The sequence below is a fragment of the Camelus dromedarius genome, chromosome 1 (genome assembly GCF_036321535.1).
Source record: "Camelus dromedarius isolate mCamDro1 chromosome 1, mCamDro1.pat, whole genome shotgun sequence".
Taxonomy (NCBI): domain Eukaryota; kingdom Metazoa; phylum Chordata; class Mammalia; order Artiodactyla; family Camelidae; genus Camelus; species Camelus dromedarius.
In genome coordinates, this window is record NC_087436.1 from 103,072,966 (window position 1) to 103,145,054 (window position 72,089).

The 72,089-nt window shown below is 33.6% G+C and overlaps 1 pseudogene; it reads right to left on the bottom strand.

The window, feature by feature from the left end:
- Nucleotides 1-28,073: 28,073 nt before the first annotated feature.
- Nucleotides 28,074-40,969, bottom strand: LOC135322059 (tigger transposable element-derived protein 1-like; annotated as a pseudogene).
- Between the last annotated feature and the right edge of the window lie 31,120 nt (nucleotides 40,970-72,089).

The window sequence follows — 72,089 nt, forward strand, 5'->3', positions numbered from 1 at the left end:
ATACTGTATGAGTCTGCTTGGGCTGCCATTACAAAATACCACATACTGGGTGGCTTAAACAATAGAAATGTAATTCTCACTTTTCTAAAGGCTGGAAGTCCAAGATCAAGGCACCGGCAAGGAAGGTTTTGTTCTCAGGCCTCTTCTCTTGGCTTGTAGGTGGCCACTATCTCACTATGAGCTCACATGACCTCTTTTTCGTGTGTGCACGGGGAGATGGGGGGTGGGAAGGGAGGCTCTCTGGTGACTCTTCTTATAAGGACACTAGTCCTATGAGATCAGGGCCCCATCCTTATGACCTCATTTAACCTCAATTACTTCCTTACTCTAAATATAGCAACACTGAGGATTAAGGCTTCAGCATATGAATTTTGGGGGTCACAAACATTCAATCCATAACATATATCAGTTTGACCCCCTAAGGCTATATGTTAAAGTCTATTTCAGATACGCTGTAACTACTACAATTATCTTAAACATCTTATCAGATATTCCTTGGTTTCCATGTACCTCCCAGTACCTACAATTGTTCTTCTTAGAAGATCTCTGTGATACATTTCCTGCAGCTTTAGTTTTGATTCACATGTTTCTTTTTCATTTGAGGAGCCATGAAAAGCCCTGAATACTGCTTCTCTAAACCCCTCTTTCCATATTGAAGAATAAGTAAGTATAATAGAAAACAGGTTAGTGAATTTTCTACAGACAATTTTGTTTTTGTTTTTTACCAAAAAAAAAATTCATGGAAAGTAATCTAAAAGAAGTCTTCCCTTGCATAAAAGATTAAGGTGCCATGGTTTTGGAATATTGATGAGAAAAGGATGAAAATGTTCACTCTGAGAAACTGTTTTCTTCCATTTCAAGGTTGGTAGCTGGCAGTTTGGCATCTTAGTTTACATCCTGGACATTAAGTCCAGGCTATAAATATACCTAATGGGGTTTTCAATAGTTTTGTTTATCTCCTTGAGGACAGAAGAAACCTGCTGCTTAGAAATGTCAGATCTTAAACCTTGTTTCTGTGAGCTGTTTTTATTTATATTCCATCTTGTGCTTCTCTGACATACATACAAAAGTCAACTTCAAAAGCTATTTGTCATATTTGAAATTCTTAAGTAGTTAAGCTTTAGTTTGAAGAGCCACCTGGAAAAGTGTAGACAGGCAGTACATCCAGTGCATCAAATCCACACTATGAATATCTAACATTTTTACATCACAGTTTCTTATTCCAGAAAATCAAGCAAACCTGGCATTGTATAACATCATAAATATAACATATTATAACTATATAAAATACATAAATATAACATAGTTATAACATAGTTATAGAATATTATAAAGTGTTACTTTCTTTATATTCTACTTTGAAGTAATTTTGTTATGCTTACCATTGTATTATTTTTAGTAACTGTGGAAATGCAGTGATGTAATTAGCAGCTTTTCATATGCAGAGATTATGGGTGATGAATAAAATTAATACCGAGCTTCAAACAGTAACAAATATATTTTGTTCATACATTATCAAAGTCAGGGTTTTGGGGTTTAATATGATGCCTCCATTTGAATTATTAGATTCTAACAATCATTAATATCACTGATTCATCCTCAGTGATGGATCAGAGAGTTGCTTAGCTGAGACATAGGATAATAGAGTGTTGTAGTTGTAAGAACCTCAGGGTAAATTTTCAAATAACTGATTTTGCAAAAGTGCCTTAGAAAATGAAGTCGTGAAGCTAGCGATCAGCAAAGCCAAGGAATGAACTTAGCATTTCTTCCTGTTAATACATTAACCTGCCCTGGCCCCTGGCCCCTAATGTCTAATCCCCATTATACTAGGCTATTTTATTTTTTCAGAATCATTTATTGCTTTCTAACATACTATAAAATTATTTATTTATTGCTTACTGTCATGGTCCCTTTTCCCTTATACAATCTAAGTGCAATAAGGCAGGTCTTTTTAGTGTCTTATTTACTGATATATGTTAAGTGCTCAATAAATATTCATTTAAAGAATAAATGAGTTAATAGTGTTTAAAATAAATAAAATTGTAGGAACCATGTATTATATTATTCCACGTGTATTTATTTGGTGCCTACTTGTTCCAAATACTGTCCTACAAATTGAATTTAAGATAATAAAGAAAACCAACATGGCCTCTTCAGTCATGGTACTTACAAAATATTACTTACACAAGTACACATCACAGTTAGTAAAAAAAATTGAAATTACTAATTCATGAAATGAAGACAAACAGAAAAACAGTGGGGATCACCTTCAAAGTGGATGATCCAAAAGGCTGAGGATTGAGGAATAAAGAGTGATACCAAGGCAGAAGAAGGATGCACATCATGCTACATGGGCATCAAGTTATGAAGTTACTTCTCCACTGTATTTAGCTTGCCACATGTGCAAAGTATTGCATTTAAAATATGTAAAGTATGATATTAAGCAAGAGATATAACAAATAGAGTTGAAATGGTGCCAGTGGAGATCAATAAAAGATTGTAATGGATGGTTTTTCTGTTCTTTATTTCCTGTCATTTCATGGAGATTTTTCTCTTATACATGATCTATCTAGAAATGAACAGATTTATGTAACACCCTAACTTCCACCAGGTACTTAATGTTTTTAATGACATCGTAATATGAGTTTCTTTCTTTTTCTATCTTTTGTTTTGTTTTGTTTAGTAAATTCCCTGTTGTCTCATTTACTTCATTCTCATTTAAAAGCATTTATCTTTAGGTTAACATAAGTAGCTTACTACATACAACTAATAGCCAAGGCAAAGCTGGGCAAATTCTTCAGATAATGGTGCTTATAATATACTCCCAGGATAACCTTGGATACAGTGTCTATTTAGTTAAAGAGTAAAAGTAGCTATTAATTTCATCTCCTAAAAATGTTGATAACAATTGAAGATTGGGCTATAAATATTTTTATAAACACAATCTTATATTTTTAAAGTCCTTTTATATTCTCTGAACATTTGAAGGAAATATGATAAACACTGTGATGTTTCTGCATACATGAGGAAACACAGATTCAGAGGTTAATTTGCTTTTCCGGAGTTATACAGCTGGAACTAAACTCAGGTTTCTTAACCTCAAAACAAATTTATTTTAATTCACCTTTATGTCAGGAGACAGTTTTATAGTGGATAGAAGAGAAGAAAATGCAATTATCATAAATAGCCCTGCTTTGCTAAAATTATGAAATATATATCATGTTATGTATGAAGCAAAATTCAAGAGTGGAAACAAAGTGGAAGAAGAGTAAGATTTCTTTGTTATTATACTTAAGTGCATTGGTATGTTCGAATGAATTTCTATACTACAAAAAAGAAAAAAATCAGAGCACAAAAAAATAGGGTAGAAAGCATAGTAGTTTACTCTTTTGCACCAGCTCTCTCTCTCTTTTTGATTTTATGCAATGAAATTTTCTAAAATTGAGATATTTGTCTAGCAATTATATAGATTTATTACATATCCTGAGACATTTCTCTTAAATAAAAAACATGAAGAAAGTGGAATATAACAATGTTTAGAAAAAATGTATGAATACATAAATAAAGTGAAGAATTTCATCAGAATTCATGAAAATCATATCAGAACAGATCAAGAATCTAAATTAAAGTCTAACAATGGTTAACCTACTTTCCAGTAAATGTAAGTAATATTTAGAAATTATTTTATCATTTCTCTGATACACTGACTCCATTCCAACATGTAGGATGCACCTGACTGGTTTTAGCTAAATTTGCTAAGACATCTGTTGCTTAGTTTATACAAATGTAAATATTAATCCAAATTATCTCATATTTATTCAAATTCTAAAATTATATGGCTGGAAAGAATAATTTCTAGATTTAATTTAAAAAAATCCTCATCTACTACATGATCGCCATAGAATATCAGTAACTTCACATTTAATCATTCGCTTTATGATTTTTCATGGAAAATTCGTCCTATAAAAATTATATGATTACACAGAACTACATAGATAAAACAAGCTTATGATGATATGGACTGAGAAAATTTGGTCAAGTACCTTCAAAGTTCCCAACTGTCTTTCATCAGTAATTAAGTAATTTGAGGTCTTTGCAATTTGAATTGAGTTAAAGGGATGAATCAACATAGAATGGAATCATAAGAGGAGTAAATCTCACAACTAAAATATTTGGGTAGGAAATAATTGAATAGATATTTACTCAAAAAGATTCTGGTGGGGACTTTGAAATCTAAAAAAGGGCCATTAAAAAAGCAAACTAAAGTTAATTTCCACCACTTTGACTTCTTTAAAAAATAATTACTAGAGGAGGAGAGACAGAGAGATAAAGAGAGAGACACAGAGAAAGAGGACAATACTCAACAAAGATTTTAGGGATTGATGTAGAAAAAAGGGGCAACAGCAGTAAAAAAATAACAATATCCACAAAAAATTTTTACATAGTTTTTTAAATTTCTTTGGGGATGTTTATAAGTAAAATGAGGGGCAAAGAAAAATGGTAAATATCTTGGAAGAAAAAATGTCAGTCTAATAATCCATTGTTCTTTTTAGGAATTTAAACTCTTAAGCACACTGAGACCCTGGAAAAACAGTTATTTAGGTGTTTACTATCATTATTAGTTCACTTTTTTTTTTTTTACAATAGTGTTCATTACTGTGTTAGTTTCCTAAGACTTCCATAACAAAGTTCCATAAACTAAGCGGCTTTAAAAGAACCCAAAAATGTATTCTCTAACAGCTTTGAAGAACAGAAGTCCAAAATCAAAGTGTCAGGAAAAGTCATGCTCCCTCTAAAACCTGCAAGTCAATCCTCCTTTCCCCCTTCCTATATCCTGTGGTTTCCTGAAAATCTTTAGTGTTCTTTGGCTTGTAGATGCATTACTCCTATCCTATGTCTTCATGTGGCATTCTCTTGCGTGTCTTCACATTGTCTTGCCTCTATGTATGTTTGCTTCCATGCCCAAATTTCTCCCATGTATAAAAAAGAAATACCTAAAATAAGTAATCAATATTTCCACTTTAGAAACCTAGATAAAAGAAGAGAAAACTAAATACAAACTAACCATAAGAAAAAAAATATGAAAACTAAAGTAGAAATTAATAAAATTTAAAACAAGGTATCAATAGTGAGAATCAATAAAATCAAAATCTGATTCTTTGAAAGATCAGTAAAATTGATAAGCCTCTAGCCAGGCTAACAAAGAGAAAAAGAAGACACAGGTTACTAATATTAGAAATTAAAGAAATAACATCACTACTGATCCTATGGACATTAAAAGGATAAAAAGGAAATACTATAAACAAGTCTGGCCACAGATTTAATAATCTGGATGAAATGGACCTATTCCTTGAATGACACAATTTGCCAAAACTCACACAAGAAAAAAGTTGACAATCTGCTTAAGCCTTTGTCTACTAAAAAATCAAATCAATAATTAAAATCCTTCCAAAACAGAAAGCATCAGGCCCTGGTGATATACTAGTGAATTCATCAAACACTTAAGGAAGAAATTAAACCAGTTCATTACAATCTCTTTCAGAGGACAGAAGTGTCACTGAGTCCGAGGTATTACTCGGCAAAATGAGAAGATGACGAACTAGTGTCCCAAAGAACCATCTTGCCCAGGTTTGAATTTTAGGTTCTTTTATAGAGCAAAAGTAGGAGAAGGGCAAGGAAGTAAAGTAAAAGAGGCAATAAATTGCTGCAAATATTTTCTGGTTCTACCAGACTCTGGAAGGGATGTGTTAATGTCTTGCTTCCTGCAGGCATTGATAGGTGGGACTGGTCAGGATATTTCCTGTGAGCTTAAAAAAAGGTATATTAGCTATTATATCAAGCAGGGGAGGCAGGGTTCCTGAATATGGGCCATTATGTATACTTTAAGCTATAGGTAACATCCCTTTGATTAACTTTTAGCAAAAGCAACAGCATACAAAGGTTAAAGTAAAAGAAACAGATCTAATATGGAGTCAGATTTAGTCTTCTCTATTATAGAAATACCAGGATCACACCTTAAGTCATTCTTTGAGTCTGTAACCAAGAATAAACCTGACTCCATGGTGGATCTATTCCCTCAGCTCTACCCTTTGTGCTATGTTGCCTGTGCTTAGTCATGCTTGCTCTGTGCCTCTGTCTGGTAGTCAGTAATATAATTTTGCCTGTAGCTTGAAACATACGTAATTATCTTGCTCAAGACTCTCCTTCCCAGGCTTGACCTCAAAGGCCTAACACTTTTCATTTATAGAAAGTTGCAAAACATTTGCCTTGTTGGAGGTTTGCAGGAACATCATGACTAGACCTATGTGCACAGCTGCAAGAACAAAGGATTTTCACATCACACCTGGAGTCTGGCCAGCTCTAAGAGGTCTGCAACAACCAGCCATACACCCTCCCCTTTTAGTATAAAAAGAAGCCTGAATTCTAACTTGGGAAATATTTTTCTTTGGGAAACTAGTCTGCCATCTTCTTTGTTTGCTGGCTTTCTGAATAAAGTAACTATTCCTGCCCCAACACCTCATTTCTGGATTTATTGGCTTGTTGGACCACACTGTACTTAAACTGGCTAAAATTAATGATAGAGAGTATTAAAAGCAGGAAGGGAAAAGCAACTAGTTACATACAGGTGAACTTCCATAAGGCTATCAACTGGCTATCAGCAGAAACTCTGCAAGTCAGAAGGGAGTGACACAATATATTTAAAGAAAAGAAAGGAAAAAAACACAAAACCAAGAATATTCTAGGCAAGGATATCACTTAGATTTAAAGAAGAGATCAAAAGTTTTACAGACATGCAAAAGCTAAAAGAGTTCAGCACTGCCAAATCAGCTTTAAAGAAATGTTAAAGGGACTTGTCTAAGCAGAAAAGGAAAAGCCAAAGTAAGAAATAAGAGAAATATAAAAAGAAAAATCTCATTGGTAAAGGCAAATATAGAATAAAGGTAGTAGATCAATCACTTATAACGCTAGTAGGAAATCTAAAGACAAAAGTAGTAAAATCATCTAAGCCACAGTAAGTATTTAAGGACTATGCAAAAAAAGAAAAAAGATGTAAAATATGTCAAAAACAGTATACTTGGGGGAAATTAAAATGCAGGGTTCTTAATATGCATTTGAACTTAAGAGATCAGCAACTTAAAATAATCATGAAAATATATAGATTTCTATATATAAACATCACAGTAACCACAAACGACAATTTTATAATAGATACACACACAATACACACACAAAGAAATCCAAACATAATGTTAATGATAATCATCAAATCTCAAGAGAAGAGAGCAAGAGAAGAAGAATGAAACAAAAAGAACTACAAAAACAATCCCAAAACAATTACCCAAACTGTAATTAATACATATCTATCAATAATTACTTTAAATGTAAATCAACTAAATGCTCCAATCAAAAGACACTGAATGGCTGGATGGACACAAAAGCAAGATATACATATGCTGCCTACAGAGACTCACTTCAGATCTGAAGACACACAGACTGAAAATAAGGGGATGGAAAAAAGTATCCCTTGCTTATTAAAATGAAAAGAAAGCCAGGGTACTGATACTTGCATCAAACAAAATGGAATTTAAAACAAAGATTGTAACAAGAGACAAAGAAGGACATTACCTAATGAATAAGGGATCAATCTGAGGAAAAGATCTAACAATTGTAAATGTATATGCACCCAATATAGAAGCTCCTAAATACATAAAGCAAATATTAACAGACATAAAGGGAGAAACTGACTGTAACACAATAGTAGTAAGGGACTTTAGCACTCCACTTACATCAATAAACAGATCATGCAGGTAGAAAATCAATTAGGAAACACTGGCCTTGAATGACATATTAGATTGAAGGACTTAATAGACATATAAACAACATTCTATCCAAAAGCAGCAGAATACACATTCTTTTTAAGTGCACATGGAGCGGTTTCCAGGATAGATCACAAGTTAGACCATAAAACAAATCTGTAAATTTATGAAAATTGAAATCATATAAGCATCTTTTCTGACTACATGAGACTAGAAGTCAACTACAAGAAAGAAACTGCAAAAACTACAAACACGTGGCGGCTAAGCAATGTGCTACTAAACAATCAGTGAGTCACTGATGAAATCCAAGGGACAGATGAAAGCAAAAATGCTACAATCCAAAACGTACAGGACACAGCAAAAGCAGTTCTAAGAAAAACCTTATAGTGATACAACCTACCTCAAAAAATAAGAAAAATCTTAAATAAACAACTTAACTTTACATCTAAAGAAAGTAGAAAAATAAAAATAAACAAGCCCCAAGTTACTAGAAGCAAAGCAATCATAAAGATCAGAGCAGCAATAAACAAAATAGAGATAGCAAATCAATGGAAAGATTAATAAAACTCAGAGCTGGATCTTTAAGAAAGGTAAACAAAATTGATAAACCTCTAGTCAAACTCATCAAGAAAAAAAGAAGGCCCAAATCAATAAAATCCAAAATAAAAAAGGGAGAAGTTACCAGCAACATCACAGAAATTGTTTTCCTCACCACTTCAGTATGGTGAAATGTCAAGGAAAATCAGAGTGCCCGCCAAAAAATTTAAATAAAACTTAAAGTAAAACAAAAATAGAGCTTAACCTGCACATTGTTTTCCAAACCAAGGAAGTATCTAAGTAAATTACATATGGCTGTTTTCATGAGAAATACAGTGCTATTGATAAGATATTTATGCAGGTGTCCTTGGAATGATTAAGATCCAGACATGGATTACATAGAAATAAAAAACATCCATAAGGATTTGCTGATATTGAATTGTTATATTCGGTACTTAAATTGCATTTTTATTTTATTTTTTTTTATTTGCATTCCCCCTTTTATTATCCTGACACATATAAATATCCCTTGACAGTAATTTTGACAATTCCATTTTCTCAGGTATTCTTGTATTTTCAGTGCTAAACTTGTCTGTAATCAAATGGTTTAGTCTATTCTATTGATTTCTTAAGCCAACACACATCAATTTGGAGCAACACTAGAATAAGGTCATGCAACAAATCCTGAAATTGAGTATTAACCGTGTATTAAATGCTCTCAAGCCATCAAGAGTTGTGGAGTCCTACCTGAACATTTTTAAGTCAAACATAGCTGTCATTTATGTCAGTTCACATACCAGTCATACCGTGATATTGCTTTATTAAATAATCCTTCTTATTAAAGAAAGTCAAAAAAGATTAAGATGGTAGAAATAGCAGCACATTCAAGGCTTTTGTGCAATTATTTTTGCTTGTCTAGGCATGGCCCTGATGTCAAACTCCACCATGACTGCATTTTTATATCAATCTTATTTCCATTTATATACCATAACTCTAGTACCCTGAAGGTACTCTAATCTCTTAAATGTCAATCAGAGGTTAAGGAAAGATTCATTCAGTGCTATCAAAGGCAATATTTTACCTGAGAACCTCATCATAAACATCTGGATCTCAAGATTTCCAATCCTGCCCAATTTCTCTTTCAACACATCAAGTATTAAAAGATTCAATTAGAAGAAATTCTAAAGTCATTAACTCTGTCCCGTAAGCAAACCTTCAGAGTTGTGAAGGCTTGTTTTTAAAATGTCCTTTTAATATTTACTGAAATTATTTCACAGAATTTCTCTTTCTCTCTCTTCCCCACTCCCAACCTCTCTCACTCTCTCATCTTTAATTTGCATCCATAAGTTACTCTGGAAATGACATATCTCCATTACAAACTTAAACCAGTAATACTCACGTGTTCAAATAAGGTATTGACTTGAGTTCTCATAACATGGGAAGAATCAAATTAATACTATTTGTGACTGATTTAAAAAAAACTATTGAAAGTTTTCAACCACTTGATTATGAGCCAAGAGTATATTTAAAGTTGTACACAATATGGTCATAATTAGTGAATTCCATCTTTTGTAGGAGAAAATACAGGATGATTCTAAAGTCAGTATTATGAGAAATGGATGTCTTAACTAAAAATTCTACTAGATGAGGCTGCCTACATAATTCTAAGAAGAAATAAAGATAAACGATCTGTCCATAATCTAACATTAATTGATGGAGACAGATAATGAATCCAGGCTCTCTAATTCTAAATATTCTTGCCAATATAATTTTATGTTTGCAAAATGTTAAGAGCTATTAAGTCTTTGTAGTTCACTGACATAAAGATCATGGGAAAAAGTTATTCATTTAGGAATCTGTATGGAATTCAGATTTGATATGCAATTTTTAGACAAAGTTGAAACTGCTAAGATTATTTGTAAAAATAATTTGTAGGGCATTAATGTGAATCTTTTTAATTTAGAAGGTAATTAAAATCATGCACTTCCTCAGAAAACACTCAGAATGAATATAAACATAGGACTCTTGCTCTCTCTCTCTCCACACACATATATACACATGTATATAAAATCACAAAGAATATATGAAAAATAAATGTATATTCTTGAACACAATTTAGAATATTGTCATCAATAGAATCTGAAATAAAGTCAAACTGTTAAATGTATAAATGATGGGTACACATTTAGATATCTAAGTGGATGACATTATAAATGGTACTGGTAGAACATAACAAATCCATACATACAGGACACACTATCACTATAAAATGTACAAGTTGAAGATCTAAATCAATCTTAAGTTTATATTAATACATTTTCAGATATTTAAAGCTTAAAGATATTAAAGAAATTATTAATATGTCTGCATATTTGTATTCCTACGTGTTATTCCTTGGAATCTAACTATTGTTGTTGCACAAATGTCACCTGGAATTCATCACAGTGGTTTGGGGAGACAGGATGAGACATAGCTGGCAGTTAACTTCTTAGTTAATAATCTTAGCCCCATGCCACCCCACTACCCAAAACATTTTAATTCTGAATTATTAAATACTACAAAATATCAAAACTAATGTTCAAAATCTCTCACTACAGTTTCCTTTAACATTTAAAATTTAAATTTGAAAAATAAAAGCTTATGTCACAATTTTCAGGTCAAATGTGTTCTGGCTCTGGCAGATAAAAATAAACACACTTAAATCTCATGTTAGATTATAGATGGACTAATTCTATGATGCTGTTTTCTCATCCCCAACACTTAACCAAATATAACATGATACAATGTAAAAAAAAAAATGTAAGCACTATTATTACAATAGCTTAATACCAAGAATATTTTTTACTGCTTTCATTTAAAAACATCTTTTCAAAATGTGTGAAATATTGCATTATTGGGATAGTGGAGAGTCTGTAAAATGTGACTCTGATTGATGGTATTACTGGAAAGTAAAAATTCACCAGCTCCCTGATCTCCATTGGGAAATATACTTTCCCATCACATGGATGTTGTACTTGGCCTTGTGACTTGCTCTGAGCAAGTGAAATGTGAGTGGGTATGACATATATCGCCTGGACTCCTGCTCAGTATTACTGAGCCTCTTGGCCACTCTCATCCACAGGAGGAAAAGCACACTGCATGCAGTAGCTGCCTTTTCTGCCTAGGTGGATAAATGAAGATGTGTGAACAGACCTGAAGCAAGCCTGTGTCTGGAGCATCTGCTGCTCGTCGGCAGGTCTAAAGATGAGAGATGAACGTGTGTTGTAAGCCACTGAGATTCTGGCAGTGTTACCTAAGCAAAGATTGATGAAAGAGTATCTCACAATAAAAACAACAGCAAAACAGAACAAAATAAACCACAATATCCCTTCAATTGTCAGAGAACACTGATTGTACTATAAAATGATGCTGAAAATTGTACGGTCAAAAAGTTTAAAGTGGAGCTATGTGAAAACTAAAATGAGTTATTTGACTTAAAATACATAATTTAGTTTGCTTTTTCTTAGGTTATTTGCCCAATCAGCCTATATTTTATTTATTTAAAGCACAGCTGCAAAGAAAAGTGAATCCATTTATTCAAAGTTCGTTTAATAAACATTTTAAAGTGATTACTGTAGCTCAGTTTCTTGTGGGTTCAAACAAAAAAAAAGAGAGAGAGAAAAAATCCTGTAATATGTAAACTTAAAGATTACTCTTGTCCATTCCAGGCACCAAATTTTTATCCATGTTCTCTTCTTATAATTGGAGTTATTTGAATATTGATAGATATAATAGACATTTAAATGAGACCTTAAGAACACTCTGTTAAGTCAGGACTGATTTATTTTATAAATATCTAATAGTTTAGAGTAGTTGCATTAATAATAATGAATAAGCACCATGTGTCTGCTTTTTTGTTATCTTTTGTTTTGCTTTTAATTGAAATATAATTGATTTACACTATGTGTTTATTTGAATTATCTCATTCAGTATTTACAAAAATTCATTGCAGGCAGGTACTATTACTATGTGCATTTTCCAAAGTAAGAAGGAAGTTAAAAGTAATTTAATTGATTTTTCTAAATATAATCTGTAGGATTGTGATGAAGTTGCAGTTTGACCAATTTCCTTTGATTCTCTCATTGTTCTGATCACTCACTGAAGAATTATTTTCCCCAGACACGGTGGCAGCAAGTGAGCCATTCTGGGCAGCTCGTAAGTATCTGATGAATAACCAACCATGATATTAATTAACCTTTCTAAGATCTCTTTATCTGCATAAATATGTTCTAATTTCTACTTGGTAATTCAGGGCCTTCAAAATTCAAACTTAACTCTATAGTTCAAACACCATTTCAACAAGTTGAGCTTTTTTTTTCTTTTCCACACAAGAACTGTGATTTTTGCCCTCATGAAGTTTTCTGCATGGTAAGGACAGAGCCAATGCTAACACTGTTACCTTAATTAACAGCATTTTATAAACTTCTACAGCTCTATGAGGCTTAGAAAGAATCAGATTTTACTTCCCCACTTTGTAGAAATAAAATATGTTTTGTGACTTCATGTAGTGCTTTTTTTTTTTAAACACAGCTATCAATAATTGAAAAAAAAAACCAAACTTTTGTATTGACTTCAGGGAAAGTGATTTACTTTGAGTAGATTTAGCTACTTTAATTCTGGTCCCATTATGAAACATCCCTCAGAAAATAGCACAAACATGGAGTTATAGTGGGAAAACTGGTTCAACTCACAACTTCACAGCAGTATAACTGCACCTAACAAGTTGACATTAGACTTCAGCTCCAGGTGATTCGCATTTTCACTGAGTTCTAATATTCAGTTCTTCCATATTTTGAACTAAAACCTGGTTCACTGGAATATTTACTACTGATCATGGCTTTTCCAATCTCAATCAGTGCAGCACTGATTCTTCTGGACAACGGAACTTCAGTGATTAGAAATCGCTTAGAATGTGTCCAGGCTAAATTCTCCTAAATTCCTCCACCGCATTTCATTATAAGCCCTAACTAACCCTAACTCTAATGCTTTCTTAGGTCCTTTCTTTACTGATCAACCTGCTTGAGATTCTTAAGTTTGTCAATGTCCTCCATAGTATAGGGTGCTCTTTACAAAAAGAGTACTCACAATAATATAGTGAGAAGAATGTAGTGCGAGGTTGCAATACTTTGCTGTCATACAGGCACACTCTTATATAAATATTAATTCAAAATCATTATGCAGCTTTTTTAAACCCCTCACAAGAAAAGCCATCAAGTAACCTCTTTGCCCCAGAAATAAACCTCTTTGCCCCAGAAATAAAAAATATTAATATGATAAGTGAAAAGATTAAAAGTATAAATATTTTACCTTTATCTTTATAATATCATTTTTCATGTTCATTTATTGCCCTCTTTCTCCTGGTGTCTGGGTAGCAAATTTTAAGACTGTATTTTTTAAGAAGGGGAAGACCACTAAGACCTGCAAGATCATGCTTTTGACATTTGTTTCAGAAATCCAGTTTCAGTATAGGACAACTCTAACTCAATGCGACAAACAGTCTTCAAATTTTCAATTACAAAAGATAAGGGAGTTAAAAATAATCTCAGCTTAGTAAAATGGCTAGGTCAGGCTTCACAGCTAGCTAGCCAGAGGGCCATCTGAGCTATCCATATGAGGCCATGTTTTTGCCTGCAGTCTGGTATTTCTGTTTGGCAATCACCTGCACCTCTGTGAGACGATGGACCCTGTGGCTGGCCATGATACTGACGACAGTGTCAGTGATCCCAAGTACCTCCTGATCAATCGTGCTGGTGTTATTGGTCAGATCTTAGGAGACAGAGCAGGGTGAATAGCGGAGGATACATGGATGAACCCTGTACCTCCATGATGTCTCAAGTCTGGGTGGATTTTAACACCCTTCTGAGTCTCAGTTACCACAGCTCTCTTGCCCACCTCCCCCCAAACATAAACACACAGAAGAAGTTTCTCCTGTCCTCTTTGGAGACAGAATGCTTGGAAGTTAATAGAGTCATAAACAGAGTTAATAACTACCTGTGAGGCGTTAATAGACAATTCTCTCATTACTGCAAGGCTTGTTAGTTTGGTTTTCGTGTAAATTCTTAATCTTCTCTTAGTATCAGCTATTGGGGCACATGAAAATCACTTTGCATTTGTCCCTTTTCAGATATATGCCAACCTTTTTAGACACTGGATCCTTATTTCTAAATCTAGTTACAACCTGAATTACCTATGGCCAAGGGAAGGAATGGATAGGCAGAATAAGGCATTATTGTAGTATTTCTTTATGAGTTTTTGTTTTATTTTTTAATATTTAATGCTTCTCCTCAGCTCGCTCGTTTTTAGATATATGTTGTTTTCATCTTTCTTCAGGGACTCTACTTTTCCAAAGATTTAATCATTTTTATGGCTTTCATTATTGACTAAAAGGCAGAACACATAAACACAATATTTCTTACACTTAACAGCTGACAAAAATGCAGTGTTTGATGATCTACCATAATGCTACCAACTTAAGTGTTTTTTCTCCAGGAAAACTAATATTTCAAGGGCAATATAAGGGATCAGTAAGAATACGAAATGTTAGCTAATTCATAGTGCTAGCATTCATAGTCATAGAATCTTCTGACTACGGGAGATATTATTGATAGTGGCTAAAATGTATGTGGCATATAAGCCCCATTACTCTCATCTCTTTACTGTACTTAGAGGTCCTTCAGCTCATTTGAAAGCCTTAGGTTAGGAGAGTCTTATGATTCTTAAAGAAGTCTATTTTCTCTGGAGAGCTCTGTATGTTAGAAGTTCATTTCAGTGTAATTTCCTTTTATTTCTTTGCAACCTCCCTCTTTACTCCTAACGTACCCCTTGGCGTCACGCAGGAGGACAAATACAATTCTTTTTCCACATGATTACATATTATTTCACCTGTAAGTTTTCATATAACCTAACCTTAAGGTTTTCATGTCCTTCATCCTTCAGTGCAGTATTTGTATTACTATTATATAACAAATAAATTTAAGGAGACATACTGTGCACCTCGTTCTCTGGGAGCTTCTCTGCTTACAAGGTATGTGAATTTGGGCAAAATATTTAACCTTTCTGTTTCATTTTTCTTTCCTGTAAGATGTGAATAACAGGATTACTGCAGTAGTACCTTTCTTATTAGATTGGCAGGAGGATTTTTATTAAATGACTATACCTAATAACTACCAAAATATACTGTTTTAAAATGCATATAGCATATTTTAAAGATCCACATATGCTGACTCATAAGCATGTTTCAAACATTTTCCAAAAAACTGAAACCATTAGACTATAATCTCTAACACCAGAAAATTTAACAAAAAAATTGAGAATAAGTATATAATTTGAAAATTCTTTGATAAATGTTTGGAAAGTAAGTAATGCGGTCCCAAATAATCCATGAGTCAAATGATTATATTTTGGAGGCATAGTCATAATTGAAATTAGGAAGTATTTTGAGCTGAAAGAGAATAAAAATGTATTATAATCATGGAAAGGCATTAAGGTCATGAAGAGAAAAAACATTTACCTTTAAATACACATATTTAAAGAGAAGGAAGACTGAAAATCATTAATCATCCATTGCAAAAAATTACTAAAAGAATAGCAAGTTATTTTGAAAGAAAGAGAAAGAAAATAATAATAAATAGGATAAATTAATAAATAGAAAAAAAACTAGTCTCCAAGCAAAATTGGATTCTCTTAAAGAATTAGCGAAGTAATCTCTGTCAAAACTGAGAACAGTTGTTGTGCAGGCAAAAGGAATTACAATGACTGGGCATGAGATGTAAACTGAGCTAGTGAAGTAAGAATGTTGGGAGGAATGAAGGACGTATTTTCCCCTGACTTACCCACTTCTCTTGTGAATCACTCCAATCTGTCCTGCTTTAAGTCCTAGTCCCAAACCAAAGAGCTAGGAGGATGCTATCTACTCTTCCTTACTCCCATTGATAATGCCAAATTATTATTTAACAGCAATTATGGGTGTCTACTGATATACAGAGTTCTTTCTCTTTATTGTCAATTACTGTATCAATGGTTTACAATTTTTACTAACTCTGGCATTAAGCACTTGAAGAAACATGCTGATATTTCTCATAAAATCACTCTGGACACACAATTCTTTTTTTCCCTCCCCTTCTCCTTCAGTTCCATCCTTCCCTTCCCTCCTTATTTTCCACCTCTCCTTCCTTCTTCCTTTCCCTCTTTCCTTTGTTTACTTCCTTCCACAAAGATATAAGGTGCATGTGACATTTGACAGGATCCCGGGGATTTAAAATTGAACAAAGGGGAGTCCTTGTGCTCAGGCACCTCACAGCCAGTCAGGATAGTGAAAGCAGAAGTAGGATGGATGAATTGAGTACTTCTTGTAGCATCGTCTCTCTAAATATATCATCTCATTTCATCATCACAACAACCCTATAAACAGGTACTAGTATCACTTCCACTTTACAAATTAAAATAACTAAAGTGAAGGGAGATAAATAAAGTGAAGGAAGATTATTATATTCAAAATGAGTATTAAAACAAGGATTAAGCCCAGACAATCTATAGCTATTACTAATCTAGACACACCTCCAAATTTTCACCACTAGTAAGTGAATTTGTAACAATGGGTAATCAATAGAGGCATGTATGATCTTTTCATCTCTACTGAATTCCTTCTCATTTCTATCATGGCTATCTCAAACCATGATAGAGTATAGGGCCACTTGATAACTTATCGTCAAAAATGTACTGCCATCACAATCGCAAGTTCTGAAAGAGTGCTGATATTATCATGTTCAGAGGGTCAAAGTTTAAGTCACAGTTTTGCCATTTGCTATTTTTGAAGATTTCTCATTTTTCTTTTTTAGACCTCAGTTTTCTCATTCTAAGAAAGAGAACTTTATTTTTTTTAGAAGACTTGATATTTTTGCTACCATTTGATCCTTGAAATTCCTTGATATGCAAGTGTGTAAAATATTTACATATTTATGAAAATTTGGACCAGTATGCTGTAAAATGGAAACAGATACTGTAGAATGTTTTACTATTTAGCTTATCTCTTTCCCTGGGACATGGAGACAAAAACATGGTGGAAGAAGTTGCAGAAGTTAAATATAAGAAGTAAACAGCAAAATTAAGAAGGTATCTAAAGTGATGTTGAAGAAAGTAATAACCATAGAAGTCCAAGAAAAAAGTACACGACAGGCATGGAGCACTGATTTTGAAATAGCTTTGGAGATATAAAACCAAGAAAATAGGATAACAGTATGATTAGGTGGTTTTAGACATATTAGTGGATTATATTTCAAGATTTTAGGTAAATGTCAGTGTCAGTTAACTTTTGTGTATGTGTGTGTAACAAAGCAAAGCAAACCCAAACCAAATGGGTTAAAACTACAAATGCTTCTGTAAATTACCCTTCTTTAAGTCGATAAATTGGACTGTGTTTAGCTAGAATGTTCTGTTGATCTGGGTCAGGCTCCGCTGATTTCAGCTGCACTCACTCAGGTACTGGTTTAGTCTCCTGCCAGTATGCTCAACATGGTCAGTCCCTTATCCTTTGCAAGGCTATCTTAGACTGTCTTACATGCCACCAGTGGCAAGGGCTGAGGAATCCAGCTTCTGCCAAAACTCTATGTGTGATTTTTCAGGCCCAATCATAGGCAATTACACAGGCATCTCCTAACAGGCCCGGGGAGAAGCTTCCGTCCCCAGGTCGGACTTGGTGTGCAGTCACTGCATTGCAACCTCTGAAAGGAACTGCCTTCAAGGGCACAGGTCCCACCTTGCTCCTGAATGTATCTGCATTTCTAGCCCTGGTGCCTCCATTCAGAGGCCTCTTTATCCAGAGCCATCAGCAGAGGTCTCTGTTGAGACCTCTATTTAGATGGAGACAGGAAAGGACCACTTTGAAGACACTTTTTCCACTTTGACTCGGTACTTAACACTTTCATCCTTTCTCCCCTCTCCCTTCCTTCAGCCCCAGGTCCATAAAACTGCCAGAATGTTTTGTTTGGAGCTCCAGGGCTGAGGTGATCTCTGACATCTGTGCTGATCCACTTGGCCCTTGACCTTTAGGGAAACTAGAACAGTCGGAGTTTTCTCGAGTTTAGCCTCTTCCTCGTATTATTTCAGGAAGTGACGAAACCCTTGACTGTCCTCTCGTTTTGGCTTATTGTCTTAATTGGTTAGTCCCACTTCTGGCAGCTCAGTTCAGTTCTCTGCAGCTCAGCTGAGCTCTAGACAAGTATTCAAAGAGCAAGAATGAAAGCACATAAAGACTACTGAGACCCAAGTTTCGAACTCACATGATGTTGCCTTCACAGTCGGGGCAAGTCAGCCATCCTCGATTAAAGGCGAAAAAGAGATACTCATATAATGGAGCAACTGTAATGAACTGTGGACATTTCTACAAGGTCCCTCTGGGAATTGTAGTTTTATGGAATAATTCAGGGGATCTATCGTCTGCTCCTCCCTCTTTGGTATGTCTTGCTGCTCAGCTGCGCCATGCTTGAAGTATTATTCACTGTTAAGCATATTAGTCACCAAAGGTGTGACCACAGTGTAGAATTTACACACTGGGGCCAGAAGAGGAAAGTCATAGAATTAAGGAGAAGTAAAAGTGAGAGCTCAATGCCATGGCTAAAAAACTGGGAGTGTTTAGTTCAAGAAGGAAAATTTAGTTTTAAGATGATACTTACATAAAGGGGAATAATCTTATTCTATATTATCCCAAGAGGAAGAATTATATCAAAGGCTGCAGGCTAAGGAATCAAGACTTAAATGCATGATAGGGAAGGCAGCTATAACAATTACAAAACCTTCTGAAAAGAGAATAGACTGACTTGTGAAAAACTGAAGGAGATGTAGAATGAAATATCAGAGATGTTAAAATGGGAAAACTTTTAAAGATCTTTCATAATCACAAAGTTCTTTGGTTTTATGTCCTGTCCCTTCATTTTAAAAATCTACTTTATACATTGAGCTTTTCTCCCTCCATCAAAACTTAAATGAAAATATACAAATATAAGTAAGTGAACTGTTGCTTTTAGTAGGAATGAATAGAAAACTAAACTGTGTTTCACATATATGTTACTAATTCAGACACGCACTCACCAGCCTATGTGTGTGTATGCATGTAGGTGGTGTGTTAAAGTATGAGACATTGGAAGGAACTGGAATGTGGAATTCTCAACCTCATAATGTGTTATCTGCATTCCTTTTTAAAACGGTTATGTTTTGCTATTCATAGCAAGCAGTATCTTTACCAAGATAGATTTATTTAGTTTAGCACTGGACTTCAGGATAAGGTGCAGTATTTTTGTGAAGTTTTAAGAATCATTTCAATTTCTCAGGAGCATATATTTACTAACTAAAAATTATGTTAGCATGAACTCAAGCCAAAGTAAACTTATGGGTTTTGGCACTTACTAAAGGTGCAAATGTGAGCACACGACACTTTAGCTCCTTGACTAGTAAAGTTAACGATAATAAGATTAACATACTATTTTATGATCTTTGTGAGTTTTAAATTTGACAAAGCATGCAAAAAATAGCACTTTGCATGATGCCTTACAAAAAATAAATGATCAATAAATGTTATTTACTTATCATTATTATCATCATGATCATTATAATCATCATGATTACTTTAATCAGAAAAATCATATGATATAATAATGCAATACTTTGGAATCTGCCACTCTGTGTTCAAGTCTTAGTTCAGTTACGGAATAGCCAGTGACTACTGATAATTTAATTAAGTCATCTGTATTTCAGTTTTCTCATCTGTAACATGGGAATCATGATATTACCAAATTATTACAGTTGTTTGATTATTCAATTAAGATGATAGATCTAAGGTTCTTAGAACAATGCCAGACTCACAGCAATACTCCAAAAATGTAAGCTACTATTATTAGATTTATCATAATGGAATTTGTTTTTTATCACCATTACATCAGAGGAGATGACACTGAAGCAACTGTAATAGACTGCATCCACGAGTTTTCTTTTTTGGTCTTTTTTTCATGAAAGGGAATCTATATATTCCTATAATTTATAGATTTATTTACTGAGTCACACATTATGTACAAAATAATAAACATATGAGTGACTTGAAAATAAATGAACCAAAAATTATAATAGCACAATTATATACTTGTGTTGATTACAGCTTTTTAATCAGTAATTTTTCTGTTAAATATTAGATACTTGAGCTTAATTCTTTTTTTCAATATTTATTTGTCAAAAATGTGTGTGAGGACTGAGGTTATGGAAGGAAATATAATTTCCTGATCTATTTTCTCATTGAGTTTACATTTTAGTGAAGAAGTCAAACTTTCACATCATTTAATATATATATTTTGGTGTTTAGCTCTAATTTTTCTGGGAGTATTAATGACGGTAATAAAGAAAAACTCAGATACAATTTAGACTCAAACTGTAAAAGACACCTTTGTACTTTATCTTAATTTTCTCATTCAGCGCATCACTTACGAAGCTATCCCACAATACAGCTTCCAATTCTGTCTTCACAACATTCACCTTTTATTGAGTGTCCTTCTCCATCCTTCAAAAAAGAATCTTGTTGTAATTGTTTACATGTCTCCTGCTCTCTAGATCATATTTTCAATGAGGGCAGTGGCCCATGGAATTAGTTTCATGGAATTACAATCGTGGCATGGACTTTAAGAAAGTAAATGGTTTCACTAAATGGAATTATAGAGATACCATGATTCATCCATGACTTAGAGACCAAAATACAATGATAATTCCTCCTGTTGAAAAAGAAAGTAATTTCTACCTTAGAAAGAAAGCTTGGGTTATGTTCACCAAATAAAGTCACATTGTCTGCTGCTAAAAAAGTGTCACTGGTTATTCAGTGAGCCAACTGGCTCACAATTTGCATGTAATCTGATTATATGAACTATAGCCTTTTCTTTTTTCATAAATAAATTGTATTGCTCTGTTGGCCTGTTTTAATTTCCCTAGTTCAAGGGACAGACATTTGATAGGAGAGTGCTTATTGATCTTTGAAGAGCCATTATATATTATTTCAAATGCTTTTAGAATAGAAAAAAAAAAAAAGGGAAAAATATTCCCTTAGGTTAACACATTTTTTTTTCCCAAACACTAGTGTGGAAATAGCTTGACCCACATTATTAAAAGGGCTTATTGATTTTTCTTAGAGAAGCAACCTGACTAACAACTTCATTCACAACATTTTAAAGCACAGGAGTTTATTTCACTTGATCATGATGCCTGTGAGAATTTTAAAGACTTCCCAGTGGCTGTGACTTAAAACATGAAATCAAAACAATCATCTTGAGATTTTCTAAACATTATTCATCACTCCCACTGGTCATTATATACTCTACCTTAACTCTTTTATTGACTTCATTTTTCAACCATCTGAAGAATGATTTAAGCATAAATCTCATACTAATAACAGAAATAAAATAAAATAAAATAAAATAAAATAAAATAAAATAAAATAAAATAAAATAAAATAAAATAATAAAATAAAATAAAATAAAATAAAATAAAATAAAAAACCTTCTGCTGTTTTCATTAGTAGGGTATGTCTTGCTCTCTGCCTGTATCACTTTTGGTGTTTCTAACAGTAAGTTTTTTTTTTGAATGAAAAAACAAAACCACAGAGATCATGTCAACAGTTTATCACTTGTTATCTACCTAATGATTAGAGTCTTAAATCAGAAAGAAAATGAAATAACTCTTTTAATTAATTGGCTGCATAAAGGGATTATGCACTTCACTCAACATATAAAAGTGAGTATAATTACTTTATCAACAGGATGACAAAATGCACGCCATATCAAATACTCTGAATGGAGTGAATTGAACCACTCCTAAATCCGTACATGTTTCTATCTCATTTTCCTTTAGAATTATTGTTTTTTCACTAAATGCTAATCTAGTATACTCAAATTGGAATAATCATGAAACAAACTTATGTAATTCTTATTTGGTTCTGGAAACTTCTCTGCAATATTTCTACCAACTGACTGCTAAACTACTTCCAAAATGCAGTATTTTTTTACTTATCTGAATTAAAATGTATTTTATAGATCCAAAACCTGAGTCTTTATAATTTTATCCAGTAGCCAAGTTCATTTGCCCATGTTTTGATTTATTTATTCATTTAAAATATAATTATTGATTACCAAGACCTAGGATGATACTGGTGAGCAAGATAGACTGGGTTCCTGTTCCCCTGAAGATTTAAGTCCAGTGAGAGAGTATTGATCAAATAATTCACAAAAGAATGAGAGACTACAACTGTGATAAATGCTATGAAGAAATGGTTTAGATGCCAGGAGACACTTTAGAGATCGAAGAGAAGTTAACAGAATGAATGGGGAAAGGAGATGTCAGTGTGAAGAATCAGCATTTATAGAGTTCCTTTGGAATGACAGATAGTAGAGAATATTTCTGAGAGATATTTCTGAGGCAAAAATACGCCTACAGATTGGGGCATGAGGAGGAGTCAAAGATAATTTCTGTACAGTGGAACAGAATGCAGGGTGGTGGTGGCATAAAATAAATAAATACAAAAAAATTGTAAAGACTAATAATAAAGAATAAAATAAGAAATCAATAAAATATAAAATTTAAAAGCACAGAGAGGATTAATCGAGGCAAAAGTTGATTTTTTTCACAAGACTTCCAAACAATGGACAAACCTCTACAAACACCAACCACGAAAAGAATTCACAAGTCAGTAACATTATAAATGAAAAAGATATCATAACTACAGTGTAGCAGGCATTATAAGGATAATTGAAAAAGTTCTATTAACAGTTTATGGCAATGAATTCAAAAAGACAAAAATAGTTATTAAAAAATTGTACTTGCTAACATCTAATCTGACTCAGGATGAAACTGAGAGCCTGAATAATATTGCTAGATTTATTAAACATATTGAAGTCATATTTTAACATCTTTCTACAAAGAAAACAACAAGCCCTGGCTTTAATGCATATTTCTACCAAATTTTCAAGACTCACATCAATTTGATGTTTTTCAGGAAGACTGAATGCTTTGCATCTCATTCTATGGGGCTAATATAACCTTGATGACCAATACTAGAAAGAGTGTGGGAAATGATAATTACAGGCTTACTTGATCCATGAATATAGATGCATGCATCCTAAAAAAATTCAGTAAAACTTCCAATAACACAAATTAGGAAATAAGGCAATTAGTAAGTTATTGCCATCCTACAGTCAATTCTCTCTGTTTGAAATGAAAGAAAAGTTAAAACTATCTTAGCAAAGTAGAGGTAGAAAATGCAGAGAAGGGATTGGCCAGCTGGAGAAGTGGCACCAAGTCTTATTTTGAGGATCAGTTAGGTCCTTGTGTGTTTAAGGTTTCCCCAGCTCAAGAACTCTTGACTGGGCCAATAATATTGGCTTTAATCAACCAGGAAAATTCTGAAATCTTCGGTATTGTCTTGGGAGTCCAAGAGTTTGTCATTTTTAAACGACAACAATTATACACAGATGTACACACACACACGCACGCACACACACACACACACACACACACACCTGAGTATGAAACAACTACCATGTAGTAGACGGGAATCTGGGCCTGCTTTGAAAGGTTGCAAGAAAAGCCTTCTGTGACTCAGTCAGGTCTACTGGAGTCCTTTTCTTGATCTCACTGTATTAGCAAGTCGAATTTTCACCACATTTTTAAAAAGCTAACATTCATCATACTGGGATTTTCTTAGCTATGCAAGGACGTTTAAATATTATACTTTTAAATGTAATTAACTCCATTAAGAGATTAAAGGAGAAAAATACAACCATCTCAATAGATACAGAAAAAGGTCCTTATAAAATATAATATGTATTCATAATCAAGAAAAACAAAACCAAACCAACAAACATAAATTATTTGTGAACTAGGCACTCTGGAACGTAAGTTTTAGGAAGACAGGGAATTTAGCTTGTTCTCTTTATTGATATATCATCTCAGGCACCTAGAATAGTTCCTCACACAAAGAAGACAACATCTTAACTTTTGACTGAAAAAAAAAAAAAAAAAAAGAAAAGAAAATGTTTTAATTTGATGAGAATTACCTACCCAACCTAAAATACTGACATAACTTAAATGGGTAAATGTTAGAAGTACTTCCTTTAAAATGGAGAAGAATAGCCTCTATTGTCTCTTTTATTCAGTTCTGCACTGGAGGCTTTATATAGCCCAATAAGAAAATAAAATTAAATAAATATGTAGGAATGAGAAAGAGGAAAATAAAACTGTCATTACTTGTCATTAATGATTTTCTACATGGAAACACAAACAGATATCTAGACAATTTATTATAAATAATTGAGAAGATTAGAAGGCTTGCTGGATATGATTTAAAAAGCCAATTTTATTTCTAAACATCAGCAACAAATATTTGAACAACAGACTATATACCATAACTTACAATAGCAATAAAACTGTATTTTATTTGGGAATAAATTTAGTAACTAATATGCAAGAATTTTTTACAATGAATAAAAAACTGTAATAAAGGGCATTAAAGAACACCTAAGAAAATAGAGAAATACCCCTTGTTCAGAAGGCTTAATATTATACAATATCATTTTCCCAAACTTATCATAGAATATCCTAGTGATCAATAAAACATCTCTAAGAAATATCCCAATGGAGATCTTTGTGATATTTAACAAAGTGGTACATTTTTATAAGAAATAGCATATAACTAAAATAGCTTGGAAAAGATAAAAAAAAAAAAAGAGGTGCATCACCAAGTTACCAGGTTGCCTCTTAAAATAGAGTAAGTAGCCTAGTATATAATAGGTATAAAGACAGAAAAACTGATGAATGGAACAGAAAAGAGACCAGAAATAAACCCACACATATGCAGAAATCTGACAGATGCCAAGAGGTGTGACATATCATTAGGAAAAGAACAAGTATTCAATGAAGAGAATTCAACGAATGTTTACTCAGAGGGGGAAGTTAAACAGGAAGCCTGACACACGTCGTAAATAAAATTTTCACGTGTTGGATAGTTTCTGGGTTCTCCGTTGTGCTCCACTGATCTATAGTTTTGCTGACCTTACACTCCTGCTTGGAATATTTTTGTTTTGCTATCATGTTTTATCCCTTTTCAGGCTGTTTGGCTCCCTTTCATCACTTTGTTACTCAGATCAATCAGTCTGCAATAGTGGAATAAAGTTACTTTCAAGACAGCATGCTCCATTAGACTAGCATTAAATTTTTGTTTGAATTCTTGTGCAGAATGCAATCAATCACATAATGGAAGATTAATAAGTATGAATTGAGGGGATCATAAATGGGAGGATGTGAACCTTGTGAAACTGGGTGAGAATTCAGTTTTATATGACTATGTGTATTTTTTTTTTCAGGGGGTCAGAATGTGTTTTTAGTTTATATTTGACCTGTTTACTTGGACATTATTTTATTCATTCTGCATTTGAAAATTTTAAGGCAACTGCTCCTGTCCTCAGTCTTCGAACTGCTGTTGCATTTATCTTTTAATGGAAACTTAACCTTTTCATTCACCACCATATAAAAATACCTTTTCAGAAGGTTTAATGCCCCTTCATTGCCTCTTTATTCAAAGTTAGAGTGGTAAAATGGTGGTCTCAATTTCTTTGTTTCTAAAATGAGGGGGTGAACAAGTATTTTTCTAGCTTTATTTTCAGCTCTAACATTTGGCTTCTTTGCTGGATATTCAGTCTTTATTGCTCATGGGATTATTTGCATCCGTCTTAATAAAGTGATTCTTGTTAAAATCAGTAATATACATCATTTAAAAAGGTGAAATGCATATCTTAGTAGCTCTTCTCTTATCTAATGATTTCTTAAGAGGAAATAAGACCAAAAGCACTGATAATAAATATTCTCCTGTGATAACTTTATTGCAGTTTATAAAGCTATAGCTCCAACATCATGTTTCATACAGAAAAATAACTTTCAACATAATCATCATAAAAAATCTACTTTTTTGTGGCATGCTCACAGAAGTGTGAAATTTTTTATAGTTTCATAGACCAAATTCTATGAAATAGGAGTAAAGACTTGATTCAAAGAAGCTTGCACTTATTAATAAAAGTTTGAGAACTTTGAAAATTGTGGAATATGGTGGTATGCAGACAGTAAAATAATTTCACAAACCCAAATTTAATTAACTTCTGAGAACAATGTGCCTTTCTACAGTTAACTTATTTTTATAATGTGCCTAAGAGGCAAGTAGAATTTTTTGTAATCTCTGCTAGTTATTAAAAATAAACAATGATAAGCTTTTGGGTACTGTTTCCATAAAGTAATAGCTGTTTGTGTCCAGACTGCTTTAGATGTCAGCTTCAGAGACCATGGAATTATCTGAGAGTTGGCAGGTAATTTCAAATGCTGTGGCATTCCCATCATATTTGAGAATGAAACATCACAATCAGCTGGCTGTCTTGAAGACAATAATTTCTATAAAGACCAATTAATGAGCTACCTGCCAAATCATACCTCTTGATGAAAAAGGGAATCCCTGATGACATTTTGCAGATCTCCTATCTCAAAAGAAGCCCCTGTCTACATGATCTTTTTAGCATGGTAGTTTAACACAAAGCAATTTTGTATATGGGAAAATGTTCGATCGCTCCCCAAAAGTTTGTGACATACCAGATGCTGAGAAAAAAACTGGATATTTACAATATGGATGGCTTTACCAGTGCAGGAGGAAAATTCTTCCTTTTGAACTGTATAGTATAACATAAGCCATTATACACCATATTTTAAACTTGCACTAAATAAAATGCATCTTATTTTTGTTCTAGGTTTTGAAGATGCAAAGACATGAACAAAGAATTTAAAGCCCTAGGCTCCAGTATAACTTTCACTTGAATTAAAGACCACCAAGGCCAGTCTTTAAAGTGAGATGTGGAAAAATTCTATCTGTGCAGTCAAGGGAAGTTTATCATTGATTCTGTCACAGACTTATAAATTAAGAAGCTACTTAAACAGAAATTATCCCAGAATCATACATTCAACTTCTTCATTTGAAAGATGAAGAAAGTTTAAACTCATGGAGTTTCACTTTTCTTTCTTCTCCATATCATTCTCTGCCCTATAGATGATTACATGCAAGGTATGTCTGATGGAAACCTCCAAGACCACACATTCTGGTCTATTCCTTCACATTTTTATCAGTGTTTAACCTCCTATAGATAATTATCTCAAGTCTCTGCTCTCAGCAAACAACTAATAAACTATCAAATGCATTATGCCTTTGGTCCAAGTAAGGTCCTAAATATGGTATGGTTTTACTGTGTTGCTTATCACAGAGACAGTAATAAGAATATGTTTCAAGCATCCTGGAAGAAAAGAAATTGAAATTCAGAGTCATACCACATAAACATACATACCTTCTCACAATAAAGAATTAGATGTCTGAGAATTAGAAAGCAGAATGATGAACAGAGAGTAAGCTTCATAACATGTAAATATAGGCATACCTCTGAGATACTGTGGGTTCAGTTCCAAACCTCCCCAATAAAGTGAATGCTGCAATAAAGCTAGTCACACAAATGCTGTTTTCCCAGTGCATGCTATGTTTACACCACACTGCAGTCTATTAAGTGCAATAGCATTAGGTCTCAAAAACCAATGTACATATCTTAATTAAAAATACTTTATTGCTAAAAAATGCTAACCATCATCTAAGCCTTCAGTGAATCACAAGCTTTTTGCTGGTGGAAGGTCTTGCCTTCATGTTGATGGCTTTTGACTGACCAGTGTGGTGACTGCTGAAGGTTGGGGTGGCTATGTAAACGTCTCAAAATAAGACAACAATTAAGTTTGCCACATTGATCAATTCTTCCTTTCATGAGAGATTTCTCTGTAGCAAGCAATATTGTTTGATAGCACTTTACCCATAGTAGAACTTCTTTCAAAATTGGAGTCAATCCTTTCAAACCCTGTTGCTACATTATCAACTAAGTTGATGTAATAGTCTAAATCCTTTGTTGTAATTTAAACCATCTTCACCACGAGCAGTTTCCATTGCAAGAAAACACTTTATGCGCATCCATAAGGAGAAACTCCTCATCTGTTGAAATTTGATCATGAGATAGCAGCAGTTCAGTCACATCTTCAGGATCCACTTCTGATTCTAGTTCTTTTGCTCTCTCCACCACATTTGCTGTTCCTTCCTCCACTAAATTTGTGAATCCCTTAAAGTTGTCCATTAGGATTGGAATCAACTTCTTCCAAATTCCTGTTAATACTGGTATTCTGACTTCTTCCCATGAATCACAAATGCTCTTTATGACATCTAGAATGGTGAATTTTTTCCAGAAAGTTTTCAATTGACTTTGCCTAAATTCATCAGAGGAATCACTATCTATGGTGGCTATAGTCTTATGAAACGTAATTCGCAAATAAAAAGGCTTGAAAGTCAAAATTAATCCTTGATCCACAAGTTGCAGAATGAATGTTGTGGCAGCAGGCATGACAACATTAACTGCATTGTGTGTCTCCATCAGAGCTCCCAGGTGCACTGGCAATGAGGTGTATTATCAATGAGGTGCTTTGTCAATGAGCCATGATATTTTGAAAGGAATCTTTCTTTCTGAGCAATAGATCACAACAGTGGGCTTAAAATATTCAGTAAATTGTGTTGTCAACAGATGTTTTGTCATTCAGGCTTTGTTGTTCCACTTTTAGAGTACAGGCAGAGTAGATTGAGCCTAATTCTCAAAGGCCCTAGGATTTTTTGGAATGGTAAATGAGCACTGGATTCAACTTAAAGTCACCAACTACATTAGCCCTGACCAAGAGAGACAGTCTGTCCCTTTGAAGCTTTGAACCCAGACACTGACTTCTCCTTTCCAGCTGTCAGAGTCCTAGATGGCATCTTCTTCCAATAGAAGGCCATTTCATTTACATTGAAAATCTCTTGTTTAGTGTAGCCATCTTCATTAATTATCTTAGATCTGGATAACTTGCTGCAACTTTTACATCAGCATTTGCTGCTGATAGCCTTGCAGTTTTATGTTATGAAGACAGCTTCTTGCTTTAAACCTCATGACCCAAACTCCACTAGCTTCAAACTTTTCTTCTGCTGCTTCCTCACCTCTCTCAGCCTTCATACAATTGAAGAGAGTTAGGGCCCTGGTCTGGATTAGGCTTTGGCTTAAGGGAATGTTGTGGCTGGTTTGATCTTCTACCCAGATCACTAAAAACTTCTCCATATCGGCAATAAGTCTGCTTTGCTTTCTTATCATTCGTGTGTTCACTGGAGGAGCACTTTTAATTTCCTTCAAGAACTTTTCCTTTGCATTCACAACCTGGCTAACTGGCACAAGAGCCCGAGTTTCCCCATCTTAGCTTTTGGCATGTCTTTCTCACTAAGCTTAACCATCTCTGGCTTTTGATTTAAAGTGAGAGATATGTGACTCTTCCTTTCACTTTCAACATTTACTGGCCGTTATAGGGTTATTAATTGGCCTAATGTCAATATTGTTGTGTCTCAGGGGACAGGGGACCTGAGGAGCGGGAGAGAGATAAGGAAACAGCTGGTTGGTGGGGCAGTCAGAACACACACATTTATCTATTAAGTTCACCATGTTACATGAGTGTGGTTCACAGTGCCGGAAAAGTTCCAATGGTAACATCAGAGATCACTGATCACAGATCATCATAACAAATATAATAATAATGAACAGTTTGAAGTATTGTGAGAATTACCACAGTGTGACACAGAGACACGAAGTGAGCAAATGTTGGAAAAATGGCACCCAAGGACTTGCTCAACACAGGGTTCCACGAACCTCCAATCCGTAAAAAACCAAAATATCTATGAAGTGCAATAAAGAGAAGCAGAATAAAACAGAGTATGTGTGTACACGAATCAGGGAGAAACCGGAAGCTCAAATTTAAAAGAGAGTTTGAATTTAGTGGGAATATCAGAGTATCAGGAAAATCGTAAGAGATGGGGTAAGATGTAGTTTAGTACGTCCTGCTTAACTTTTTTCTCACTGGCGTGGATAGATGATCATCAGTCTGCTATAAATATGTAAATATGTGGATGTCTTCTGAAGGAAAAATAACATTTTATGTGGGAATTAATTGCTAATACTAGGCAATTCATAGACCTTGGTAAAACAATGAAAATGATGGATTAAAAGTATGGAAGTTTTCATTAGTCAGGCTTTCAAAGTCTTTTTTAAGTTTAACATAAAATAAGGCCATTTAGCTATGATTGTGTCTCTCATCTTAAACTCACCCTAGTTTTATTAATCAACAGCATTTTGCATTATTACAGTGAACCAAACCCACTGCTAAGTACTGGTCATGCTTAAAGACCACAGAGTATAAAAAAAATGTTGAAGCAAGCTGTTGGTTGACATAAAATTGCTAAGGAGGAAGAAATACAATTTTATTTAGACACTAAAACATTATGGGAAATACTACCAATGGAGTAAAATCACAGAATTCTGCACGTCATTTATTGAAAGTATTTTCTTCTATATCAGAGATGTTTCCCATGCTCATTGTTTGTCAGACTCAATCCTTCTCTGCCAAGAAACATCAGTAGCTTTTTGAGAAAATGGTAATAGTTTAAAAATGGTTATAATACTCAGTCTAACTTCTAACAAACAGCTCCTGGACAAAAATGGAGGCAGACATTTAAGTGTTTGTTGAATTAACTATGAAAGTTATACTTTGACCTTATTCCCTGATACAGACAAAACCATAAATGTGCGAAGATACCACACTGGTAAGGATCCATATCAAAACCCTTGATGTCTCCATAAATTTCATAAATATAGTATTATAATTCATAAATAGTAGGATACAGAGAAAATTAAAACAAAATAAAATATAAGTTAATTTGGTGAAATAAAAATAATAAAAATGGAAATTAACAAGAAGAAAATATAGGCAAATATACAATCTCATAATTAAAGAAAGTTAAAATAAAAGAAGAAAACATGGGAAAGTTTGAGTACATATGCATTACAAATTATGTATAGCTTAAGAATATAAATAATATCAACAGTCAAATGGCAAACTGGAAAACAATTTGCTACATATTGCACTCAGAAAATTAAATTCTTAACTCAATATAAAAGAAAATAAACAATGAGAAAATTACCAGTTGGTGCAACTCTACCCATGCAAACAAACTCAGAACTATAAATGGTTAATGAACACATTAAAATACTCAACATGACTTATAATTAAAGAAATGCAAATAAGTATTCTAATATGCTGCTTATGGGAATACAAATGTATGGAAACTTCCTGGGGGGCAACTTGGCAACATTAATCCAAATCATCAAAATACTCATACTCTGACCCAATTATTCCATTTTAGGAATATACCCTAAAGAAATAATCAGAGATGTGCACAATTAATTATGCATAAGAGTGTTTATTTACAGCATTATTTATGGTAGTAAAACTGTGCAACAAGGCACAGTGTCCAATACTAAAAGAATAGGTGAGAGAAATCAGAGAACTTAGTAATATAATGTAATAGTATGCATTCTTCACATAAATTTTCACATACTAAAAATACATAAAATGAAAATACATAATAGAAACTGTCAAATGCATATTCTAATTTTCTTTAATCATATATTACACACAGACACATGTGTACAGACATGTGCATATATTTTCAGATGGAAATACACTAAAATTTAATATTTTACATTAACATGTGCTGTGATTATGGACAATTCCTTTCTTTCCCTCTGCTTATTTCTGCATGTTATGAAAGTTGTGCATTAAACTCATATTAATTCTATTAGAAAAGATGATAAATATTAAGGAAATGTTTATATGCTTTCATTTTCTAAGTATGTTAAGCAAAGAAAATTATCATTCTGAGACAAATAAAATGTGAGTATGATATTAATATAGAACAAAGTGGAACGGACTATTTTTTATTGTTATTGTATTGAAGAAAGTACAAACCACAAACTGATTACTCATATATGAATAATTACATAAAGCAAACTTTTAAGAAATGTAAATGAAATTGCCAATTATAATTATAATACAATCAGCTAACTTAAAATTGTGAAATTCAATCATGTAATATTATGATGGCCATGATTTTAAAAGTATAACTGAAGTGATATTTGTATCCTATACTGAGTTATATATTTTAAAAATACAGCTGCTCAAGTGCCCATAAAACATATACTTAACTATATACTACTATATTAAATAATTGAAAAAAGGATGCATCTGTAAGGTCTGAATTTCCTGATAGTGATGCACTAAAACTATATATTATTTTTAAATGCATTTAAAACTCATAATTAAGAATTTTAACGTATGTTCCCAAATAATTACTGTTTCAAAAATAAAATCAAGTATTTCCTAGTAAAATAATTAAAAGAAACACAAGATTTTAAAGGCTTAGTATGGCAAAGAGGACAGTCTTAGCCATATCAATCTACTCAGCAAATATGTCTTTGAAAAACATTTTATGGGTGAATTAATTATATTTTTTAAACATTCAAAAATGATGTTTTTATTCAGAGTAAGGAATTTTCAACAACCACACATGCAATGTTCAGTATGTGCTAGACTTTGTTCCAGTAATTAAGTAAAGAAGATTTACGTATAATAAAAGAAGAGACAGAGAGCTGGAAGGTGCAAGGGCATCTGGGACAAGACCGTTGGATAAAGAAAACAGTGAGTACAAAGGCTCTAAGTTGGAAATGGATTGATGTGTCTTAGAAGATGCAAAGATGCACGTGTGGGTAAAGAAAAGGGAAACAGTGGCAAGACACACGTTTAGAAAACTAGCAAGTAGCCAAATAATTTAGGATCTTATAGCTAGTTAAGGACTTTGGCTTTTCCATGAGCAAGATGGAAAGCCATAGAAGTTGTCTAGGTGTTACATATGATAATTAAATTTTAGAAGGATAATTCCATTGGGCAGCCAATAGACTACATAATAATAATCCATGTTTAGGCTATCATAATTCAGGGAAAGTATGATGGCTCCTTGGACCAAGGTGATAGTAGAAGAGCTGACCATGGTCTGAGTGGGTCTATTTCAAAGGTAGACCAAATAGGTTTAAGTACTTAATTCAAAGAAGAGTGTATGATAAAGAAATGGTAAAGTTTATCTTCAGCTATATGGAGTCACTATATATTAAAATGGGAAAGGCTGTGGATAAAATGGATTCAATATAGCAAACTCTTGTTATCCCTCCCCTTGAGAGGTGAAATGTATCTTTCTCTTGAATTTGGACAAGTCTTTGTGACTTGATTGAATATTAAAGTGTGATGAAAGTCATGTCTGGAAATTCCAAGGTTAGATGATAGGAAGTCTTTCAGCTTCCCTCTGAACCTCTTGGGACAATTATTCTGGGAGTTGCCAGTCATCACGGTTCTAATACACAGAAACCTCTCTAATGTGAAGATGCCGTATAGAGACGATACATGCAAAGGGAGAAGGCAAGGAGCTCAGAGATGTCTCAACTATTCCAACTTAGGTGCCAGACATATGAAGAATCCTTCAAAGGTGTCCTCCCCAGACACCACTTTTCTGCAACCACCTGAAAATTCCAGCGTGAAAACACTCAGTTGATTGCAGTCAGCTCATAAAGCCATGGACTATAATGATAGTAATAATAATAGTAAATAAAGTGTCATTTTACGCCTGTAGGTATTGTCATGGCTTGTCACACAGCAGCAGAGAACCAGAGCAGTGGGAGAAACAGGGTTAGAGGGAAATCAAGTTTTATTTTTCACATGTTAAATGCCAGATGGACATTAACCATCCAACTGAAAATGTTAACTAGGCTAACAACCTCTGACATTCACAGACATTTCGATTGGATCACTGGTCCATGAAGGTATTTGTGTTTAAGGCCCTCATGGCAAGTGCTGAATTCTTATTATGGATGTGGGTATTCATTTCTTATTTCATGTGAGAGCCTCTACTTTTTCACTATTAAGACTATGGGTTTCTGATAAATAGAGTTTATCGATGAGGTTTCTTTCTCTCCTTACTGGCTGAGGGTTTGTCTTTTACATTATGAATGAATATTGATATTATCAGTGCTTTTTCTGTATCTAGTGATAGAATCAGTTTTATTTACATGCTGAGTTGTATGTTGTGGACATCACCATCATCCTGTTCTAAAATCTCTTCTGTCTCACAAAGGAGAAATTAGTATCTATTATTTTCTAGAATCATCTTCATCTAGTTTGTTACGGGTTAAAAGCTGACAATGAAAGGACTTTACAGGAGCTCTGGAAGGCATAAAAGGAGAAACCATTATTCTGAGAAAGTAGTTGCAGAGAGACACATGCTCCTATGGTGTTTGAAAGTTTCCAAGTGAAATTCTTGAGAATTACTCATTTTGTTAATGCATCTTGAGGTAAGTAGATCTTCCCAACAGTTCTTTACATTTGTCACACTAGGTCATCAGCAAATTCTTGAAAACCATCTGATTTAATAATGTTGGCTGTGACTTTTGGTGGTAACTTCTCTGAATTTTACTCCATCAATCTTTTCAATAACTGTGCAAGTTTCTAACTTCCAGAATTGAAACATTTCATATCTGGAGTGCAGAGAGGCCTCTGTGTTCTACACAGCATCCTGACTGATAAGCTGATAGGTTTTTACATGGCTAAACTATGTTTATATTCCTGAGATAAACTCTATTTTGAAATTGTACTAGACTATTCACCAACTATTTTCCTATAATTCTCTACCTTTTGGATCCCTCAATTAATTGCATTTCTGGGTCCTCTGATTAAGTGGGGCCATGGAACTCATTCTAGCCAAAACATTGTGAGCAGATGAGAAATGTAACTTCTAGGCCAAACATTAAGTTGTTGGCATAACACCTTAGATTATTTTTTCTCTGCTACCACCATTAACAATGGTTGTGGCCAATCTCTCCATCTGTGACGTGGAATAAAAATACAGAGCATAGCCACCAGCAGTTTCACCATGGATATATAACATAATCATAGCTTCACTGATGATAGCTTATTGCTTTTAGCATAACCAAGGACATCCTGATTGGTACAAAAACTGGTACTGGAATGAAAGTACCACTCTAATGCCTGTACTAAATTACTTGGTATTAGTTTAGAGAACAGGAAAAGGACAGGAAGGAAACTTATCAGAGCCTGGAAGGATGTGGAAGGATGTTGATGAGAGTTCTATATTACTGACACAATTGGTAAAATTGTCACCTTAATTAACATATCTCGAGGGAAGAGGTTGTAGAAAAGAATGTTGGAAGTATTTGATGTTTACTGTAGGCAGTATGTTGCGAGTATTATTAGAAACTGAGCTCAGAAAATAATTAGTTGCTTTGAAACAAGAAAGGAAATATAGTTCAGGAATTTAGGGACCTTTTAGGCTGGTTTGGAAAGGATACTTCTTCTTCACCCCAAAGAGTAAAAGATAAAATTAAATAGGTCTTTGATATCAAAAGCAGATTCTAATTGGTTTTCAAGCAAATATAAATTACAGAGAATGGCTTTTATAAGCATTGACAAAGCCCTTTAATGAACTGTTGGCATCCAGTAGATCTTCCCAGTTAGACAGAACAACTCAGGGAAAGCAGAGCGAGCCTGGCTGTTCTCCTACATGACTGGCTGAAGCTGCCTGCGACTCAGTTGGGAGAGAACAGAAGTATGAGGGCAAGGAAACAGAGAAATGTATCAGATCTAAGAAGGATATCTGGAAAAGCCCTGAAGATATAGATATTTCCATGTGGAGCTGACAGGAATCAAATGTATAGAAGCCCAATTACATCTGTAAGAGATCTGTACTACAAAAGAAACCATCACAACTCCAAGTATAAAAAGTTCATGAGAATTGATTTAAAACAGCTCACTATACAAGAATAAAAATGACCCTTGAGTCCCCAAATGTTGCCTTCATCAAATATTATCTGAGTAGGATAATAAATACGGAAAATTCTCCCAGAAGACGGAGCAACAGGCTAAAGAGATCAATGGAATGGGTGTTTCTTTCAGGAAACAGAATCAGGGCTGGTTCAAGCATCCCCCTTCTCTGTGTAATGGGGCTTTTGCAACTTCTGCCCATGGTATCTGAGTTTCTGTGGACCAGTTTCTCACTGTTCTATTTTCAAAATGGCAGCATGTATTGTTTTTATTCTGTTTGGGGGATTATACAATGCCGTAGACTTTCTCAACAGGAACCTGGCTGCTACCTAGTAAAATTTAGTGTGTGCATACCTAGGATCTAAAAGTTTGCCTCTGGGAATATGTCCTCAACAAATAAATGTTTAATGATGTTAACTGCAGGAAAATTGTCCACAAAAGGGAATCAGAAGCAATCTGCTTGTGTCACAAGCAATGATGAATCGTAACTGTGAATAAAAGGATCTCTAAAACCTGGTGGAATCATGTCATGGAGTGCTATACAACTGGAAGGGAAAAAAATGGTGTATATGACCTAAATGGATAGATATTAAACACATTTTGGTGAGTGAAAAAAAGTAAGCAATATATGAGACCTATACTATAGAACACTTTATTTATATATAAAATATTAACATAAAACAATATACACATTTATAACAACACGAATATATCAAGTAATTGAGATGATTGCTTATGAGGAAGCAGAAGGAAAAGAAATGGGGGGAAATAAAGGGAATACATAAACAAAGAGGGATGATGTTGTATCAATCAATGATGCCAGTGTTTCAGGAATTTAGGAATAGGATGACCTCAGTCCTGCTAACCTGCATGTCCAAAGCAAAACTCCATAAAATTTAAAAACAAACCAGCTAGTTCTCATAGAGGATACATGACATTAAAAATCAATTAATCCTCAATCAATGAAAGGGAATGGATTGAAAACTTCTGGGAACTGGAACCCCAGAGATCAGCATTTTAGTGTGTATGTAGTGTTAGTCTAATGAGATATCAGGGGACAGACTCATGTCTGGACAGGAGACAAGCCTCTTTTTCTATTGGTAAATAACACATCATTTAGAATCGCCATGTCTGTTTTGGGGACCTTCCACCACTATGTACTGGTTGAGTGATTTCGGGTAAATGGCTTAGCTTCTGTGATCACTGGTAAATAAAACATAGGGATCTTAGGTATTGTATGGAGTTAAATTAAGATGCATACAAAATGCTGAGCATCTCTGATATGCCAGGCAATTTACTACAACCTCTGGTACCAAATTGCTAATGAACTAGAAGAGAAGACACACAAACAGAAGGCACATACGGAGTCTGAATAGTGCTACTGGAGCCCCCACTAATGATTTAACCCAGTTTTAGACAGGAAATAGAAGTTTTCTAAAGAGAAATGTTCTGACATCTGTAGAATGAGTACAAACTAAACAACTGTGGATATGGGCTCTGTGTGTGCGTGTGTGTGTGTGTGTGTGATCCACAAGGAGAGTTAATTCAAAAGAAAAAAACAAAATAGGAATGTTTTGCAAGTAGAAATTTAAATTAAAATTTTAGTAGCTTTTATTAGCAATTTTTTTTTATCAACAGCAGAAGCAGCAAAAGTTAGGAATCAGTATCAAGAACAAGGAGGTTTTTCATGCTCTCTATTCTTGGAAAGACACACTGCTTTTTCCCTCTTGGACTCTAAGGGATGGAAAGCATCCTGATATTATAGGTCTCTTTTGTATCTTGCCTCTTGTTTAATCCGCAGCTCAGTTTTCATGTCTTCCAAATTGTCTTCATTTGACATCCAACCAAAAACAATAAGAATTTTGAGTTGTTTAAACTGTAATGGGTTACCCTTTGAAAATAAAATAAAACATAAGACTTGCAAAACGTTCCATTAACTATGATTGCATGTTGTGTTTGTGTGTTTATGCATTTGTGTGCACATATGTTAACATGTATATGTGTGTGCGTGCAATTTTTTTTCTTACCCTAAGAGAGAATCTACAATTTGGAAATTATCTGGTTCAACATATCTTTTCATTCCAATTCTTTGGAGATTTGTCAGTGGGAAAATTAAAATCTGCAGACATATACATTCCACTAAACATCAAACTACCATGTAATTTCTCATTTCTGTCATCAGAGACACTACTGTAAACCAAGGACATCAAAGGCAATAGATGTTACACTTTTTAATAAATTTTAGAGTAGATCCATTTTGTAGTTATGGTGCTTTAAATATCAGAGGATGCAAGAAATTATCTTGTAAAATAGCACATAATAAAATAATAAAATGCTTCAAGTGGAGTGTTTTATAATCATTGATACTAAAATGCAGGTTAATATGTCACATTAAACTTTAAAATTCCAAAAAGAAAGTATATCAATTAGAATATTATTTTAATAAACTATCATTAAAAATGTTTTTCAAAATGATACATTTTAAGGTCAGAACTACTTTAATAAACTTTATTATGCATCTGTATCCTGCACAGAGTATATCTGAGTTTTTAAAAAACTACCTAACCTTGAACTGTAATTTATTTCATTTGCCTTTGTTCCTTTTTCTATAGGATGTTAAAACTGAATGCAGAACTGTTCTACACCCCTTTCCATCTACCACTTTTCTACTATTTCTAAGCAAATAAAGCCCTATTTATTATAACTTCTAAGTTCAGAGTGGAGTAGAGTCATTAAAAAAGAGGCATATGGCAGAAATTTTAGGCACTAAAAATATTTTTGGTGTGGCATTACTGAACCATCATGACCTGACAATAGTGTCCTATTTTCAACTCTTGTATGAAATACCTTAGACTTCTTCTCAGTATCCTGTCTGGTTTTTAGTCACTGTGAGTAAAATCCTAATGTTTCTAGACTTCTCAAAATATGTTACCTATAGGACCTGATCAAAATCACTTGAGATGCTTATTAAAAATTCAAGTTGCAGAGACCCATCCTAGATGTACTACGTCAACATTTCTGGTGATTGGATAAAAGAATCTGCTATTTAACAAGCTCCCTAGACAATTATTAGGCACAGAAAGGTTTGGGGAAATAGTGTTCTGGAAATATGTAATCATGTACCATTCTGCTTCATTTCTTCCCTCCCCTCAACTCTCTCTTTGAATACACATTCCAGGAAAAGATCTGCTGTGTGAGCGTGTGCTATTTTATTAGTAAGCAATTCCTCATTTTGAAGAATCTGTGTATCAGTGAGTTTGCAAGAAAGTAAGCATGGAGTGCAGTATTTTGTATTATTTTGTTCGTAATTTTATTTCATTTAAAAGCTATGAAAGATTTAAATGGAAAATAAGAATATTTAGGTGCCAATAATTCAAGCATTTAAAAATGGCACTATTAGACCAAATCTTTTTAAAATCTCTGTGCTAGTTTTGCAAAGTTGTGCCTAATAAAGTAATTTTCCCCAGGCTGCTCAGGTGGTAAACAGCAGCGTTGTATATCAAATCCAAGTGTGTGTGGCTTTAAGGCAAGTGTTCATCTTTCTATATCATGTTAGCACAAATCTTCCACCTACAGTAAAGCACACTTTGTTCAATATGAATAGTATGACAATACACTTAGGAGGTCTGCTTCTAAGACTGCAGTGTGAGAAGTTCCTTGGAACCACTCCACAGTAAAACAAGAAAACTGGTGGACATTATTTTTAAATATTATTTCAAGACTCTGAGATTTGTGCTAAGGGCACAAAACAAATGAAGGATACTTTGTTCAAGAAACTCTAGCATGGTAAGAACATCATGAATCTCTGGCATTTAACCAGTGACTCAGTTTTACTCCCCTTGCCCCAGCTCAACGTGACTTAAGCTCCCCTGCAGGAGGCGCATGGGCATGAGAGCTGGGCCTCACCTTCCCTCAGCTCCCAATCAAGGGTTGTCTTATCTCGCCAGGAAGAGCAGGCCATCACAGTGTCTAAGGCGTGAGCCTGCTGTGGCTCCCCATTGCCTGGCACAGCGATAAAGCTTATCTTTTCTGATATTCCCAAAACTCTGTCTCTGAGCCTGAATTCATTTTTCAGGGCACAAAGGCTGGTTTTTTGGCAACTCTTGGGCCCCAAGAGCCCTCACCCCAAGTCACTCATAGAGCACGTGTCTCACACCTGGAGAGGTAAGCCAATAAGACCAGAGGCTACTGCCCTACCTGGTGCCCAGAGTAGTGACTCGGAGATTTTTCTCAGGAGGTGAGTCATAGCCAGAGCATTTCCACAACAAAGGCTTACTCTACAGAAGAAAACATTTCCTAAGAATCTTATCTGAGCAGGCAGAGCCCTCTCCCATTCCAGCCCCCTGGACCCTCCCCACAGTAATAGGTGATGTGTACATCAAGGAAATGGATTTAGAATGGTGGAACACAGGATGGCACAGGAGGCTGAGAGAAAAAAGCCACAGCATTAGCAAAATACTTGTGAAAGTAACAACCCTGAGGTACAGGCCCTCTAACGTCTGAGATTTAATAAAAGAAATTACAGCGTGCTCCCCGTTCCCCACGTCTTACTGCCACACCAGCCAGACTCCGGGCCGATCACCGCAGGTTCCAGCTGAAAGACCTACAAGACACAGCATTTTCCAGGAAGTACTGATGGAAGCCCAAAGCGCAGGGACACCAGGGAACCTGAAGCCCCTGGTGCCTACAGCAGCCAGAGACATCCCAGCCCACAGTCAAGTTAACATAAATCCTCACACTGAAGGGCCATTTACCTCCACTCCTATCACCCAGTACAGCATGCCTGACTCCTACTAAAAAGTATAAGGCATAACAGAAGGCAAGATAAAAAGTCTGACAAGAGAAAGCAACCATCAAAACCGATTAAGGTACAGCAGAAATGTTGCAATATTCAGATAGAGAATTTAAAGCAATTACAATTAATATGTTAAGGGATCTAATGGTAAAAGTAGACAGCATGCAAAAACAGATGGACAATGTAAACAGAAAGATAGAAATTCTTTTCTGATTCTAAGAAAGAATCAAAAGGAAATGCTACGAATCAGAAACATTGACAGAGAAATGAAGGCTGCCTTGATGGGCTCATTATTAGACTTAACATGGCAGAGGGAAGAATTGATGAGCTTAAAGGCAGGTTATTAGAAAATTCTAAAACAAAAGCCAAAAAAAAAAAGAACATCCAAAAACCATGGGACGATTTCAAGTTTTAGCATGTATCATTGGATTACCAGGTACAGGATAAAGTGAGGGTAGAGCAGAACTATTTGAAGTAATAATGATTGAGAAAATTCTAAAACTGACAGATCCCAAAGCAGAGATCCAGGAATCTCAGAGAATGCCAAGCAAAATAAATACTACCCCCTAAAACAAGACCAAAAATAATCAAACTAAGCATACCATATTCAAATTGCACAAAACCAAAGATAAAGAGAAAATTATGAAAAAAATCTGGTATGTCACAGCATCTTACCTACTGGGAAAAAGGATAATACTTATGTTGGATTTCTTAACAGAAAGCATGGAAGAAGAGAGTAGAGTGAAGTATTTAGAGTGTTGAAAAAAGAATTCACCAAACTAGAATTCTGTACCTAACCAAACCATCTTTCACATGCAAAGAAGAAATAAAAATTTGCTTAGACAAAGAACAACTGAAGAAATTTGTCACTAGCAAACATGCCCTGCAAGAAATGTTAAAAGAAGTTTCTTTAGGGAGAAGGAAAATGATACAGGTTTATTGCATCTGCATAAAGAAAGAAAGATCATCAAAGAAGGAATTAAAGGAAATCATATTATCTCACCTAAAATAAACCTCTCTGACATAAAAATTTATTTTGAGTTTAAGGCAATTAAGAAACAGCAAATACAGGAAAATGTCTACCTTCCCCTTCCCAGTCTAAAAGCAGGATGCAAATTCTCCTCTTACTGGGAACAGACTCTTATCAACCCATAGACAGCGCCAGAGGAATGTACAGATAAACGTGCTGCATTAGTTTCTTTCTGTGTATTTATCGTCCCACAGTTTGTCACTCTTGGAAGCCTAAAACTACTGTCCATTAGCCAGTCATTTCTCTGCAAATTTAATGTTCTTTGCTGAAGATGCTATGTAAACTGAGATTCTAAGCCACTACTTTGAGCTGGAGTAGTTGTAAATGTATACTGCAAACTTTGGAGCAATCATTAACTTTGTTTTTCAAAATACAATTGCTCTGGGAGGAGATAAATTGGAGTCATATAAAGTCTCAAACTAAAAGAAAGAAAGAAAATGAGTAGAAGAAGAAATAAAGAATAAGTGCAATGAACAAAAAACAATTAGAAACATAGTACATGTTAATCCTACCATATAAATAATCACTTCAAATGGGAATAGTCTAAATACACCAAATAAAAGGCAGATACTGTTAGAATGGGTTTTTAAAAAGACCCAAACTATCCACTGTATGCAAGAAATCCGCTTTAATTATAGATTCAGATAGGGGAAATGAAATGGGATGGAGAAAAATATACAATGATAACTAACATAGACAAAGCTGGGGTAGCTATGTTAATTTCAGACAAAGCAGATTTTAGAATAAAGGATATTATCAGGAGTAACAAGTGGCATTACATAATGACAAAGGGGCCAATTCTCCAGGAAGACAAAACGGTCCTTGGTGTGTACACACATAAAAATAGAATGCCAATATACATGAGGAAAAAACTGATAGACATTCAAAGAAAAATAAACTAAGATACTACTACAATTGTAGACAACACACTTCTTTTGAATTGATGAATTATTCAGGCAGAAGGTAAGTAAGGACATAATTGACCTGAATTAAACTACTGATCTATTTGACCTAATTTATAGAAAACTCCATTCTACCTCAGCCAGATCCATATTCTCCTCAACCCAACATGGAACATTCACTGAGACAGATTACTTCAGGCCATAAAATACATTATCAAATTAAAAAATAAAAATCATGTGAAGTTAAACTAAAAATCAATAACAGAGAGCTGAAAATCCCACATATACAGAAATTAAACAATACACACTTAAATAATCCATTAGCCAAAAAAGAAGTCTCAAGATCAATTAAAGTGTTTCTAAAATTTGTTGATGCAATGGATGATGTTTTACTGATAAATTAACAGCATTTAATGCATACGTTAGAAGAGAAGAAAGATCTAAATTCAATAGCTTAAGCTTCTTAGGAGTCGAGGAAAATAAGAGTAATCGAAGTTTAAAGCAAACAGAAGAAAAGGAGTAATAAAAATCATATTAGATATCAATGAAATTGGAAAACAAAGAGCAATTCAATGAAATCTAAAGCTGCTTCTTTAAAAATATCTAAAATTGGTAAACCTCTAGCCAGGCTAATCCAGAATTAAAAGAGAGGATGCCCAAATTACAAATATTAGAAATGAAAGAGTAACCTGTAGATATTAAGTTAATCCTACAGACATTTAAATAGTAATATAATAATACTATGAACAAATCTATGCCCCAAAATTTCATAAATTAGATACAATGTAGCAATTTCTTAAAAGACACAACTATCAGAGTTCACACAAAATTCAATGGATAATCTAATAAGAAATTTAGTATCTATTAAAAAAATTGAGTCAATAATGAATAACATTCCAAAAGAGAATTCACCAGGCCAGTTAAAAGACAGGCAAATGATATGAATGAACAGACACCTCACCAAAGAAGAGATACAGATGACAAATAAGCATAATAAAAAGATACTCAACATCATTTGTCTTTAGAAAAATGCAAATTGAGATAGCTAGAGATCGGAATGAGTAAAATCCAAAACTAACAATAGCAAATGCAGGTGATGCGGAACAAGCAGAACTCACACTCATTAGAGGTAGAAATACAAAACGGAAGTCACTTAGGAAGACAGTTTAGCAATTTCTTAAAAAGCTAAACAGTTTGATCCAGCATTATGCTCCCAGATATTCACCTGATGATTTGAAAATTTATGTCCACATGAAAAGCCACATGCAGATATTTATAGTGCTATTCATAATTTCCAAAATCAGGAAGCACCTAAGATGTCCTTCACTAGGGGGAAGGGGTAAAACAAACAAACAAGCAAACAAAAAAACCCCCAAAACCTGTGGTACATCCATACAGTAAAATGATAGTGATAAAAGCACAGTGCTAATTGAAATAAATCAAGCCATAAAATAATACACAATATGATTACATTTCTATAAACTTCGAAATTAGCAAAAAAGTATCGTATGGTGTTAGAAGCTAGTGTTTCTCTTTAAAATGGAGAAAAGGAGTAGAGACTGCAAAACACACAGGGGATCACAGGGGTTTCTTGTCAGATTCTTTCTCTTGTCCCAGGTTGTGCTTCTATAAGTGTGCTCACTTTAAGACAATTAATTTAGCTTCACGTTTATGATTTTCTGGTTTTTCCACTTATTGGCTTTATGTCCTTGGGTGAGTTGTTTAACCTCTTGAGTCTAGATTTGTTTGATATGTAAAATTGTCAGAACATAAAGCTGTTTTGAGAATTAATTAAATATGAAGTACTTGGCACAAACATTAGCAAATATAAAAATGCTAAATAAATAGTAGCTATACTTTAAAACTTAAAAGGTTATTTTAGCTATAAAAATTTTCTAAAACCTTGTTTTTCAGTAAATCCAATGGTTTACAGTCCAATGAAATAGATGTCACTTAAATGAGAATTGTGCAGTCAAGAAAGAAGCATTTATCCCACAAGTACTTACTAAGAAAGTACTATGTGGACAGAATTATTCTATGTACTTGGACACATCAGTTACCAGAGAAATCAGAAATCCCTGTCTCTTTGGCGCTTAAATTGGGAGGGACAGACAGACTCTACACATAAGAAATAACATACATTACAGATACCTTACATTATATTTTATAAAGTAAAAATTACTAAGGGAAAAAGAACAGAATAAGTCCATCTTTTGGAAGTAAAAATGAGTTAGAATTTTAATAGAAAGGACAGGTAAGCATTAAGCTAAAGAGAGAGATTTTTTGCAAAATCTTCAATGAAGCAAGAAATAAGTAGGGAAAAAATGATGCAGTTCAAGAGGATAATTATAAAACCTGAAACTCAAAGAATTACTGATGGATTAGATGTGCAGCAGAGAAAGAAAAGAGAAGTCAAGGATGTTGCGGAAGGTTTTGGCCTGAGAAATTGTAAGAATGCAGTTACTACTGAGATGGAATGAGGTGGTGAAAAGCTTATCTATCCTTACAGTGCTCAAATTCAGACAAAAATCTTGGGGTTATGGCAAAGACGCTATGCTAGCCAAGTTCTTACTTCGCTATTTCGCTTCTGGTGAAGAATGACAAGATTCACGCTGCCACCTGGATACTACTATTTTAACAGCAAAGTGAAGACAGGGGCTGGTAGGGAAGAGATGACCATAGAGACTCAACTTTTATCATGTAAAATCTTGTCATTTCTGGATTGACAGTATGGCACTCAGGATAAAGTAGATCCTATGTTTCCCAGTCTGAGGATGCCTTGTTTTATCTAGGAAAGAGACTAAATCTCAAGTACCCTATCAACACTGTATGTATGTAAGGAGGCAGGGGGTGGGGAATGCACCCTCCTGACTCTGTGGGGTGGGGAAAGAAAGGGGATCTGAGACTGTATCAAATTATTATTTTTGTAGTAGGTTATATTTTGAAATAATTACAAATTTATAGTAAAGTTGCTAGAACTGTATCAGGAAGTCTTAAATATCCTTTATATAACCTTTTTAAGATTCAAGAATTATTCCATTTGGGTCCATTCACTTTATCATTTTTTCTGTATATTCATATGGTTTCAAATCAGTGTTTTTGCTTTCTTTGGATACATCCCAGAGGTGGAACTGCTGGATTCTATGGCCATTCTACTTTTAATTTTTCAGGAACCTCCACAGTGATTTCCATAATGGCTATATCAGTTTACATTCTAATATTTTTAAAGACAAGGGGCCAGTTATTCCGTAGAATGACCTCCAGCTCAGGTCTCTCTGATGCCTCTTTGTGATTAGGTTTACTGGGATGAGGGTCTTCCTTTCTCTGAGTATCTTATTTGACACATGATGCTGTTGGTCCCAATGACAACGGTTCTAGCTAGGTCTGCTGTCTTCGTTCAGGTGGTATTCCACACATTTCTCAATGCTGGCACTACTTTGAAACTAGTAAGTAGCTTATGGGGATGTATTTTGAAACATCCTGCTCCTGGTCAAACATTTACCCTCTAGGTTTAGTGTCCATTGATGATTGATCACTTTCTGGTATTAGGCTGTAAGAGACATTATTTTATCCATTTATTTACATATATCACTGTGCACTCATGCATTATTATTTTATTCAGTAATGGATTCATAATCCACTCCTTTTATTGTTTTCTTTGATGTTCAGATACTTTCAAATATAGCCAAAAGGGAGTTCTGTCAAACTTGCTTATGTCATTTTGACATATTTTCATGATTCTTTGAGTTCCTCTTGTGCAATGTCATAGATTGTTCCAGGCTCATACTGCTCTTTTCCAGCCCTGGAAATAATAACCATTTCTTTAATAAGCCCTGGATCCTTTTAATGGGAGACGGTATTCAGAAATCAAAATCTGACAAATGTGTTTATTTCTTCTTTTTCTTTTTTACTCTCTGCTCTCACTCTTGTTCTCACTTTCTTCTCTCTCTTTCTCTCTCTCCCATACATATATATGTATAATATGAATACATACTGATACTTTTAATCCCTGTCTACCATCACATGGTACACACTAGCTTTCTACTTTCCAAATTTTGAAACTCTTGAAACAGTGAGAAACATGGATTCCATTATCCTCAATATATTAACTAGAGTTTACTATTTGTTACTTCTTTCATAAGATACAATTTACATATATTGATATTCACAAACTGAGAGTGTGATTTCATGAGTTTTAACAAGGGGATATACCCATGTAATGAATATGGTAACAAGATAAAGAAAATTTCCCTCAAACCAAAGAGGCTCCTCATATCCTTTAGCAGTCAATCACAATTCTCTCTACCCTTCAACCAAGAAACAACTACAGATTCTTTTTTCACTGCAGATTCTTTTTTTTTTTTTTTTTTTACCATAGATTAGTTTTGCCTACTTTAAAACTTCATACAAGGGAAGTCATACCACATGTACTCTCTGTCTGTTCATCAAAATATCTCTTAGATTTCTACATGTTGTTAAAGAAATTACTGGGTTCCTTTTTACTGTTAAGAAGTACATCATTATAATGAACGTAGAACACGGTGTGTACCCATTCTCTTGTTAGAATTTCATGTTATTTCAGTTTTGAGATATTATAAATAAATAGTCTGTAAACATTTATGAATACATATTATTTTTATGAATATATATTTTTATTTTTCTTGCCTGAGCCCAGAAGAGCATAACTGCTAGGTCAAAGGGCAGCTCTATGTTCAACTTTACAGAAAACTGTTAAATTTTTTAAAGAATAGTTGTACTATTTTCCACTACAATGTATGAGAATTTAAGTTATTCAACACCCATGCCAATATTTGGCATTAGCAGTCTTTCTAAAAATTTGGTCATTAAGGTGAAAATATAGTGGCATCATTGTAATTATAACTTGCATTTCCCTGTTGAGTAATGATATGAAAGTCTTTCATTAACTTTTTGTCCATTTATAAATATAGATATTTATTTAGATATGTTTGTTGGAGACTTTTGCCCATTAATTTATTGAATTATCTGAACTTTAGCTCTTGAGATGTAGAAAATTTTAAAAATATATTCTGAATATGTCTGTTATCAGACATATGTTTCCCATTTGTGGCTTGCATACTAATTTTCTTAATGGTGTCTTTTAACGATCAGAAATTTCTAATGTTGATGAAGTATAATTTGTAATGTTTTGCAGTACTTGTTTTATGCTGTCTGAGGATTCTTCTTTTATCATTGGGCCATTTGTTATCATTTAAACTTTGTAGTTTTAACGTTTATAGTTAGGTCAGGTCATGATTCATTTTGAATTGCTTGTGTGTGATGTTAAATATAAATTAAAGTTGAATTTTTCCATGTAAATATCCACTTGTTTCAGCAAAGTTTGTTGAAAAGTTTTTGCATTTCCCATTACATTGCTTTGGAACTTTTATTGAAAAATCAATTGAACGTATGTTAGTTTACACGTATACTCTGTTCCATTGATCTGTTTGTCTATACTTATTCCACTACCAGAGTGTCTATAGTGTCACTGTAAGCTGTGAAATCTGGTGGTATAAAGCTTCTAACTATGTTCTACTTTTTCAGGATTGTTTTGACTATTTTAATTATTTCACATTTATTAATTTTAGTATAATCTTAACATTTTCCACCAAAAGCTTTTGCTAAGATATTAATTTAGATTTTTTGGACTCCCCAGATTGTTTTGGGAGAATCATTTTTTAATAACACTGAGTGTTTCAGTATCTCAATAATGAGACCACGCTTCTTCACTTATTTGGTCTTCTTTTAATCAGTCTCAGAAATATTTCGTGGTTCTCAGAATACATGTCATGCTTTACCTGTTGTTAAAATTATTCCTAAGTATTTCAGGGTTTTTTGATGCTTTTGAAAATGGACATTTTTATTTCATTTTCTAGTTGTTTAGCACTAGAATACAAAAATACAGTTGATTCTTATTATAGACCTCATGTCCTGGAAGCTTGTTAAATCCACTTCTTAGAACTACTAGAAGTTTTGTTTGTTTTGGCAGATTCCTTAGGATTTTTCCACATTAAAAAAAATATTTCCCAAGAATACTGACAGTTTGACTTATTTCTTCCCAATCTTTATGCTGTTTATTTCTTTTTCTTGCTTTCTTGCACTAACTAGGACATCCAGTGCAATGCTGAAGGTTAGTTGTGAAAAGTGACACCCATGCATTTTTCCTAATCTAGAGGGAAAGCATTCAGTCCTTCACACTTACATATGATGTTATGTGTAGGACTCATCATAGACATTCTTTATTAGATTGAGGGGGTACTAGTCTATGTGTACTTAACTTATCAATTTTATCACAAATGGAAGATCATTGGGTTGAGTTGTTCATATGGTTTATTCCTTTATTCTGTTAATATGGCTAATTAATTGAACTGGTTTTAAATGTTTCACTAGCTTTGAATTCCAGAGATATATTGCTGAATTAAATTTATGATGTCTATATTTGTGTGGAATAATAGCGTATCATTTTTTTTTCTTTCAATGTCTTCATAAGTGACATCAGGGAAATACAGGGTTTATAAAACAAATTGGTAAGTCTTTTCTTCTTTTTCTTTATAATTTGTAGCCACATTTCAGAAGAATTAATGTCCTCATGATATCATGTTACTCTATACATGAAAACAGGTTCTCCATTAATTTAGGTGCTATACATTTTAATATACATTTATTGAACTTTTTATAACATCCAGCATACCTTTTGTTAGACTTAATTTCAATTATTTGATCACTATTTTCTGATGTACGTTAAACAGTCACTTAAATTATTTTTAATTTTTTGTTGCTGATACAAAGAAATTCACTTGAATTTTTAATATTATCATGTTCTGCTATCTAGATAAACTTTACAAATATGTATAATAATGAATCTAAATTTTTTCTAAGTAAATGGTCATATATTATACAAACAATGGTTTCATTCCTTCTTTCCTAATCTTCATTTATCTAATTCTTTTGCATCATATTATTACTTAGGCTAGGGCCAGCAAAGCACTTGTGGTTTGAAGTTGTGAAAATATGCTTCCTTATATATTTCTTAATTTTAAATGGGAAGTTCTCTACATTGACCCATTAAGAATAATATTTGTCAATATTTACATATAACATTCACTTCATAAATGTTCCCTCCTATTTCTAATGTACTGAGCATTTTTATCATAAACTTATGATTTATTTAAATAATCATGTGTTTTTCTTTTAATTTGTTAATGTTAGAATTAAATTCATAGATTTTTAAGTATGAAATTTTTTGTATATACAGGATAAAAATTAACATGGTCATGGTATATTATCTGTTTAAATATTATTGGATTTGACTGTATAGCTAGATTAAAAAATATAAATTATGATATAGTTAATATTTGAATAAATATTACTCTACTCTCTCCCTATAGACAATGATGCAGTTAAAAAATTTTGATGTAGATCTGATCCTTTATTCTTTGAAACTGATATTATGTGTCTCTGGAGAAACTTTATTTTAAAATAATTTTGCTCTTTTCTTGTATATTTTAAAATATCACTGTAACACATCTAGATTTAAGTTTTTCTTTATCTCCTCTTTAGCACAATATATGCCTTTCAAATTAAGATATTTCACCTTTATTTCTGGTAAAGGTACCTCAATTACGTCTTCAGGTATTTCCTCCACTATATTTTGGATGAACTTTTTGTGGATGCCTTTGAATTTAGTTACATTCAGAACGGAGTATTTAATTTTAAATGCTTGATATTATTGAGACCTCACTGGAGTCTAGTGTCTAATGAAATACATAAGCATTCCAAGAATTTTAAAGTATGTGTGTTCTCTAATTATTGGGTATTGATTTTTAGATCTGAGGTGACAACTGTGTATTTCAAAACATCTATGTTCATACTGCTTTTAAAAATCTGGTTGATTTACAAATTACTGAGAGAGTTGATCATCCTCCACTGGATCTACTGATTTGTAACTCTTGTTTTGTAGCAATTTTATATACATATTTTTTAGTATATTCCATTTTAAAATGTGTGTGTGTATATATATACACCTGGTAAATTTCACATGTAGAAAAAAGTAGTATTTTATTATAATATTGCATTTTGCTCTGTAGTCTATTCTCTGATGTACATTTTTAGAGCAACTCTATTATTTAGTACTTGCCATGTTATAAGCATTCTGATAAGCCTCTTAATACAGGGGTGAAATCCATGGTCCATGTCTTCCAAGAGTCTAAAGTTTAATAAAAACATACACAAAAATTAGTCTTCACATGTGGGTTGTATATGTATGAGTGAAAGACTGAACAAGAAAATAAACGAGACCATAGATACATGCTATTTGCCATCTAGCAATGTCATGTAATGGGGTCATAAAGATCATAAGCATTTATTGCCATGTGATTGCCAACCTCTTTTATGTGAGATATGTGACGTTGTATTTCAGTAATATAGCTCCACTGAATTCAACATCAATATTCAAAAATATACATTGATATGGAAACATATCCTGGTTAGCTTAACGTACCTAGACTTTAAGTATTCAGAATCTTCTGTGTATGTACAAAACGTGAAAAGATTCATTTTATTCGATTTTAATACGTTAATCTTGGGTTTATTATTCCCTCTTTGATTTTTTGAAGTATCCAAATCTTGCTCACAGTGTAGAAATATAAATATGTGATCTTGTATATACACGTACATATTAATAAAGAGCTTGTCTCATCTCAATGGACACACTCAAGGTCATAAACACATAACTATTTGTGTGGGATTGTTTTTTTACCAGTTAATCTGAAAAGTCTCTCAAATTAGTAAACTGGAATATCAGCAAAGGAAAAAGTAACTTTTCAGAGCTCTCATTACAACGAATATAAGATCTCTTATATGTTTTGTCTTTTTCCCAGAACTGATAGGCCCTATAGAGATCTACTATGAAAAAGAGAGCTTACTAGTTACTGACATACCCAAGATAAAACAGAAGTCCTACTTAATCCTGTATGTCAAATAAGTATTAAAACAAGGTTCCATTCTGAGTTCACATATGTATGCAGAAATATCCTTTTTACAAAGAATTTATTGAAGTGTTTTAATTATGAAACACCATGGCATCCAACTACATGCTAAAACAGCAAGTGAAAGACTGAATAACTGTCAAGGAATTTTTATATTATGTTATTAACAAAAGAAAAAAAATTCTTAAGAGAAATTCATTAAATTGGATACATACCAAACATTGATAAATTCATAATAATCTCACTACCTGTTCATTTTCTTAAAGGAATGAAAATTTATCTCAATGTTCTTTAGTCTAACAGGCAAGAAACAGGCACTTAGAGGACAGAAGGCAATTTGAGGTACTAATGATAAGCTGGTTTATTCTTCAGTGTGTTAACTTACATATTCCAAATAAGTGTTTCTGTATATTCATACACAAGTTAAATCTGACATCTAATAAGACTTCCTCATATGGCCTAACCCAAAAATTACCATAAAAACATATTTTTAATAAATAGAAAACAAGACTATGTAGATAGTAAGTTGTTCCCAATTAGGCAATACACATTATTATTTATTTGGCCAATTATAGCTGTGCCCCTGTAGTATTATAATATTAATATATACATTTTTAATTTTTATGTTTTAGTGGAGGTACTGGGGATTGAACCCAGGATCTGGTGCATGCAAAGCATGCGTCTACCACTGAGCTATACCCACCCCCCAAAATATACATATTTTAATAACATTTTCTTGACCTATTTCCTTTTTGATGTATACGACTTTTTCCTGTCCTTCATTAACTACCTCATTTACCTCTAAATCCAGGTAAAATTCAGCGTATTCCACAGTGTATCATTTTCTGTCCAATTCTTTTCTTTTTTGTAAGCTAAAAGTAATTTCCTATTTCTGTAATTTTTTGAAAGCTATTTTGTCATAATTCTTACAAACTTCAACCAAGATCTGGTGTTGACCTTTTGGATTTACTAAGCAGACAGACAGCTCCTTGAGAGCAAGCACAGGTCTGATTTATTATTAAAGTCACAGGTATGCAGGAACCAAAACCTCACAATGGGCCATTAGGAGACCCCGAAAGGATCACGGCTTTGGGTCACAAAGGAAAATGTAGACAGTAGCACTGTGTAAGCGACAGCAGGAGTTCACACAGACTGGTTGTTCAGAAATGTATGCCTTTCATTCACAGTGAGCTAGCAGTCAAAATGATTCAGCTACTGCTGCTAGAAAATCCTCAAATTATGATTAACAGTCAAGTTCTACCAAATATAATTTCCTCCCAGAAATCATGATATATTATTTTCTTTTCCAAAAGAAGAAAGCTTTCCTCATGACAGAACAAAAGGGAACTACGACTCTTAAAGCCTGATTTCAAAAGGGTAATTTTAGTTGAGAAAGAAAAGTGCATGATCCAGTAAAAATTTATCATAATAATGATTTTTTCCAGATTTTAAGATCCAATACGTATATACATACAGAAATATAGATTCTTCCTTGCCTTTTTTGATTACAAATTTAAGATTGTGATTTATAATAAACTCTACTTTCTTTGAGAATCTAAATATGTAGTCCAAAAATATACTACATTTAATTAAACTTCTCTGCCTAATTAGTAGAAAATGGTACTCTAAGGGATTAACTAGTGGGAATTCCCATTTTTTAACATATTTGTAAAATTTCACAGAATAGGTAACTTACACATCAGTGAAGATGTAAAACTCCCCATTTCAAAGCTCAATAACCCCAACTATTCCTTTTGGGGTAAAATTAACAATAAAATTGTTTTTTGCATTAAGTGCTCAAGGTATGTTAGCCCATAACTGTCAATGTTTCAATCTATTTACAGGAGTATATATTCTTTCTTTAGAGAATGAATACCCTTTGTTTGAAGATGATGTCTATTGATAGTATTTTCAACACAGTACTCTTTATTTTCAAAAACATATTCAAACCAAACACTCATGTCTGATGAATGCAAAACTGACAGGCAGAAGACCAGTCTAACACATGACTTCATATAAATTATCAAAAAAAAAAAAAAGAATCCTTTTCTTTCACCAGCTTCAGAGAATAATGCCATCATATGTTTTGAAGAAAGTCTCATATGCAAAGGAAAAGTTGAATTTTAAAGAACTGGTCACTGATGCAAAAACCTTTATAAAATTCTGAATTCTGATATTCACATCAAATCATCTGATCTTACCCTATTTGTCTTTTCTGTATCACAGTTAACTAAATGATAATAAGCATAGCCAATCAAAGGTGCCTAATAATGACTATGCTGTGCATTCATATTTTTGCAAAGATCTCCTTTGCTTTTCCACACAATTTCTCAGAAGACCCCAAAATAAAATTTAAGTTTACTCACTGAAGATTTTGATTAAAAGAAAACATTATTTTGAAATGTGACAAAGAGATAAGAGATTCAACATCAAGTTGAAGTAGTAATGTCCTATTCTTAGGAAGTCTGGAAAGAATAGCTCGTTTAAGTTTTGCAACACTTTGAAAGTAGCTGCAAACTGATGTTGAGTACATTAAAAAACAATAGTGTAGATCCTTCAAGATTTAAATAATATACTTGAAAAACTGGGCCTCAAAAAAAATAAGTGATTTCTAACCCATCTCTAAATCAGACTTTCAAATTTAAAATATTTTACTGAATGGACTCTGACAATACTTTTCAAGCTCAGAGAGACATGATATTAACTAGTTAAGTATTTCATATAATCTAAGAATAAGTAATTTATAGTAGGGACACTTTCTAATTTCCTGTGAATAAGCTATACAAAGAACTCCTACAATGAAATTTGGGTACTAAATCTGTTACTTGTGTCATCTCATTTGACTGCATAGAGATTTTTTTTTTAAATTTCACGTGTATTTGATCGTGTCCAAAATAGGTGACATTGCCGATTGGCAAGATTCAAAAATGAATCTGATTATCTTTAAATTTTCCTTTAAGATCACCAAATTAATTTTAAAACATTGTTTATTTCATTGCAATTTAAAAAAATAATTTCTGAAATATAATGCAAACGTGACTAAATAAATTATGTACAGCTTCTTTTAATATTTATCTATCTTCACCTATATTTGATACCAGTTTTCCTGCTTTGCTTTCAGAGGAACAATGTCTTATTCCCTTTCCTCCCTTCTTTCCTTCATTTCTTAGTAAGGCCAAACAAACAAACAAAAAATGACCTTATTATATAAAACTTGTCATTATTTCTGCCACTAATTTTATAATTCAGAAAGTTTCAACACAGATCCACATACACAGTTCCTAACATCAAGTTTCTATCATTAGAATTATGTTTGAGTCATGAAGTTCCACTGTGGGTTTGTGTGCTTTGTAAAGTAGGCTTTGTTATACCACCCTAAGTTCTCAGTCGTATCTCTTGTAGGAAAGAGTTCATGTGGAAGTGGAGCATCTAGAAGTTGATTTTTCTTAACCAGCGGTTCTAGATGTGAGACAACTTTGTCTCCCTCCCAAGGCACATTTGGAAATACAGGGAGAGATTTTTGGGAGTCACAGTTTGAGAAGCATTGCTACTGGACTCTAGTGGGTAGAGACCAGGGACTTGCTAAATAATAAGACAGTCCCTTTCAACAAAGAATAATGCAGCCCAAAATGTCAATAGGGCTGAGATCCAAAAGCCCTGTTATAAATCTATGCCCTTGAGAAGTTTTCATTTATGGACTCGGAGTCCATAAATCTCATTTTGAACACTTAGCTGGGCTACTCTACCATTTTTGTTTTCAACAGTTCATTGACTTCTGTTTGAGGGTGAAGGGCAAATACTTGCATTACCTAGCATCATTTCTTCAGATGGAAAAGAAAGATTGATATAGGAGAAGTAAAAGTTTGACACAAGACATACACACCTACACATACACTTGCATGTGTACCAAATGTGGTACATACTTGGAGTAATCATGCTTTGCCTGCATAGGAGGTATTGAAACAAAAAGAGTAATTCTTCAGTGCCCAAGGATGTAACTGCAATATCTCACCTGGATCTACCCCTTCCCACACCTGTTCTTCTTTCCTTCCTTCGCTTTCATCTTCATGATCCAACCTCTCATATCACAGTGCATTTTTTCTGAGTCCCATTGACTGGTTGGGGGAGTTTAATTTTTGCTTCTCAGTTTTATATGAATATATGCATATAAAAGGCATAAGTACATTTTAATATGCATATAACATTAAATAATGACAAGATTTCACATTAACTTTACATTAAAGGAGACTTCTAGGGGTACAATGCTTTGATTAAAAAAAAAAAGAGATTTTAGTGAAGAGAATTTCAGGTAATGTGGTAAGCCAGTAGAGAAAATAAATTGGTGCAGAAGGCACTTCTACATTCCCATCAGTAAGAATCTGTCTCTGACATGAAAGGTACATTAGATGATTTTAGTGGAAAAAAATGTTACTTACATCTTTTTGAGAAGTTAAAGTGGACTATAACATCTGTTAAGTCCCAAGTCTGCTCGAAGCTATTTACATGAGTGGGGTATTTGAGATAAATTGGAGAGAAGAATAAATTATTAATGTGGCTTCTGCTGTTCTTTAAAGGAAATAATTCAGTTCTAACTTCAGCTCTTTAGAACATACGCGCGCGCACACACACACACACACACACACACATGCACACAAACACAAATCCTTTAACATTCCAACAAGGAGTTTAAGGGAAGGATTTGCTCAAAAACAAACAAACAAACAAAATAGCATAAAGATTTTGGCATAAAATAAGTAAAAGAATCCATTCTAATTGCATATTTCTTATATTACCTCAAATACTTTTCTTATCACAGGCTAATTTTTATTGCATATTATTTTAGAGTTACTGATATATTTTAAAAGTCTACATTACAAACGTAAGTCCTATTAAGGTTAACAGAGGTTATGCATTTAGTTCAAAAAGACATATATCTCATTTGCTATTTATTAGAAAATCTTGGATGCACCATGGAACACATCAAAAGGAAAAGTGTCCACGGTGAAATGTCATTTATTTTTATATAGCAACATAAACACTGTGTAAGGTAAAATGCTTTTTAGAAATGTTAATCATAAGCAAAAAGAAAAAAAGAGGTGAAATTTTATAGTAATATTAAGAAGCCAGTACTGGGCAATTCTGCATCCTAACATAATCATAATAAAATTAAAAACTAGGGAAGTTTTTTCGAGATTTGGAGTCTAGGGGAGCCTTTCACTTTGTTAAATCCAATATTCTCTTCTATTTCTTCCAAATTCAGTGCCATTCTGTAGTTATTATGGTCTTAAGTAGAGTGAAAAAAAAAAAACTCAGCTTACTTCTTAGAATATTTTTCTTTAAAAAATTCCAGTGACAGTATTAAAGAATTGTCCAAGCACTGGTTGTGCTGTAGGTGACTCTAATTTTGTTAGGAATTGACCCCAATCTCATACTCAGATGATTTAAATAGCTGATGTGGCAGCAAAGTGGTAAATATACGAAACAGGAGAGCTCCACATTTCCAACCAAATTAATACAACTGCATTTCAATTTCCATAAGTTAACAAAAAGTAAATCAGGTTTTAAATTATTATTTGCTCTGATAACATTCCGTGTGAACAACCTCATTGACAAGAATGCAAAACTGTACCTATTAAATATTCAGAAACCTAATATACATCTATATAATACACAGACTCAAATAAGACATGTAATTATAAAGCCTCTCCCCTGGTTTACAGTACTTTTGCATTCTACTGCAACTGGAATAAAAGACAAACTTCTCAGCATTGGCTGTGAGGCCTTCCATGGCCTGGTCTCCGGCTAATCCTCCAGTCTCGGGGCTCACAAATCCTGGGGCTCTCTCACAAACTCATCCCGGCCTTTTCTCTGAGCCCCTCTGATTCGTGGCCTTGGAGACCTTTCATTGACAATAACCAGCTCCCATGCCTGTGATCATCTACTCTTAAACCCTCAATGAAGTATCTCCCATAGCTCTAAATCCCTTGACCCTCTTACATTTTCTTCATGGCTCCTACATATGCCTATAAATACTTATGCTATTTTATCTTTATTTATTTCTTTATTGTCTGTTCTTCCACTAGCTTCTTTCATCTTTTGGGTGCTTTTGGTTAGCTTTTGCTTCCTTTTATAGCGTGGGCATTTCCTTGGCCAAAGGTGGATTTTCTCTTACCTATCTTGGTTCCTGAGGTCTTTTAAAATTCTCAACATAAAGAGAGGTGTGCAGTTTAAGCTAATCTGTATCTAAATAGATCTTTGCAAGAATTCATGTTCCAAGGTATTTATTTGACACTTGATTCTATACATACCTGTGCATTCATGTCTGTCTCCATCTATAAGAAAGCAGGAGAGTATTTTAATTTTGTGTCTAGGTTTGTGTGAACAAGCAAGAAATAAACCTGTTTTGTTTAAAAAAAAAAAAACAGGCAAGAGAGTAGAGTTTTGGGTTTCTTGCTCACAATTGTATTCTTGGCACCTATAATAGTGTAGGCACACTAGGAACTTAATGAATACTTAAAAAATTTAATGAATCAATCAATCTAGAAAGCAATTTGGTACGTAAATTCAAATGTGAAATACTGTGCGACAGCTTTTGCTCGTTTGTTTTTGTTGCTGTTGTTACTATGTGTTTGTGTTTTCGTGTTGTGTGTCTTCGTGTGTGTGTGTGTGTGTGTGTGTGTGTGACACTGTAAACGAATTGAGAGCAGTTAAAAAGCAATCTAGCATATTATGAATCTGGAAAATGTGCTATAAAGAATAATGTAGCAACCAGAAGGGACAATAAAATGACTTTAGACATGGGGACTTGAAATATCACTGGTGCCGGCCCATAAAATCACCTGGCAAATCCCACCCTTTATATTTTTCTGTTATTTTTTTAAAAAAATGAATTATAGATATAAACAAAGCAAAATTTCTTCCATGATACCTAGTCTGTTCAAGCCATTCTACTAACTTTTTTTAAACAACCAAGATTTTGGAAAGAAATTTTTACAACGGTTTCTTATCCCCAGTGTCATTTCTTTTTCTTTTCTTTTCTTTTTTTCTTCTTCTCATTTTTTCTTTTTTTAACAGTGTGGTTAAACTTACTTTATTATGTCTCTTAAATTATTTGGATGTAATAATTATAAAAAATGACCAAGACTTGTTGCTTCTGTTCCTAAAATAACTCTTAAAAATATCTTTCCCTTTCTATTTGTATCACATCTCCAATAATCTTTTTCCTGGACATGTCAACAATTCCCTTGTCTTTTCACATCTAGTCTTTACATGGAATAAGTCATCTCTAATAATGTAAAATCTTGAACCAGTATATTACACTCTTGTGTTACATGTGGGGGAAACGTCTGTTAGCTGGTTTCACATGGTCTATTGATTTCATGATATTTTTATCTATTTTATTTTACTTTACTATTTTATTGTAGTAAGAACACTTAACATGGTATCTACCATTTTAATACATTTTTAAGAATACATTATGGCTGACTGTAGGTACACTGTTGTATAGAACATCTCTGGAGTTCATTCATTTTGCTTAGTTGAAACTTTATACCTGTGAATCAGTAACTCCCCATTTCCTCACCTCCACAGCCTCTGGAAATCACTATTCCAGGATGGATCTCATGATTTTAGATACATCCTATATGTGGAAATACACAGTACTTGTCTTTCTGTGACTTATTTCACTTAGCGCAATGTCCTCAAGGTTCACCTACATTGTTGTAAATTGCAGAATTTCCTTTATTTAGGGTTGAAACGCCGTCCATTTTTTGTGTGTGTGTATTTATTTATCAATATATGTAAATAGATAGCTAGATCATACTTTACTTACTCCTTAATATGCAATGGACATTTACATGTTGTTTCTATATCTTGGCTATTGGGAATAGTGCTGCAATGATTATGGGAGGGCTAACATATCCTTGAGATCCTGAGGTTTATTCTTTTGGATAAAAACTCAGATGAAGGATTGATGGATCATATGGTTGTTCTATTTTTAATTTTTTGAAGAATCTCCATATTGTTTTGTATAGTGGCTGCATCATTTCACAATTTCATTAACAGCGTGCAAGGATTCCAATTTGAAGGAGACGGGATCTACAAATCTTGGCCGACACTTGGTGGCTTTTGTGTTGTGAAAAATAGCCACCCCAACAGGTATAATGTAAAATCTCATTGTGGTTTTTATTTGTGTTATTTCCCTGATTAGTGACTTGGAACATTTTTTTCATGTACTAGATAGCTATTTGTACATCTTATCTGGAGAAATGTCTATTTCAAGTCCTTATCCAGCTTTCAATTGGGCTGTTAAATTTTTACTGTTGAGTTGTAGGTGTTCTTAATATTTTGGAGATTAATCCCTTATCAGATGTGTGGTTCCTCAACACCTTCTCCTATTCTGTGGGATGTCTTTTCACTCTGTTGATCATTTCTTTTACTGTGCAGAAGCTTTTAGTTTGATGTAGTCTCACTTGTTTATGTTTTGGTTTCTGTGCTTTGGTGTCACAGCCACAAAATCATTGCCAAGATCAGTTCACCATGTATGTAGGGACTGATTTCTGGACTCTCTATTCAGTTCTATTGGTCTATAAGTTTGTCTTTATGCCATGACACACTGTTTTGATTACTGTAGTTTTAAAATATAGTTTGAAATCAGGAAGTGTAAGGCCTCCAGCTTTGTTCTCCTTACTCCACATTGCTTTGGCTATTCTCCTTACTCCACAAGCCCTTCGTGGCTTCATGTGAATTGTGAATTTTTTTCTATTTCTGGAAAAAAGATCACTGGGATTTTGATAAGAGATTGCACTGAATCTGTAGATTACTTTGGGAACTATGGACATTTTAGCAATATTATGTCTCCCAATCCATGAATATGGCATGCCTTTCCGTTTGTTTAGGTCTTTAACTTTTTTTATCAATGTTTTGTAGTTTTCAAAACACAGTTTGGTAGTTTACATCTTCATAGTGAAGTTTACTACTCTGTAGTTTATTCTTTTCGGTACTATTATAAATGGGATTGTTTTCCTAATTTTCTTTTCAAGTAGTTTGCTGTTAGCATATAGAAACACAATTGATTTTTGTAGGTTGATTTTGTATCCTGAACTATATTGTATTTACTGATTAGTTCTAACAGTTTTCTATGTCTTTAGGGTTATCTCTCTATAAGATTATGTCATCTGGAATGGTGCTAGGAGGTTATGATGAGCACATAAAATTGGCATCTTGGTTCTGAAAGATCTGGCACTTGGTATCATTCTTATGATCATGAAGCCATTTTTTGGTGGAGTTGTGCTGATTAAAGCCTGACTGGGGAGGGCTCATGGTCAGATGAATACTGAAAGAAACAAAGCTGAAACCTTAAACTCTATCAAAAGAGAAATACGATACTGAGATTCTTTCTTATTTTAAGATGGTTGATGTTGTTAAGAAATACATTATATATCATTTTTCAAAATATTACACTGTCTTATATATGTATATTATATATGTACAAAATGTATATTAGGCAATATTTATACTAATATGCATTATATCAATAAGTCAAAAAGCAAAAAACAGATTATCTTTATATATGCCAAAGAGTCTTTGATGGTAATTAATACATATTTTGTGATTTGTAAATCAGTGAAATAAACTATTCTAGGAAACCTCTATAAGATATGGGCTGTCTATGGGTTAACATCTAAATTCATTCTGTTTTAATTAAAAATCCCAATATCTTTCTGAAAGCAGACCAAATGATACTTAAGTTCATGTATGAAAATTGTTCTATCAGAATTGACAAGAAAATTATAAATGTAATGAGAAGGGAGTTTTATAATCTGGATATAAAACCATATTACACTGCAAAAAATACATACTGATTTTTAAGTAGAATGAAAAGTGTCTTAAAAGACTGTGTGTGTGACAGTGTGTGTGTGTACCTAATCCTTTTCATGTGTGTTTATTCATGTGTACACAAAATGATGGTGTTTCATGACTGTGTGAAAAGGTAGAACACTGATAAAATGAACACTTGGTTTACTGTTTTAAAGTAAAATAAAATAAAATTTTATCTTTCAGGAACAAATATTTTAAATGTAAAAGAACAATGGTATAATTAGAAAATGAGCCAAAAACACAGATATGCATTTATCTTATATGATCAGGGAGCTTTTTTTGCAGAATGCTTAAAAGAAAATTTTGCACTTGATCACATCAATATTTTAATGTGCACATTAAAATACAGTATATATAGAGATAGAATGTAAAGCAAGCATAAATTGAGCACGTATTTCATATACACATACCTTGCTTAATACACCTAATAGGAAAGAGAATTATGAATCAAAAAGAAAGAGACAAAGAGACCAATAAATTTGGGCAATTTTTAAAGTAGATGTATAGATGCCAAGGGATACTTTCCCAATCCAATTTGCAAAAATGAAAACAATCATAAGCTCCAGCAGTAACAGGTGCAAGACGAAAGCAACAATTCCCTACGCTACTGCTGCAAGTGTCGAATGTATAATATTTCTAGATGCCTTGAAATAAACTTGGCAGCTTACATCAAACACAATTAAAACTAAGATTCTTTGTCCCAGCTATACCACATTGAGGAATTTTCTCTTTCAGGGTAACCATCAATATACAAACATAATTACTACAAAGTTATTTTAGATGGGACAAGTATTAGACATCATTTAAATCATGGTAATAGAAAATTGTTAAAATAACAGGTTCATTTACGAGGTAAATTATTAAGCATAAATGTAAAATGCAGGGGGTATTTGATTGTGAATATGAAAAATTACCTACAATATGTTGGTTAATTTGGCAATTTCTAATTTACATTCATATTCATGTGCACATGCACATACCAGAGACAAACCTCATGTTTGAATTAAAGGCTGATTTTAATTTCATCTGTGAGGCTTTCGACATTATTTGAATTTCTGTAATGAAGATATACTGATTTTATGATCAAAAACATTAAAAGTCCATTTAAAATATTAAAAATAATAATAATTTTAAGAGAAACCTGTTTTCTTCTCTCAGCATGCAAATCTGTCCTTTCATTACTTTTTTCTTTTCATTCCTTTATGTAAGATTTATTTCAGTATGCAGCCATGCCTCTGTGTGTTTGTGCATGTGTGTGCACGGACGTGTGTGTGTATATCTCAAGTGAACTGCTTTTGAAGGCAGGAACTGTCCTTCATAACAGATGACCAGTTTCCAGGTTTTTTGGGAACCACTGTAGTGTCTGCAAACCAGCAAAGAGGGCTTTATAATAGTCTCTGAGTTCTTTATAAATCTTTTTATAATTATTATATTGTTATATAATTTTAGATTTATATGGGCATATGCCTGGAATTTGAGAACACGTGAAACTGGGCCATCTCTGCTTCTAGGAGGCAAAAGCAACATGTAATCCATATTTCATGATTTACCTCTGATCGTCACATTCTCAACATAGAACAAATCATTATGAATCCCATGTCCATACTTGCATGTGATCAGTTTGAAAATGTTGTAAAAGTTGGTTGCATGCCAATGAACAGTAAATATATATAAACAGTAAATATTTAAAAAAATGTGCAGGATATTGTATACACGTATTTACGTGCAATATATTGTATATGTGCAGTCAAATTGTAACAATTCTACTCAAAAAGACTGAAAAATGAAAAAAAAAAAACCAGTTAGTTGCATGCAACTCTCTCTCACCCTATCTCCCTCCTTCTCTCTCAAGAAAGCTGGAATTTATAAAATTAATGGATTTTTCAAGGGTCAGTTCAGGGTTTTTCTAGGGAAAGCCTCTGGAAATTGGTTCTCTGCTTATCTTGAATTACCTATATAAGAGATAACATTCTTGTACCTAGCAAATAGATCCAAAAAACAGCTAAAGCTAATTTAAAAAAAAATAGGTTGAACACCTAAAACTAATTTTAAAAAAAGAGAAAAGGAAAGAGAAGAATGGAAAGAAGACAAAAGATCTTACAGAACAAAAGAGAACTACTTTGGAAATGAGGTAGAAATGAAATCTCTCTCATTCCAAGTGTTGTCAGATTAACTCATTTAGTAATTCAAAATATAGTGCTAAAAAGACCAAAATTAAAAACAAAGAAGAAAAATAACTAATACAACTTTATTAATACTGAAAACAGAAAATATTCTCAAATATCCTAAAACAATTTTTGAGAAATATTATGTGCAGAGTAATTATCATTACTTGATATTTTCTATTATCCCATTTATTTGAACATGTTTCTATTCTCCCACATTAGCATGGAAATTCTATGACTCAGTGAACTTGCCAGACTTTTAGTGATTAGCAAAGTTATATTAAATGGCATCATTTACATGTATCGTATAAGTAGCTTTATTCTCAGTGCAAATTATTTTCTTAGGTTTTATTCTTAGAGATATTTTTAATTGTTTCGTGAGACAGCCTCCCCACCCTCCAAATTCTTACAAAAGACCTATTTTCTCCTTTATGAACTGTCTGTTCATAGAAGTGAAATCTGTTCATAGAAATGAAATGGTCAGGTCAAATTTAAAAGACTTAAAGCATGGTCTTCAGCCACTTATTCAAAACACTTTAATGTACTAATTAATTACAACAATCTGTTGTATAACTAATATGCAAACTCCTTGCTGGACTGCAGATTCTGTGACTTGGGTCCTCCCAGATTTTTCTGTGGACATGCAGTGCGCCTCGGAGGAACACGTGTGTGCTGGATGCTGTCACCCCAGCTCTAGGCGCATCCTGGCACAACTGTACAACTATCGTCACTTTTACCCAAATTGAAAAGGCTAGGAGGCTAGGGAGCACTGGTAAATGTCATTCTACTACCTTTTAATAAATGAAATGATGTACATCGGGCAAAGGTTGTGCTTATATATTCTAAGCAGTAACTTTCTGATCACTGTTTAAGGATTCAGTCCCCAAAATCTTTTCTTTGACAAGGGGGGCCCTGGGCTTCTGGTGTTGGTTGTGCCTTGAAAGCCAATCCAAGGCTCCAGATGTGAAGCCAAAAGACAACTCAAAATGTGTCTGGGGGGACAACAAGGCCAAGCAAAAACAAAATATGCAGACAGTCTGAAGAATCAGATGGTGTAAAAGGGCAGGAAGGAAAATTAAAATAAGATTAGAAAGAAACTTGATTTCTGGGTATACAATATGCTGGGCTAGTTTTCTCTGAAGATCCTGACTCGGGGTCTTCCTAGTGCGGTGGGTACAGGTCAGTAGCTTAGTTCTGAGTCTTCTCACCTTTCCTCCAGAAATGTACTCAGGAGGATAAGGAGAAGGCAATCTCTTGAGCTAGACCAGGAGACAATAAAAATATCAACTCTAAATTGCATGTACATGTGACCAAAAGCAACTGAGGCAGAAATGAAGTAGGGACAGGTGACAATACAGCTATGACGAAGGGGTGACAGAGGTGCCCACTAGGGGCAGAGATCAGAAATGCTTGGACATGTTCACTCTCAGAAAGAGAGAGATCCATCCAGGGCCCAGGATGGGGCAGCCAAGATTCCTCACTGTCTCACTGTGTTAGTGGACAATTTCTATTACTATTATTTTCTGTTCATCCTTTTATTGAAAGGATAGATCCTTAGCCGTACTTAACAGGGTTTAATTCCAACCCTCTTGCTTGTAGGGCTAAACATTTTGTCTCCCCTCCTTTTATGCACAGTTTATCACCTTCATGTACAAACCGTGTTTTGGTTCAGATGGTGGAGGTTATCTTTCACTTCCTTGCACGCTCAGGCTTTTATTTTAAAATATCATTTTTATATTTAGTTTTATATATCTGTCTTGCCTCAATATATTTGTTTAATTTAAGAATTAAATGGGCTCACATGTTTAAAAAATCAGATTCCATATAACTCACTATGAGAGAATCATCTAGACAAAATCTACAGCAGAATGTTAGACAAATGGCTTAGTTAGACAGAAAAATTCAAAGAAAGGCAAACAGTTTCAGCAAACGATGCTGGATCTATACATGGTAGAGGCGAGAACTCAACTTGAAACGAAGGGACAATTGTTTAAAAAAAATCAACTCAACCTTTCTGAAAATATAGGGGAACACCAGAGAGAAATTAAATACTAGAGATATGTTTTATTAGTATAAAACATACATACATTCAGCATAAACAAATGTTTCTCAAGATCTGTAACCTTTAATATCTGAGGGAAGGCAATTATGTTTGGGAGGAAAATGGCAGACATGTTGGTCCTCACCAGGCCAACAGGGTCACAGGGTTCTGAACCACCAATAATAGGTTAAGTGTAGTGACCTGTCAAGGGCAATTCTCCACTTGGAAAAAAAAAGAGATGGTACAAAACCCAGGAGATGGGTTTCACAGCCTAAGCAATTCTATAGCAGGAGCTAGTGGAAGAAATACACATGCTCCAGGACTGAAAATTCATATTCATAAGGAATAGTGGTGGCTATGTCATTAAAATTGTTGGCTTAAGTCAAGAATTGTAGAAGAAAACAACAACAGCAACTATCTGTTAGTGACTTTATACTCACACACACACACACACACACACACACACATATACCTCATCCAACACATTTGATCCTTCCAAGCTGATAAGTACATGGTATTACTAATCCACTTAAAAAAAAAAAAAAAAAAAAAAACAGAGCCACACAGAGGTGAAATAGTATGCCCAGATCATAGCTAGTGAATTACTGAGCTGATATGTAACCCCATTCAGTCTGACTCCAGAATTAAGTCCTTAATGCAATGTATGGAGTGATATGCCATCACTGAGTCAACTATTAAGTGTGTGTTTATATAAATACACTTACGTCCTTAAGGTTCAATTTAGTTTAGTTACTTTAGTTAATTTAGATCAATTTTCTACACTGATCTTGACCTTCTTGTCTGACTCCAGAGATGCATTTAAAATAAAAACATTCAGAAAGAACTATGCTTCCAATAAATGCAAAGGCACTTCACAGGTGACACGATTAGTGTCAACTGCTCCTAATGCTTTTGACAAATTGTAAATTACTTGCAGACAAGCAAGCAGATGCTTCAAAATGGACCTGTGACAAGTGATAAATGAAAAAAAAAAATCTAAGTTCAAATCATGCCCCATTTCCCACCTGCTGTTGAGTCAGCCGAGTAAATGAGTCAACGTTTTATAGGAAGCATACGGAAGGCCAGTTCTCTGTCACTGTGTCAGTCTATCAGTTTAACAATGGACACTAATTTATGAATTCTCTCTACTTTCACCTACTTTTTCTAGGTTCCCTGGAATAATATGCCTAAGAGAAAGCAAACAAACGAAAAGCAGAACTCAATTTGATTAGTGCACTAAATTTCCATTTGCTTCATTAAACTTCATCATTCTTGTTCTATAACCAGATACTTCCTCAATGCCTCTCCTCCTCAATATGGTCTCAATTCCACAGCGCCAGATACTATGTCTGTATTTTACTGGTTTTTCTCTTTTTTGCCTTGCACAACACTTAGCACATAGTAAGGGATCAATAAATATTTGTTGAATGAAAGAATACATGACTCATAGGAGCACAATAAATAGTTGCTGAATGAATACATAAACATTTAAATAGAAAGGTGTTCAACAACAAATCAGAAAAGACTTCCAATATTTTATAAAAGTTTTCTATTAATCATGAATTTACCTAAAATATGAGTAATCAAAATATGTGCTCATCATTCTCAGTGTCTCTGGCCAGTCTTTCAACCTACCAATTCCTTATTAGAGACGGTCTTGTTTCCTTGTCCTCACGTCTTGCATAAACTATTTCCCACTTGCTCTGCAATTCAGAACTTGAAGAATTGTTTAGAATGCTTGTCCTCGTCTTTGAGGCTCACCATAATCTCATGTATGTGTTATGGTTCTTGCAATAATTATCAATTCAGTGCACAAACATATAATAAGTCTGAAGTAATCCTCTTGGTGTTTTACACAGCGAAGGAGCAACACAAAATTTCTGGTATATTGTATTTTACAGTGAAATAAGATAATGAATAGCAATTCTCTACCTCAACTGTCATATAAGTGAATATGTGTAAGGATTAATGAATGATTAATTAATGACTGATTATCTACCTGTATAAGACAGTTGGTTGGTTGTAATTAAATACATTGCCCCACACTCGTCTGCAACTTTACTGATTCCAGTTTTTAGAATTTTCGTTAAAGGAATTCATAGAAAGAGGAAAAGAATGAGACAGAGAAGTATAGAAATGAAATAGCAGCAATGAAACGGCAATCTTCAGAGATGTTTGTCTAGAAACACATAGCATTTAAAATCACATTAAATGAATAATAGAAGCTATGGATATTTTTTCTCAAAAAAATGAGTAAATTAATTTGTTTAAATCTCGGTCTTCTCAACTGTAAAATGAAAACTAGAATACATATTTTGCATGAAAGTAGAGGTTAAAAACATGTTACTTACGAAGAACTAACTCTTCTTAAAAGCAGATATGTTATAATTATTTTAAAGTGTTTGTTAAAGAACCAGAGTACACACTAAAAATGATAGTAACTTGAAAAATTTGAGTGCGGTAAGTCAATTATTCTTACAGAGTCATCACATATGTTTGCCTTTAGATGCCAGTATCTTTTAAAATACACTTTTCAATATTTTATTATTTCAGCTGATTTAGGACTAAGCAATATTTTACTGATGAATTATAATTAGATAAAAGAACAGAAATTATGGTTGATGAAATAATTGTTTCCCTGAAAGAAAAATAAAGTTTTTTACATTGCACACCAGTACAATCAAGTAGTACATAAATTAGGAGCACTTGTCATCCATTTTAAAATCTCACTATTTTACTTCCTAATGCTTTTCAGTAGTCATTTTTAGGAGAACTGTTTAAATAATTTTTAAATAGAATTAATTATGGCTTTTTTGAGAAATAAAAGCTAAAACTAATTATTTTGTTTGAAGTTCACTTTTAAATAAAAAAATCCCCAAAGTATCTTCAGGTTAAAATTTTAAAAATCAGCCAAGTATCATTTATAGTCTTGGTTGGATGAGGATTTCTAGAATTGCCACTAATGAATGATGGACTTTCTAAGTCTCATAGTTAAACAAAATATTGATTATGGTTGTTGCTTTTAAAATAATTATGCCAAGAAGAAAATAAAGGTTTGTGACTGCAGGCTTTAGGCTAAGAGATTGCTTTAGCCATTTGTCCCATTTTCAATGCATCCTACAGTCAATTTGTGAGAGATTATCCACATCGGAAAACCTTTCATTGTCTTAAACATGGGACATTACCTTAGACGCTCTGGCCCAGACTGACATTCGACCCAGGTGACAGGAGAATGCAGCAGGCAGTGTAAGGAAAGAACTAGTACTCAAGAAAGCACAAAGTGGCAAGAGAGAGGAAGTGAGCCTTCTGGATAAACACACTAACTTTTCCTTTGGTCCCTGTCTTTGATGCTGCATTTCTCATAACTTTGATTATAAACCAACCCAAAAGTTCTTCCTTTAGTCCCCTTTCATTCAATGAAAAAAATTTAACATTCTTAGTCTTCTAACTACTTTGGTGTGCCTCCATCAGTATTTCCTTAAAACCTCTCACCAGTGTTCCCTGGCGCATACCGATAGGTACTGAAATTGGTAGGAGAGTCTGGTGTTTTTGTGCACGTGTATGATTTTGTGTATGCGGAGCAGAGGGAGAGGTGAGTGCGAATGTACACTAACGTAAGTCAGTAATTTGAAACCTGGCAAACTTAAAAACAGTCACTTCTCACAACTGTATCAATCACAGACCCATAACCACTCCCTGCCACGATCTCATCTCCAAGATAAAATTACAGTATCAAAAAAGACTACCTTCAAATAAAAACATATTAAACTGTATGGATTTTGGAATAGTAGGCTCTCAATCTTTTTAACATATATATTGTTTTTCTCTATAAAATAATCAAAATTTTACAACCTTCTCTTTACAATGATTATGCTTTTACTTCCATTAATTTAGAAAATATCCACTGACCAAAAGCTCCATAAATAAATATGTTTTATTAAACACAATTTCATCTACCAACATTGGAAAAATATATTCTCATACATATATACACACACACACACACACACACACACATATATGGTGGTGATTGTGTTAATCTGATAGTAACTAGAGTAACTAGAGTGAAGGGAGGAATCCCTTCACCATGTATATGTATATCAAATCACCTTGATATATGCTTTAGATATAATTTTATTTGTCAGTCATACCTCAATAAAGATGAAAAGTACATTACACATATGTAGATCACATAACTTTTCTTTTTAGTCTTTAGGCAATCCTCAGTGTGCGTATGGATTTAAAACTCCTAGGAATGAATTTTTGTTCCCAGGTGCCCCAGTGTACAGGGTGAGGACCACTGGTTTAAAATAGTGGTTTTAAAGCAAGTTTGAGGGGGGAGGGTATGGCTCAAGTGGTAGAGTGCAGGTCTAGCATGCATAATGTCCTGGGTTCAACTCCCAGTACCTCCACTGAAAAATCAAATAAATAAATAAATAAACCTAATTAAAAAAAAAAAGAAAGAAATTGATTTCAGGTAAACTTCATAACAAACATTTAAAAAAAAAGCAATTATGGTACATAATTGTACATGGTACACACATAACATTTCTTCAAAGGAAATGCTCATTTGAGAGATCAACATACACAACAAGTGGAGCTAAGCTGCTCTGCCTGGATTTTTGGATTTCTGTCTAGTTCACCTGCCCCCCTCTTGCACACCACCCCTCCTGTCTCCTCCCCTGAGTTCCTCTTTGCACACTAAGGAAAGAGCATTGAATCAGCTTCAGTTATTTATAAGAGAATTTGTCCACGTAAGCATAGTCAGATCAAAGGACTCTTTCTAAAGCATAAATGTTTAAAGGACTAGATATGGAGGTACAACTTTAAACATAAAAGTTCAAAGAACTTGAATTTCTCTATTAAATCCCACTTGAATTATTTTTTTTCTTTTATTTAAGTATAAATGACCTATACTATGTGAGTTCCAGGTGCACAAACAGTGATTTGATATTTCTATATATCATTTCTATATATCATTCTATATATCATTACATGATCATCATGTAAGTCTAGTCACTATCTGTCACTATACAAAGTTATTACAATATTATTACCCATATTCCCCATGCTGTACATTTCATCCCAGTCCCTTATTTATTTTGCAACTGGAACTCTGTATCTCTTACTACTTAAAATTCTTAAACTAGAATTTTTCTTGACGTTATCCACAAGATTAGGAATTTATGGAAAAGAACTCGTGTATGTTTTGTTGAGCTACATTTCATGGTAGAACACACTGCAGTTGGTTATCTGACCTAGAATGGTGAAATCTGAGTTATTTTTAATTATTATTATTCCACTATTCATTTTTTTAACCAAGATGGATAATTAGATTTTCTAATAACACTGGCTCATTCACTTTTCTAAGTGTAAAATGTACGGAGTTACATGTTTGTTTTTCTTTAGGTTAAAAATTGGATTCAGGTAATTTATTTTTTTCATCCTGTTGAAGGCATAATTATGATTATTTATGAACATCACTGATTTATTGACCACTTTACTGCCAAGTTTTTTTCTGTTGAAGCAACTTAAAACTCTGTTCTGTGCTTTACATACATTATCTCATTTAGAACTTTCAATAATCCTGTATGTTAGATATTATTATTATAATGGAAATTTTTAGACGAGGAAACTAACATTCAGCAGGTAAAATAATTTACCCAAAGTCTTAGAGTGTTTGAAGTGAGAAGCCAGGTTCAAACTCATACCTCACATCAGAGCCCTGATTCTTACTCATTTATCAAAATGTCTAACAAAACATTTTTTAATCTGCATTTCTCCTAAGAGGGTAAAAGGTTGGATAACATTTAATGCACATTTTCCATAAAAGTATAATGAATACTTAGTGTAAAAATACAAAACAACAGAAAGAGAAATTACATCACCCACTTTAATAACGCCTACCTTAAACACTATTGCTTCTTCTTGGTTTCTTCCTAATCTCATACAGTATTTGTATAACTGTGAACATGGTATCTGCGAAATTTTATATGCTGCTTTCTT